Here is a 72,089-nt window from a genome sequence, read left to right on the forward strand (position 1 = left end):
AAGAAGAGCAAACAAAAACCAGAACAATAAAGCAAATGAATTACAGCATACTTTAGCCAGCTTCAAATAACAAACATGACCCCATTCCTATGAATACGATTCCCTCTCCAAGTTTGTAAGTATTTCCCTGGTATGTAAATCATAACAAGATGGAGGGTCCCCGATCTGTAGGTTTACGATGAAACCTGCATTCAGCTACTCCACCGTTTGAGATGTGATTTCAGCACTGGCACTTGCATTGGCCTTAGCTTTCAGCTGAGCTATCTGTGCATAACCAGCCTTTGAAAACGCGGGGGCCAGAAGGTAACATTTCCCTGAAACTTTCTGGTAAAAAACAGTTGTTTGGACCAAATCAACCAACGGCCTGGCCAAAAGGTTCTCAAATCCCTCCGCCTCTTACACAAGCTCTTTCTTTTAAAGCTTGTCACTTTATCTGTTGTCATAGTAAAGACTCAAAGTTACAAGCTCTGAGTCAGACAGCTTATTAATAACAAGTGAAGGACAGCACAGCACAGATTTCATTAGGCAGACTCCATTTAGCAAACAGAGTACGGTGCCAGGGCCCCAGAGGGCGTATTCAGACCACGCTGGAGAATACAGTATCCCCCTCCAGCACCACAGGCGAGCTCAGACCAAACCAGAGCAGCGTTTGACTGCACAGGAATGGATGTTACGCTGCTGAGATGTCCCTGCGCTCAGGCTGGAAATCATCTGCAGATCAACCCTAACTGGTACCGTTGTGGTGTCAACCACAGCACAGCAGAGCTTTGCACAGGGAGATGTTACCTGAAAGCAAAATAAACTGCTCACACTAACTTAGGAAAAAAAAAAAGTCCAATCAAATCATACAGAGGTCTGAATAGACCTTTTGCTTCCTCGCAGTCAGAGAGAAGGACTTCTGGGACTCAAGGCACAAGAGATTCACTAAATGGAGTTTGCTCAAGGTTACGGCTACAAACAGAACCAGTATCACGTGTACACAGTGGGACCTGAGCACGTTACAAGTCTGGCCTTTATCGAGATGCCCCAAAGAACCTACATTTTCCTGAAAATCATTGTGTTAACCCCCACTGGCACTGTTAAAAAAACAGTGGAACAGTGTTGGTTTCAGACTGGAATATAAACAGTGGAGAATCGGCTCCAAGGCAAAGCCACCACCGACATGATCTCCACATGCAGCCCTGGTCTATGTCCATCTGGATTAGGACATTTGGGGAAAGGACGAGGCCTCGCAGGCTGAAGTCGTTTTCGGTCACAGCAAAGGTATATCATCTACAGACAGACAGCATGGAGGAAAGAGATCCTGCATCAGCCACCACTGAACCGATACCATCTGCTAGTTCACGGCCTCTTCCACGAAGCCATTTACTCCCATCAGTGAGGACCATGTTTTAGAAAACAACCTTTTACACCTGCAGCTACAGGGTCCTGTGGGGTAGCTCTGCCTTTCAGCTTTGAGTTCCTATGTCTGTCTCTGCTGTCTCACAATCAATTAATATGAATGATAACGTGTATTTTCATTAAATCTTAGAACCATAGAATTGTCTGAGTTGGAAGGGACCTTTAAGAGTCCAACCATCAACCTAACTGGTGGATAAAAACCATCACTGAACCATGTCTCTAAGCACTATGTCAACCCGTCTTTTAAATACCTCCAGGGATGGTGCCTCAACCTCCTCCCTGGGCAGCCCATTCCAAGGCTTTTTTTAATAAAAAATTTTTCCTAATATCCATCCTAAACCTCCCCTGGCGCAACTTGAGGCCACTTCCTCTTGTCCCACGCCTGTGACTTGGGAGAAGAGACTGACCCCCCCTGGCTACCCCCTACTTTCAGGGAGTTGGAGAGAGCAATAAGGTCCCCCCTCAGCTTCCTTTTCTCCAGGCTGAACACCCCCAGCTCCCTCAGCCTCTCCTTATAAGACTTGTGCTCCAGACCCCTCACCAGCTTCATTGCCCTTCTCTGGACCTGCTCCAGAACCTCAACGTCTTTTTTGTGGTGAGGGGCCCAAAACTGGACACAGCCCTCGAGGTGGGGCCTCACCAGTGCCCAGAACAGGAAGACAATCACCTCCCAAATCCTACTCACCATGCTGTTCCTGATACAGGCCAGGATGCTGTTGGCCTCCTTGGCCACCTGGGCACACTGCTGGCTCATCTTGACCGTGTTGTTACCAGAATCCATCCTGCCACTCACACAAGAACTTGGGGGTAGAGGAGGAGGATTCATCTGGCACTATTCTGTCAGGGATTTAATCTTTGGATACAGTGCACTAGATGGATTAGAGCAAAGACGCAGGCTATCCGTATTTTTAAAGCCCAATGACCTTTAACAATGAGAAATAATAAGAGGAAAAACGTGAACCCTGACAAATTCATAACTACAGCACAGGGGAAAGGAATGTATTCTTTTAACATATGAAAAAACATTGTGCATGACATGTCTATTTTCTTTTCAGTCCCGTAGCTGTTACGAATTATATACAGCATATTTAGTCGTCGTTTGTTCTTGTGCCTTTTTGTGTGGGGGGGTACTTTGGCCACTCAAAACTTTTTCTTTATCACTGATCAAGTAATTGTATGAAACACCATTTGTTTTGTCTCTCCAGAACACCGCTGCAGGGCTGTGTTCCTTGTACCGCTGATACGCAGAGACAGGGGTCTGCTCTTAACCAGCATCATCCACACAAGAGGCACAAACCCATTTATCATCCAATTTAAAGAAAAATGATATTTCGAATTAGCTCCTACTAGCGTTACGCAGGCAGCTCGCGGAGAAGAGATGTTATAAATATTCCCCATAGGGTGACTTAGGAAGGAAAGAATCAGGTTTGCCAACTTCCAGTCCCCAACTCCAACCACCTCTGTTATGGTGACAACAAACAGCAACAGGACAAAACTCCCAGGCCGGCGGTGAGCCGGGCCGTGGGTTGGCAGGACGCGCTGTCTATTGGCATTATCATTTTGGGATGCAGATAAAAGGAACCAGGCTGCAGCCCTCAGCAAGCCGCGAAAGGTCACTCCATCTCAAAGCAAAAGCAAATGTGTGCACTACCTCATCTCCAAGTGCAAACACAAAACAATGTCAGATGTCAGCAAACAGCTCAAAAACTCACGGAATCTAGCAAATACCAAAATAATAATAATAATAATGGGTTAGTTTTAATAAGGAAAAGTTACCCCCAGTGTCTCTAACAAAGCTAAAGATGAAGAAATCCCATCCTTCTGTGAAATTTGCCAACATATTTATAAAAACAGTGTTTATTTTTAGTCAGTTGAAAGCTTTCTTTTCTTTATACTTTCCTCATTCAGCAACAGGCCACATACCAAAGCTGAAGTTTTGTTTAGAGGGAAAAATAAAAACAAGACACAGGAAGAGGTTTGCAGATCTCAGGCTACTTTCCCTGCAAGGACACTGCCTCTGGCACAGCCCTTCTGCAGCCACCCAGCCGAGGGCCCGGCGTCCCTAAAGAGGGTCCTAAAGAGGGGTGCCCCTAAAGAGGGACACCCCTAAAGAGGGTCCTTCTGCCCCTGAAGAGCCCTGTTGCCTCCCCTCTCCCCAGGCTCCGTGATGGTGGATGGGTTTCTGGTAAGGGCTGCAGGGACCAGGCCCACAGTGGTTGCACATATCCCTGGTGCTTTTTATCCAGAGGTGCCCAGAGCTGGAGCAAGAGAGAGATGAGGGAGAGCCCCAGCCCTCCCCGCTTCAATGCCCCACTTCAAATTCGCAGTAGAGACTTCTTTCCAGTGGATCTAACGCTGGTCAGGTCAGAGAAAAGATACTTCTCCTTATGAGAGACATCCATCATTAAAAGCTGGTATCATGGCTTTGAGATAGATCTTAGCATCGTGCCTTTTTTGCTGAATACTTTCAGATAATATCCCAGATAAGTCTGAGTTCCCTTTGAGATGGTGTATGAGGCTCCACTGGTATATTTAGAGGTTGCCATTGGCTTTTACTCTTCACATAAGAACAGCTGATGAAGACAAAGGTGGGGTCGTTGTTTTTTTTTTTTTTCTTTCTTGAGAGCAATGTATTTGGCTCCCTCCTGTGGGCACCGGCATCGCTAATCTCCCTAAACATCTGATTTCAACAAGCCGGCAATACCAACTAACGCTACAGCTGAATCCACCCTTCCCCTGGCAGAGTCCTCTACTCACTTGGCCAACAGAGATTTTCCCTAAGCTTAAGCAATACCAGCAATGCCGTAGCAATGTGCAAATGGCACACAGCAGTTTTAAAACAAGAGAACTGTGCAGGAATGAATTAAAACGTGTAAATTCTTCCGTTTAAAGTATACGAGAGGTGGCTTGATGCTATATTGCCTGGGTGAATGCAGGTAAGCAGTTTACTGGTTTCAAATTTTACTTTATAGCTTTCTATTACCTTTCAGAGTGAGTTCGACTCAGGATTATTTCCTATTCAGGATCCAAATCCTGAATGGAATAAGCTCGGGAGGTTTTAACTCTTTGTTTTTCAGCTGTCCTTATTAATCACTTTAAAAAAAAAAACAAACAGGAGTATGTGCAAGTTGTTCAGAACTCAGCCTAGATATTCTCGGTGTGGGTCCGAACCAACACCACCAGCTCAGCTGGGAAAGGGAGCTCCTCTCCCAGAACTAGAAATTGAAGTTTCTGTCCTTTCTACAGAAAGATCGCACAGAGCAAAATCTCTAGGCCACTGCAAGGCTGATGTATCATGCAAACTGTAGAAAAACAACAACTTAATACTGTCTCTGTATTGCTTAATCCCTAAAAACATTCTTTTTTTTTTTTCTCCAGGATTAGTTGCTTGAGCTCTTTTAGTTGCCAACTACTTTCTTTGCAAGCACAAAAGTAGTAAGTGTGCAGGTAAGAGCATTTCCCATGCGATTTCGATAGCTCTCCCTCGGGCTTCTCTGGAGAGTTTCTTCCAAACCTCAGCCCTTTTCTTCTATGTCAGTAATTTGTTACAGGAGACTAAGTGTGCCCAGTTCCAGATTCACGGTTTCTACAGTGACAAAGGGAATTTGGGGTGTATAAGAGGTGTAATCAGTATTGTTTTATAGATTATTTCGCTCAGAACAGTTGCCAAGACACAGATAGCTAACACCATTGGAGGTTCTAGGATATTTGAATGAGGCTGGGAAATTCAGCCCCTCCAGAGAGCCCCAACCTTCTGGAATGGGAACAGAAACAGCATTTTATGGATACTTTCCATGACATCTTGGATAACATGAGCTATCTCTGCCCGGCAGCTAAGTCTCACCTGAGCAGTGAGTCCCTGACAGAGTCAGGAGGGAAGACTGGCCCAAGGTTTTTATTCAAGAAAGGTTGAGATGCTTCATCTGCCTGGGGGGGAGCTGAGGAAGGAGAGAAGTGGGGACCTGTTTTCCTCTTGCAAGTTTTCCCAGACCATGTCCGATACCATTCATAACACTGTGAAACTCTAAGGAACAGCACTCTGAAGTGGTTTCTGGGGAAGAAATGAGGGATGACTGTGAAAGTTCAGCAATTTTTCTTCTCCGCTCACTAGCTTTCTCTCACGAAGAGGAAGCGAAGCCACCATCTGCATCACGTAGCTGTTTTCATATGGAGAAATGCTTTATCAACTTTCCACTGAAGAAGCTCCATTGACTGCAGGAATCTCAGAACAAGACCTCCAGAGGAGACAGCCTCAACCAAGGAACTCAGAAGATGGAAAATGCTGAGATCCCTCCCGAGCTGCAGAACTGCTCTGGCACTGGACATCACCACCAACACAACCATCACCCAACAGGCACCCAGAAGGCACGTAAGCCTCACCTCTAACTTATCCACATCACCACACTGGGAAGCCACTCCAAGGGAGCATGTTTGCACTACTGTGGCCCCCTGTAAAATTTGGTCCCTGCAGCAGTTCAGAGGTTTTTTTGATCCCTGCCTCAAAAACGTGGGGTTTTGCCTCTGAGATGGGGAACAAAGAACAGAAAATACCCAGAGAGAAGAGGCAGCTGAGCCTGAGCAGCTCTGGAAATGCAGAGAAGTATCTACTCCAGGTGGACACCGCAGCTGAGAGGGGTCCTGGCACTCTGCGGGCTGGGAAGGCTGGTCGGGGACTGTGGTCCAGGACAGGAGTGTCACTGCTGCCCTCTCCTGTTCCTTCGCTGCCAAAACAAGCCTGAGTGTGCTCGGATCAGCTTCTCGGGTTGTCAATGCCACTCCAGGGTACCAGTGCAATGCCACCGTCATTCCGCTTCTAACACAACACCCATGAATCAAAAGCCTTGTCCGATTTCTGTGATTTGATGAGGGTGGAAGGCTGACCTGCCTCTACCTCAGACCCTTTGGAAGAGTTGAAGGAAAGCAGGTCCTTCAAATCTCCTGTCTCATCTAACAGTAAGGCTTCGTGCCTCCAGGGATTGTCCTACTGTGCTCAAGTGCCCATGCTCTGCTCTGCACAGCTCTAGACCCCCTCTTTGAACCCGCAGACAGCTCAGGGAATCAGATATGGAGTGAATCTGAATCTCGCAGACAAGCCGGGAGACATCTGCTCTTATAACACTCAGACAGTCCCTCCTGTTGCATCCCCTTCAATTTAAACGGAAAAGAGATAAGACAATCCCGATCACTATAAAATTGCAAGTGAAACAGAAAGCCAGACCGTCTTGCCGTGCTGCAAACAAAGTTAACGCTCCGCCAGTTCATCGGTCACCTGAGTTGTGAATTATTGACCTGTCACTCCAGAGACACCTACTGTACAGCTACAACACCACCAGACCTCTCCAGTGACCTTCACCCCCCTGGTAGGGCTCTGGTTTGCCTTCCCCAGATTAACCAAAGGCCAAGGTCTTCCGTGCCGTTCCCTTGTGCCCAAGCAGAGCAGCTACAGCAGCTTTACAGGCTCTGCTCCGAGGGCTCAGCCCGGGCGAGGGGGGAACCGCTCTAAACAACAGAGCCTGGCATGACTTGGCCGGACACATGACGGATGAGTAATTCACGAGTTCATGCAGGTAGTGATTTACAGGCTGGATTTGAGCTGGAATATCGCTAGAGGGGGAGTGTAGAGCTTTCAAGTAAAGAGCTGGGTGACTCACTTTCTCGGTATTTGTTTTCCTGCACTGCCTCTGCTCCCCATTCCTCATGGACGATATCACAACCAAGTCTTGCTCCCCAGTAAAAAGGCTGAAATCTCTCTTCACCCACCAGATTGGTAGTTTTAAAATTAACCAGTGAGCCTCGGTCACCCTGCGGGTCACAAGTGCCTCTTGGTGCAGGTTTGATCAGGTAACGCTACAGTAGACACTCCAGGCAACACCCTTGGGTCATCGGCACTGATTTCAACAGAGCGGTGCTGCCTGATGCCAGCCGAGGATCTGCCCCTCCACAGAAGCCAGTTCTTTCATGTGGATGGGGTGGGGAGAAGCAGCGGAACAGAAAACGAATTTAAGTGTGCCGGGCGTATAGGAATCGGTAAGAGCATGACCTCCACTCCCTCGATTTAAAAACAGCATTTGTAAAATAAGCAAGAAAGAAGCCACATTAATAATCCTCCTGAAAACCTAGAATTCCTGACCAGAAGGTGGTTCCTTCCAACAACGCTCAGCATTACAAGAGTTCACAAAGGTGCCCTGAAGTACAAGCAATTCACCATCCACAGATTTCCCTGGGATGGTTTTCCTCAGCCTCTCTCCATGGCAGAAAAGTATCTTGACAACTCAACCACATTTCAGACAGTTGGTGGTGGTGTCTGAAATGAGGGCCACCGTGCTACACCCTGAGTTTCTAGTGCCTCTGTCTGATCCCACAGCAATTTTCCCTGGGACACAATTCTCAAGTCTCTGTTCTCTTTGAAACAGGAAATCAGAAGCCTCATACAATAACACAAATGGTAGCTCTGTACTCTTGGCTTTCGAGATGTATCACTGCAATAACAAGAAGTCAAAGTTACACCATTTTTTTTTACACAGAACTATCAAGATTCGCTGAAGAGTAACTGAATAAGGTTATAGAAATGCTAATCCATGAACACTGGTCTCCTGCAGGTTCTTTTGAAGAGCTCATGTTCTTCTTATTGAAGCCAGTGTTTGGGGGAGGAGACAACAGATTGAATATGAAATGAAAACACACTTTCTCCAGATGTGGCAGACGAAGCTTCCAGTTCTCTCTGGAAACTGAAGCTATTTTGGAACATCATTCTTTATTGATGGCATTTATTATTTATTGCCTTTCTCTTGCATGTGTAGAAGCAGAAAATCTTCTTCAAATGCACCTCACTGCAGTGAGCTCTGGATGGCAGCAACACATAACACAGAAGCATTGGCCCCAGTGCTGCAGGTGTAAATGCACATCCTTTGCCCGGGTCCAGGGACAGGGACCCCAGCACAAGCCCAACCCAAAGAGACAACTTGACCTCATCTCTGCGATTCCTGATGGGTTTGATACTTCCTGAGCAACCTTTCCAGCACCAGGAGAAATTGCATCTAAAGGGGCAAGGGAGAGCCTGTTTTTCCCCTGCTGTGCAAAGAACACCACAACTCATCAACTTTATACCTACACTATGAACAGCAGCCACTTTCAGCACAAGGCAACAGGTACCCAGCCCTCGTCCCTGCCTCGCACAGCCATGATTGGACAAAAAAGAGAGATTTTCAAGCCACCTCTAAAAGTACAAGCTCCAAGTCTCACCTTCCAACCACATCACTTGTCCCTATCAAATAAAACTGAACACTTACATGCCAGGGTCTTGGACACGAGCTAATTGCTCAAAGGGAATATTCTCTGCTTTAATACCCTGCATTCCTCAAGGCAGTTGAAGCAAACATGGCTAATATATAATTTGATTTTAAGTGTGCTTTCCACACATGTTTTTCAAACGTGGTTCAACAACAGTTTCTGGGAAGGCTTATATAACAGGGCATTAGAAGTTATCAGCACTTCTCTATCTAGCTCTGGTCACAAACACCAGGCAATAAAAGCCAAGTAAGAAATTGAATAATAGTGATGTCTCCAATGAGGATAAAGTCCCGTTACACTAGGATAAATTTTATATCAAGGCTCTCTGTTATGCTTAGGTTGCTTGAATGTAAAACCCACTCCCCACAAAACTAATTATTTACGTTCCTCTCTTATGTAATGGTCAAAATTTTGCCCTTAGCAAATGAATCCATCTCTCCCTGCTTGAAAGATCTTAACAAGGAGTGACCTTTTAAGAGTGCTTTAAATCTTCCTCAGTAATGTGAAACCCAGGAGCACACTGGGAAGTTGAGAAAAAACTTATCTAACATCAGTTGTACGTGCTCGGTTTCCAAAATGCAGCTGGTTCCAAGTTGTCACAGCAAGTAGGACTGGAAGGGCCCATGGTACTTTGGCTCTTTGATTTTTTAATTATTTTTTTTTTAACAGAACTGATTCACTTGACTCTAAGCCTGAGAGCACAAATATCACTTTTAGAGTGATTCATCTCGGAGTAAACGGAAACATTGCCCCAGACATGAGTAAGTCCTATCATCTTTTGTTTTGCAGGATTTTTACAGATAATGCTGAAAAGTCTTAGAAAAAGCTTTGAGAGAGTCACTCTTGCATCTTCCCTCTCCTCCCACATCCTTCCTCTCTCCTGACTATTCTATTTTTAGTAGTCAGAGCCTTTCCTAGTGCTCCTTTTTTATTCTTTCAGCTTTGCAATAGGTAACACTTGTAGAGTTTGGTGTCAGAAGTTCAGAGATAGGTAAGAGAGGGGTGTGAACATAAATGTGCTTTTGTGAAAGCACCAAAAAAAAAATAATAAGCAAGGGTTAAAAAACTGGCATCTGTTGAGAACTAGGGATACAATTGAGTGCAATTACGCTGGCAAACATCAAGGTATTTTCTCCATCAAGAACACAGTAGATGAATTATCAGCAGAAGACCTGTGGCTCTTATTGAAGGACAGGAGGATGGCAAAAAAGAGAATTGTATGTACCGTACCTCTTCCCTGCTGCCCTAACAGGAAAACAGGGTGTAGCTGTGAGATACCCAAAATGAGGAAACAACAGACAATTGCCTAAGATGAAGGGAGGGAAAAGTAAACAAGATTCTTTTTGCCATAATAACTGCTTACTTCAAAAGGTATCAAAAGACCTATTCAAAACCCAATTCATTGTCACCGTTCAAGGGGAACACAGCAGGTGTAATGGGGACACAGTCACTGGCATCCCTTGTTCTCCATGTCACCGCAAGTACTCCTGCCCACGCTCCTCCGACATTTGCCTACTCGTGGGTTTGGCTCTGTAGGTGTGAGAATGTGAATAGATAGATACAACGTAGAAAAGTTAAGTAAAATAAAAATCTCCTTTCCCTTCCATAAGATCTTCCATTGAGTTTTTCAGACATCAATTCCTACACACTTCTTTGGATCGAGTGCTTGATGACGCAAATATAGAGTCACTGGCTTGTAACAACCGAAGGGCATTAGTCAGCGATGTGAAACCTGGCAAAGTATAGACCGACAGACTGTTCAGCAATAAATCCTTATCTTAAGTACTTTTAAAAAATGTTTAGGGCTATAGAGAGTGGGGAATTGACTTTGCTCTCTTTAATCACTTCTGCATCTTACCCTCCGCTTTTCCTCTGTCTTCTTTGTTGTGGTACATATCAAACAGAATCAGATATAAGAGGAAAGTTGCAGTCTGGAGCACCTTTCAAAAGTCTCAAAATATTTTAGGGGATAAATTTCAGTTTTGGAAAACTATTCTTAAGTGCTCAAGTATCATTGAAACTCCTGAATGACAATAGTTTCTAACATTTCGTTAGACATGTATGACTCAGAAGCCTAAAATTCTGCTGTCATTTTGGGGAAAGAGAAGGATGATGTGGCCTCTATATCACTCATAACTGTTCCCCATCTTCCCTCCTCCCCAGTCATTACAGCTTGGCTTGCACTTCCTTGGCGTTTAGGCACTGAATTCCCATGGACTCGATGAATAATCTGATTCACAGAAAAGCTTTACTGAGATGTTTGAGCCTCCATGGTGGCTCTGAGTCCAGAGTGCTGTTTGAGACCCCAATGCTACCTTGAACCTCATCAACTTGGGTACCAACAGAAACCAAAACCACAGGGAGCTTAGAGAATGATCTCCGCTGATCTTCACTCCAAAATCACCCATGGTACCTGCCTCTGGATCTCATTACCAGTTCCCAGCCCTGACAATAGCACTGTTAACAGCTCAGGTAATAGTTTCGATCTTCTGTTTTCCACCTTGTGAAACAGATCTAATAATATTTATGTAGCTTTTCAAAATGCTTGGACAGGCTCATGCAGTTAATCACACGGGTACATTTACTAAACTGTTAATTCAAGAAGCTCAGCGTGAGCATTCTGGTGTTACAGCAAAAGCAAGCACTTTAAAGGTGCAGTTGGTAACAAAGGTTCACATTTAGAGTCTCCTGGGTAAAACAACAAGTCAGGTCCTCAGCTGATTGCTCTTGGCTAAAAGAACTGGTCCCATGAGTGAGAAGTTCAGAAGTGCTCACAGAAAATTATCATAGGACAAGGGATTAAACATACATTCCTGAATATAAGAAGAAAAGCCCTAGGTATTCTTTTTTGTCCTAGAAATTAGAGCTTTCTGTATCAAGATGATGAATACCTTCTCTGCATACACACAGAGAGGGTAAAAACCTACTTGTAGGTAAGAAACCTACTTGTCTCTGTGCACAAGCATATGTGTTTCTCCAAAGATCTCATATTTCTGCCCTAACCAGCTTGAAAAGGACAAGGAGCAGAGGATCTCACTTCAGGGATGTTTCTGCTTTGTTTATGGGTTACACTGCCACATTATTTACTATCCAAATGTCACCACAAGCACAAGGTTTTCTCACACCCATCACAGATAAGCTTTTGTTTAAATTTTGCAGCTATTGAACACAGACAGCATTTTTCATCCTGTTATTAGCGTACCCATTCTTCTAAGAAGAGGGCTATCCTTTCCTCAGGATAAAGGTGGGTTGCCAGAGTACAGGATTATATAGAATTAGACAGTGACACCAACAAAAAGTATATTATGTGAGATTAAAAGTACTTGACTAGCCCTGGGCTCTTGTCCCCACTCCTCCACCCCACCACAGTATGTTCGTGCATGGTCAAAGAATAATGGCATAGAGAAGTCAACTCTTAACTCAACTCGGAACCACCCCCTTGAAGCAGCAATGTTTCAACCAAAGTTTCTTATTGAAGGACAGGAGGATGACAAAAAAGAGAATTGAATGTACCATACCTCTTTCCTGCTTTTTTTCTTTTAAAATGCAATATAAGTGAAAGGATATACTCATTAAGTAAGGTCGTAGAAGTTATTTATGTAGTAGCAAGTAAGAATCCATTGCCATTCAACAAAACATCATTTCATTATATATTTTTCCACTTTCACTCATGTCCCTATTGGACTCACCCTAGAATCTTTCATAAAATGGGGTGCCTTTAACACAAATAAACATTATTAAGTTTTTTATTCAATTGTTCTATAGCTGACAAAAGTCATTAAAAGTTAAGTGTTCATTTAGTACAATCCTTGGGCAATTGTATCCCCAAACATTTTATTCCTGAAATCGTGTAATGTTTCCTTCTCATGAATTTCGTTTTACTACTTCATGGCACTAGTGAGCTTGGAAAAAATACAAAATCAGCCTTTCTTGGGGCATTCTGGCACTTTTTGCACAGACCTGACCAAGGCCAGAATGCTCAGAAGAAAATAATTTTTTTTTTTAAAATGTTTCCCTGAAGTTTTATGAAACTTTAAAATAATAAAAAAAATAAGGTCTGGCTCCAGATGAGTATCTCAGCAAGCTTCCAAGGTTACTATGCCCTTCCCAAATTTTTACGATTGAAAACAAAATGAGAAAAAAAATTAATTTTCCTAGGCATCAGATCAGAGCTCAAAAATATCTACCAGACTTATTTTAAGAAAGGAACTTGGAAATGTTTAACTTAACCCACTAGAGAAATTGCAACACACAAAAGCAGTGATTACAGGGGGTATTTACTTAAAGATTTTGTAACCTGCTCTGTGCCTATGCATGTTCTCCTCCTCTCTTATCTACACGTAGACACACAAATCAAGACTCTAAATACTAACATGATGAAGACGCAGGCGAGGGGCCACATGTTCAAATACACAGTGAAATTTAAGGGGGATTTTTGTTTTCTTTTAATATTTCTTCCTGCGTTTGTGCACGAGTCAAAGCCCATGGTTCTACACCTGAAGGCTGTAATACCAATATGGGTAATACACAGGCTGCACGTGAAAAACTGCTGCACGTGCCGGATGTTCATCCTTGACAGCATGAAACCAGTAAGTGGCTTGGCTGAGGGACAGTGGTGCGGGCAGCTGGTGGCACACAGGGAAGAGTTTGTACAACTCTTGTGCAAAATGTATGAGTCATTCTCCCATTACTTCTTTAAAGCACTGCAAATTTAAAGCCAGCACCCCGTTTGAATGGAGCTGAGGCAGTAGCAAAGCAATTGCTGAGGTCTTATCTCCAATTTATATTAATGCTTTTATGCCTGTATTTGAATGGTATTAGCAAATACCTAAGTATCTCTGCCCTTATTTGCTAACCTAAGTAATTGCTAACAGCACATTAATATAGTGCAGGGATCTGGGGAATCTTTACTGATACTATCAGTGCTGTCAGAGCCTCAAATAAATGAGGTGAGGAAGAGCAGTAGCTTATGAAAAGTCAACTAAATCCAGGAGCTGTAATAATACAAGGGAAGGCCACGACAACAAGAGCCACCCTATGGCAACTGCCCGACAGCATTAACCTTGGGACAGATGCCATAGGGAATAGGAAATATTTCACCCCGTACTGGTGAACTGGGCTAAGCTGGAGCACGTTACGGCTGTTTGCTATCTTCTCTGCGAAATATTTTGCTAAGTCTGGTCTTTAAAAATAGTTTTCATTGTTTTCTGAGGATTAAAACAGCAACAATAACAGGGAAGTGTGGATTAACAGCTCAAAAATAGTCAGCTAATACATGTACAGTATTCTGTCAAATTGGTTAACTTCCAATTAAATGAATCTGGAAGTTTATTTTACTTGATTTAATTTTCAGAATTTTACCTTTTGCAGGTAATAATTTGAAAGGGCCTTTTCTATTTAATGTACCTGTGTACTTTTGGGTTGGCACTCAGCAAAATGTACTCTTTAAACAGGATGGTTAAAAACTTCTCCCGTACAAATGTAATTTTAAAGCAGTCTTTACTTCGTCTCCAATTAAAATACTCAAACTGGCCAAAAGTCACACGGAAACCAGGAAAAGGTGGTAAATAAGTTTGGGCTGAATGACACCAATTAAAGCCTGGCTGTGTTCCAGCTTAGAAAGAAAAATAAATGCGAGTCGGTAAATTTTGAATTAGCTGAAGTTTACACAGGGAGCATGGACCGGCTGGGACAACGGACTGACCTGTTGCCTCTGCTTGGAGATGTGGTTGTGGAGAACGAACACAAGGGTTTGCCAACCTGCCAGGCCCCAGCCACCAAAATGTCATTCAGAAGGTTGGCTCCTGTCTCCTGTAGCCCTCCTGTATCTTATGTCTTTGGAGATTTAGAGCAACAACCTCCCTACTATATGGCAGATGCAGTTTTTCTTCCAGATACCTGATGCCTTTATCCCCCCTCACCGGTTTGCCCTGCTTAGTGGGTAAATCCTGATGCAGGACAATATACCTGCAGGAAAGAGACATACCTTAGGGCAGGATGAAACTAGAAGGCACTCTCTGCATGGGAATCACAGCCAGTTCCCTCTCATATGACTTGACGGGGCAGGTACATACCTGGGACAGACGAAACTCGAGAGGTCTGGTGTTTGTCTTGCAGTCTCACTTTTTTTTCTGGCTGATTTGGATCTGGAAATATTCCACCACATGGCCACCGGCTTATCTGATTGAAGACAACAGTGCGTGGAGTGAGCAAACAGCCACACTGGGCCTTGCCTTTGTTCCTTCTCCTCTCTGCTCAGTCCTGTCCTTCTCCCAGGGCACGTGGACGGTGGCAGAAGAAACATGATCCACAGAAAATGAGTTCCCGATCACAAGGTAAGGGGAGCTGGTAGGCAGGGATCACTTCTTATAGAATTCTACTTTGGGTCCAGAAACTCTCCTTTTAGAACTCACCCCTCCATGACCAAATTACTGAAGCTCTGCTCATTTGTTTCCAGTCAAGGACTATTTGCAATTATTTTATTTTTTTTACTTTAGAAGTAGTTTGCTCTGAGCTGCTCAGATGCAGCACAGCATCATCTAGGCCACTTCGTGGCAGAGGAGGCTGAGAAGATCTGAAATCAGTTCTTTATGCCTATGAGACCTTGAGTCCTTAGTCTCGAACTCTTTAAAGTTCTACATCTGTAAAGCAGGATTAAATACATGCTTTAATTCACCTTTTGCCTTTTTACAGCTTGCAGCCTCTTCGGAAAAGGGAACGGATCAGATCAAGACTCCGGACTGCCAACTCCAAGCATTCAAAACCATCACCCAGGCCTAAAATAACAACAAAGAAAACAGGAGATTAAAAATTTAAAAAAATCCCAAACATCTGGAATTCTTTTTATTTGCTTTCTCAGTTTTACATTGCTCAGGTTCATGTTTTCAAGCATTTCTCTAGATCCCTGAGACCTAGAAAACTGATTTCTTTTTAATTAAAATAATAATAACTGAAAGCCGAGGTGGCAAACTATTCACATGACTTCAAGGATCAAGACTTTAGGGAAAGCAATAAACATACTGAGACTCATCATAAAACCATGTGTGTGGGCAGGGACTCTGTGCCTTGTGTCTACCAGGACGAAGCCCCAGTGAACAGAGCCATTTATCATTTCTGTCTTGCTATTGTTAAAAGTGGTCCTCCCTTCTCAGGAGAAAGACGCACTTCAGATATCACAGAGGGTTTCTGGCACTGTTCTCACCGCTGGTACTGTGTATACACTGAGGAGCAATGGTTTTCGGTCCCTTTCTGTTTGCTGTGGCTCCAGTGGAGTCATCACACCATAAATATCATTGAAAGGTGCATTTGATGGTTCAATACCAGGACTGGAAGCAACACCCTTCACACATCCCACTAGAAATGCAAAGGGTACCCCAAGATGGTATAACATTTCAAATACATCATTAACATGTTTATACCCAAGAAAAGGCTCAGGTTCTGCTTGAGAGCAGCTGGAATATGCAGAGCAGGTTAGATAAGTAGAATGAGATGATGTGAATCAGTGCAGAGGCAGAACAGATACCCATCTTTAAGGAGACAGTGTAGTTCAATCCACTGATCTATACTGTTACATGGACTAGGGGTTGCCTGTTGTCAGCAATACCAAAATAAGCAAGCAACTTCAAGGCCTAACTAATAAGACAACACAAGAAGAAATGAAAAGTGTTCAAGAGTTGCGATCCCCTGTGGCCAAAGTATCCACAGATGTTGCCACCAGACTGGATGGATGCGTGCAGCCAACCACCCAATTTGTACATCCCAGGATTCCCCACCACCTGTAAGATGGGGAAATATTAACCTTATTATCAAAGTGTTTTAAGACCTACTCATGAAAGGCATTATATAAAAGCTAGATATTCACAGAATCATGGAACTGTCAGAGTTGGAAGGGACCTCTAGAGATCATCTAGTCCAACTCCCCTGCCAAAGCAGGGTTGCCCAGAGCACATCACTCAGGGCTGCATCAAGGCGGGTCTTGAAAATCTCCAGAGAAGGGGACTCCACGACCTCCCTGGGCAGCCTGAGTTATTATATTATAATTATTATTATAAAATTATAATTATAATTATTACTATATATTATACATATTATTAGAGTGTTGAGGCCTGATTCTTATTAGTAAGAAGGAGGTGGAAGAGGGTCTTAACTGCACCTGCTCAGTGGCCCTTTGATCGTGAGAAGATAGTGTCAAAGAGTATCTGGGGTGAGAATATCTGCTTCAGAGACAGGCTTAAAAGAAGAGTAGTAAAGAGATAGTAAAGAGAGAATTATAGAAGGCTACAGTTCAGAGGCAGCGGGCAGAATTGCCTCCTCACCTTAACACAGGAAACGAAAGGCGACCATCACTTTGGGATACATTCATCACAGCAAGCATTTCCACGAGGAAGTCAGCAGATGGCATGCAACTTAGCCAGTGGCAGCTCCTTCTCACCAGCCTCCCTTCTCAGTGGTCCTAAGAGCATGCCCATATCACTAGGTTATTGCAAGGTAAGGTATGGCGCAAACCTGCACCTTATCCCCTTCCTCAGCCACCTCTGCACACATCCTTTCATCTCAGCGTGGAAGAATGTGCTTCTTCACTGCAGGTCAAGGTGTACCTCATGGGGTAAGAAACCATGGCTGCAGGGTGTCCTGCAGAGCACCTGCCATGCACCTATTTCCACAGAACTCTCCTGTTTGGATTAAGTGGGTTGGGAAATGGCTTCACCTTCCCTGCATTCGTGGGACGCATCTACCTGCTCACCTGCTCGCTGTTACTTTCCTGAGATTGTGAAGACCAGGATAATTTCAGAGAGGTCATTACTGCGTTTGATTTGTGACTGCTTTATATCTTTTGCAGACATTTCTAAGTGCCATCAGGAGAATACAAAATCTGCAAGTTGGAGGTCAGAGCAGTCTGAAGGTGTCTTGGGGCAGTTCTTCTCTGACAGGACCAAAGCCTTAAAAAGCAAAAGGCAGCTACCGAAAATGAACAGCAAAACCCACTCACGTTTTGAGGCAGTAGACTGGGCCAAGAAGAACTCTTAGGCAGGGGAGGTACAGTCACTATAAAAGCCATGGACCTTTACAGTATGCAGTCTGTATCTCATAAGGATGTTAATTGGGGTGAAGAAGACACCACTGTGCTAGACATGGCATCCTCAGGTAGACACAATCATACCTGTAGGGCTTGTTTCACTCAAGCAGAAGACACCTTTACTCTGCTGCTCCAAAGCACAGCTCGGATGGTGGGCAGCCCTGTCCACACTGGGAGCTCTTTGTCAGTAACTTCATCAAGTTTCCTATGCCAGGAAAAATCTCCTGCTGCAGAGGTAGCTCGGGTTGGACAGTTGCTTCTTTGTTCATGTTCTTGCCTCAAGCACAGAGGTAAGATGACTCAATAAAATGTATTCTATGTGTGTGGGAAGCAATTGGAGTCCATCAGACTGGAGAGGCATCACGACAGGTCATCCAGGTAAAATAGTTCTGCTTCCCCTTCCTTGTTTGCCAGAAAAAAGCTGGGTGTCTTGCCAGCTCTGCCCAAATTCCCCGTGAGGGAAAGGACTTGAGCTGAAAGGCTTGATTGTGGCAGAGCCAGCAGGACAGCAGGCAGGGCAGGCAGGTACGAGACCTTCCATGGACAACGCAGGGGTGAAGGAGGGAGAGGATGGGCTAAGATGAGGTTCAGTTTGTGGAGGTCTAAGGTGTGGATCCATTCTTTGTCACCTTGCACAGCTCTAACATGGCCTTGTAGATTTACCCACAGCCTTGGGTGGTGCCTCCTCCCTCCTGAAACCCAGCTCTAAGAATTGAACCACTCTTTGCCCTTGAGCAGAGCAAGCAGAGCCCCGGGTGGACGCCAGCCAGCAGAGAAGTGTGCTAGATCCCACGTCCCAGCGTGCAGAATTCCCCCGTCCCTTGGCAAAATTGAGCCAGATCTCACGTATGACAAGTATAAACAATACAATAAGCAACACGTTAAAAAAAAAAAAAAGGAACTAAGACCGCAGTGTTTAATTCCCAACGATCTGCGTTGTTGCTCATGCTGTACAGATGGAGAACATTAAACACCTTGTAGGTGTGCACACAATTGCACAACACGGGGCACAGCCAGAAATGGGGTTGCATGTGGTTTTTTGAGGAGCATTAACGTTCAGAAAACCACTTTAAATCATGTTAAGAGTTATGAGAAGTTAGGGGTTCTTGAGAAATATATCAAAAGGTCGTGCACCTTCAATTAATACCTACAGCCTGCACTAGATCACTACTGTATGTTCTACATCGCATTGGTGCAGGAGAACTAAGCAAAACACAACTGATGAAGAGGGACGCAGAAGGAAGATGAAGTAACCGGGTTTTGTCCTGTATTTTGAAGAAAAAGGAAGGAAAGAAGGAAGTGACATACTTGTAACATACCATATATGTCTATGATCTTCTCCAAGGCAAAAAGGGTGACAGAAAAGTTAAAAGTTTGTAAGGAGGTTTCATTAGTCATAATCAGATGACAGTCTGTGATCTGATTCGAGCCACACCAAAAATGACTTGGCTGGTGCTCACTGAGTTAGTTTCAATCCCAGTTTACATGAAAGCATTTTACTTTCTATTAAACCCTGGCAAAACAAAGATAGCCAAGTGCTGCACGTAAGCTGAGGAGCAGGTAACTAATAGCTGGAAGGGAGGTAACTTTTCCAAAACACTCTGATTAGGTCTAAAGCAGCTGTCTGATTACATCCTTTAACAGACACCCAGAAAATAAGAAGGATAAAACATTGAAGACCAGTAGCTGAGGAAAAGAAGGATAATTCACTTTGGGAATGTGTGAGACAACAGAGGCAAGCACAAGAAAAAGCTTTATATAAAGAGCAGGTTTTCAAGAGGAACTGCAGTGCTGATCCAAGGGCCCTGGAAGGCAATAGAAGGTCTTCTGTTGACTTCAATGGGGTTTGGACCAGCTCTGGGAATGGAGGGGAAGGGCCTGGGGCTGGCACGGAGAGGCAGGTTGTGGGGAGACTGGAATGCAGCTGCAAATAGGTGGAGGAAGCAAACAGGAGCGCGGGGCTGGAAGGCAGATGCAAGAGCCACAGGGTTTTGTTTGTATGTCGGAGAAAAATAACCTGCAGGTTGGCTTGGGTTGAAGCTCAGGGAGAAGAAAATGGAGGGAGGCAGAAGGCAGGTCACTGTTTGAGCTGAACCAATAGAGCTATGGCTGGTGTGGTGGCAGCTGCCTGTGAAACACCACATTCTTTCCCTGAACATGTTCCCAAGAGGAACAGGATGTGGCCACTGCGCTAAGAGCCGCTGAGCTGTTTGCTGATGCCGTCCCACAGCTACACAGGGGGGAAGAAGGAAGGAAGAAATGGAGACTAACAAAATTATCACTCTAAACTGTTTATTTCTGTCTGTATATGGGTGTCCTTACAGCTGTGGCTGAACATATATCTATTGAAGTGCTGGGAAAACAGATACTAAGTTGTTTATATCACTCCTGAAAATTCCTGTTAGGTGCATTAGTACCTTTGCAAACCTGGTTCGAAGTGAACTTCAGGACATAAGCAGAGAAAGCAGAAGCAGAGAAGTGATTCGAACTCTGAATTTTTCCTGAGCCGTGCCCCAGCACACAACACATCATTTTAACTTTAATACTCAGTTTAATCTCACATGGGCAGTATTTGTGCAGAACCTCGGTGGCAGGGGTAAATTTCTGCTTCTTTTAATTAAGCAGATAGCACTTGAGTTCAAACTACCAATATTCTAGTTATTAAATGTTGAGACAAACTTGTCATCCAATTTAACCCCCCACCCGTCCCCCGTCCCCCCCCCGAGTATGAAAACCGCTCGCTTAGACATTGCACAATTGTTAAGGGGTTTCAAAAAGTCCGAAGCCACTTTCCTGTCAGCTGAGACCTCGCCGATACCTCTCTGACCACCTCCGGGGGAAGAAGCTACAATCAGACTATTACGGAATCACTGAAGCAAGGGCAGAAACATCAAATGGTTCTCAACTCACACAAGGAAATTACATCCAATTCCCTTTCAAGCCTACCCAAGACCTTCACCGCATCACAGTCCCTCCCTAATGCCAGCTCTTTGTTGGGATGTTGTGTCTATTCATAAAGTAACTCCCCTTTACATACTGTTCGAAAGCACAGCTTATTAAGAACAGTAGCTAAGGAGAATGGTGGGGTCAGGACATGGCTTTCAAGTGCGTCACACAAAGAGAATGAGCTGAGATAAATGCTTGGATAGCAGCCACACGTTTTTAAAACCAGTTGTTCACAGTTATTTTTCTTAATTATTTTTGTAAGGCAAAGATGTAGTCCAAGAATGCAGTGCTTATTTCCATTCCTATAACATTTAAGACATTAAATTGCCTACCTTGTAGACTAAGCTTTATCTTCACAGAACTAAAAAGACACGCACATAAATTAAATTACATAACTCCTCTCTGATGCTCGCTGCGACTGAAATGAACACCCCGGCAGGGAGATGTCCGAACCCTTCATGACGAGGCGCCATGAGTTCTTTGCCTGAAGTGCTCTTTCCTAACCTGGGACGGTGACACGGTTTGGTGCGGTATGTGACTTCTCTGGCAGACAATAACCTCGCTCTGTCTCCAAGCTATAATGCCCCAAAGAAGTCGCTACCAAGAAGCATTCTTGTCCCAGGAGCGTCAGGTTGCAGCTCTGGCCTGGGGGGAGGCTCAGCTCCCAAAGCACTCGGAGGAGACAGAAGGTCCATCTAGAAAGGTGTCCTTTGCCAGAGCACAGCACCAGCTAAAATCAGTGTCGTTTTAATAGCAGGTGGGACATTATTATTGACCCGAGCTATGATAACTGCAGCTCACCAGAACTCCTGGGTTCCAGCCCTATGGCAGAGAGGAGGTTTGAGGGTGGTTATCAGGACTCTGGCAGACAGATGTTCTTTTCCTCTTGCAGCTCTCCTCCTGACACTCAAATCCTGCTCCAGGAGCTCTCAAACACTTGCAGAGACCATTCAAGCCCAACATTACTCACGAAGAAGACGGTGTTTGCACTAGCACATCTCACAGCAGGCTTGGTGGCCAGACAATGTGTCTGGTCTACACTTACTCCTGTGAAGGAGTATTTTACACTTCCATATCCCCCATAAAAATGTCATGCAGGTGGCAAAGCAGAGCATTCCCTTCAACAGATCTGTAAAACGCAAATGCTGAAGGAAGACCCAAGATCTAACAGCAAGAGAAGCTGCACAAAAGGCCTGTAGGTGCATCCAGCCCAACATCCCTCAGAGCCAGAGCACCATCGCTGGGGTGCACAGCTCTCCCAGGGGACCACAGGAGGTTCTTCTGCACTCAGCCTGCACCACCTACCGCTGCGAAGCAACGCAGAGCGATGTGAAGCTCTCCCGCTTCCGATCAGCAGCATTTTAATCCATTTTAAAATCCCTTCGCATCACTGTAAATGGCTAAATAAAATAAAGACACCTAGATAATCAGGCTCTTGTCTTCAAGTATTACTGTTAAATTGCCAGTTCTACACCTAAGTTGATTATTGCAAACAGCATTACACATAAATTGTCATTAATTAGTACCATTCTGTCCTTAAAGAAAACACAGGGCCTGTTTGTTGGCAGCTCCCAATCTGTCCCAGAATGTCTGCAGATTTAGCAAAATCCAAGGGGAAAGTCTGCATTTACAATTTCAGATTTCAATGTTCAAAAAATCAGAACTTTTCAACAGATACCTGAGACAAATATTTATCCAATAAAACTTCTATGACAATTGTGAACCTTTGTTAGATACGGCAGTAAAAATCCTGAAGGAGGTTGATATACATATTTTTATTTATATATAAATAAATATAATAAATGAATATATATTACTGTGTGATGTGTATTGTTAATATAAATTTATATTCATACACTGCAGTACACAGCACGATCCATTCTAGTTCTATGTACTCCATAATACCTATTCTAACTTATGAAAAATTGAACTTTGAAATTGAACAGTCCTGTTCAACATATTCATCAGTGACCTGGACGAGGGGACAGAGTGTATCCTCAGCAAGTTTGCTGATGATACCAAACTGGGAGGGCTGGCCGACACTCCAGAGGGCTGCGCCGCCATCCAGCGTGACCTGGACAGGCTGGAGAGCTGGGCAGAGAAGAACCTAATGAGGTTCAACAAGGGCAAGTGTAAGGTCCTGCACCTGGGGAGGAAGAACCCCAGGCACCACTATAGGTTAGGGGTGGATCTTCTGGAAAGAAGAAAGAAAGGATCTGGGGCTCCTGGTGGACAGCAAACTTTCCATGAGCCAGCGATGTGCCCTTGTTGCCAAGAGGGCCAATGGGATCCTGGGCTGCATAGGGAAGAGTGTGGCCAGTAGGTCGAGGGAAGTCATTCTCCCCCTCTCCTCTGCACTGGGGAGGCCACAACTGGAATACTGCGTCCAGTTCTGGGCTCCCCAGTCCAAGAGAGACAGGGAACTACTGGAGAGAGTCCAACGTAGGGCAACAAAGATGATTAAGGGATTGGAGCACCTCCCTTACAAGGAAAGGCTGAGAGCTGGGGCTCTTTAGCCTGCGGAAGAGAAGGCTGAGGGGAGACCTTATCTATGTTTACAAGTATCTAAAGGGTGGGTTGAAGGAGGATGGAGCCAGACTCTTTTCAGTGGTTCCCAGTGACAGGACGAGGGGCAACGGGCACAAGCTGGAACACGGGAAGTTCCATTCAAATAGGAGGAAGAACTTCTTTCCGGTGAGGGTGCCAGAGCCCTGGAAGAGGCTGCCCAGGGAGGGTGTGGAGTCCCCTTCTCTGGAGATCTTCAAGACCCGCCTGGATGCAGCCCTGAGTGATGTGCTCTGGGCAACCCTGCTTTGGCAGGGGAGTTGGACTGGATGGTCTCTAGAGGTCCCTTCCAACTCTGACAATTCCATGATTCCATGAACTTCTATAAAGCGGTTCTATATTGGATAGCTGCATCCCTAAGAAGCACATAGTACTATTTTATTACAACTGGCCAAGCCAATGTGCTAAGTTTCTAGTATAAATTTTTAGAATATTAATTGACAGATATCACTTTGATTACTCACTTGTCCGCATCTCCTTTTATTTAGACATTATCACATGAACCTCAAGCAAACATTACTAATATAGATGGGAAGGGGCAGAAAAGGACCTGCTGAGTGTTTATACTGCAGATATGATTCACAGATACAGGATTACATGTACCTTTATTGGTGCTCTAAGCCCTTCCCTTCCGTACAGATTAAATGGCAAGGCAGCAAGAACTCAAACACATCTTTAACACCAGCCCTGCGGACCTGTTTTACCCTAAACCTCTTGAAAACTTTCCCATTCCTTGAGCCATCAGTGGTACCCACTCTTTTACTGTAGCTTTTCACCAGCTGGACTATAAAAAGACAACTCTCTAATCTCCCTCTTTATGTATTTATTTATTTTTATTTTTCCTGATGAACAGTTCTAGGGAACTTATTTCAAAAAAGTAATCAATATATCACAATTCGTGTGACATTAACTAACCAGCAGGAACTTCCGCTTGCTGTAACACTCTGTGACTTGAAAATTGTGCAACACCTTTAGTAAACACTTCCTCATATAGGAACAAGAATTAAAGCCGAACGCCACGCTCCCTCTCATTCACTGCACTGGAGAGGACTGCTCAAAGCACACAGCCTGGGAACCCAGCTCTCCCAGCCCACGGAGACCACTCTGGACCGAGATGACCAACACACTTCTTGTTTCTGTTCTCTTGCTACATTTTCTCCAACAAGGTATGGCTTTTTTTTTTTTTTTGCTTTTTTTTTTTTTTGCTTTTTTTAATCCTTTATCAGTGGTTGCTGTGCATAACTTTGTGCAGCTTCTACGAATTGCTTCTACGAATTTTTAATTATTAACATGTAGGTAATATGGAAGAACAGTGAATTAAAGCCATTGGAAAAAAAAGCTATTACTGAAGTTCGGGGTGTTTTGCTTTTTACTCTTTCTGTTCAAAGCAATTATCTAAAACTCTCCAGTTAGAAAATTATTTACTTGTGTTAAAACTGACCATAGATTGACAAAAGACCCAGAACTGGTTAGTTTTGTGAGCCAATTAAGAAATACTTCCCCTGCAAGTGAGCGGACAATTTATCCACTTGGGACAACTGATTAAACAGACAGCATTTTGGCCATAAAAGAAAAAAAACTTTTATTTGAATTCAATTAATGACCTGAATTAAAATAGTTAGCACCCTTATTATCTGTGTGATACTTCAGGTTATGAGTATTCGTATGACTTAACCTTAACAGACAGCACTTTTTTTTCCCACGTGCATTGTTTCTTTCAATTTATGTCAACACAGAACACATTTTTTCAGAGCTTGGCATGCACAAGCATGCACGGGTTTTATCTACATAATTAGACGTGTAATTTGTAGTCAGCCAGGTGTCTTTATGATGTCATTAGTTGCACAGATTATCTGAAAATGTGCACAGAACTAATGCTTAAGGTGTTACATATTTTGTTTCTTGACAAAAATCTAACTTTCACTGACAATGAAATCCTCACTAATGATTTTTCTTCCTGGTTTACGCTCTTAGAAAAGCACACAATTATGTGTTCCTTACCAGCAGTTTTTCTAGCTGTTGTACAAGGCCCAAGGAATTTCTTTCCTCCTTAAAGCTACTGACTCAAGAAAACGCCTGAAGCAAGACAAAGACAATACACTGAGTTGATTAAAAAAAAACTACCTCTAAGAAACGATTCGTTCCAGAACAAAACTAACCCATTTTCCTCGAAATGCTGTTTGTATGACACTGTGGGAATAGCACAAGTTTAGTTCCGAGTCTCCGTTCAAATCTAGGCTAAACTTGAACCATTGGGCTACGGTCGGCCTTGTAAAAAAAGTCTGCAACCCAGAGCGGGTGGACAAAATTGAAGCACAGGACTCTATTTAGAGGCCTAAAATCATGATGTAAGAACATACCTTAAGCTCATGGAAAGACTAATTCTGCAAAGCAAAAGATTTTTTGAAAGTAAACATAATTACTTGCTTAAAATAAAATCTAAAACATCATTGTAAAATCACAGTAACGAACTGGCACTTGGTGTTTGCTAAAGCATGTGGATGGAGAGTTCCTGTGTACCGAGGGGTGGCTTAACTTCTTCGGACCTATTCCCACTAGACCACCATGCCTTTGTCAAGATACAACCAAGTTTATCCTGCAATTATCCTGCAATTATTTTTGGAAAGGGTTTAATCAAATAAACCAGTTATGAAGAATTAACCTGTTTATTTTACTGGAACAATTTGCACAAGGATGTGCTCTGGCGTTCCAGATGCAGAAAGTTACGGTAATTGGATGCCCTGCTCTTGTGAAAATCTGACCTTGAGGCAGACAATTAAAATGGGAGTTGCACTCTCCCTTTGTTGTTTGTGGTTTGGTTTTTTTTATTTTATTTAAGCACAGGCTTAGTACTTAGTACTGAGCGCTCAAGAATTTGCCAGTTCAGGTGAAATGACCTTTTGTAGGAGATTAAAGAGCTTAAGGAGGCACATAAAACCTGCTGCTGCCTTGTTGGATACTCACGCATCCCTTGTATGACCCCGTTCTCTCAAACGCTGTGCACCAGCTGCTATTATGAACTTCTAATGATGCAAGGTGTGCTGACCACCCTGCAAGTCAGGCCACAAATTAACTTTTGTCAAGATTCACTCAGAAGCAGAAAACAAAGAAGGAACACTTTTCATCAGTATTTCCCCAACAAGTTCTTTACAGCCACTGCAGAGACACAACACACCTTACGAGTAAGACCAATAAAAAGGGTTAAATGAGTTAAGGAATCACCTGGATTCTTTACCACCTTCAAGATTTTCCTACTTTACTGTCTATCTCCTATTATTTTCCACCTTTTCCAGTCTTTCTGCTGTCACAAGCATGTAACAGTTCTGACTCAATAGCTAAGAATGTACTATTGAAGAGCTGTCACAAGTATTTATCTAGTAAGACCAGCTGGAAAGCTTTCTAAAGCAGAAATCTCGGCTCGGTCCAGACTTGTAATAAGTTGTATGAGTTTATTTGCTTATCTACAAGCAGTCTAAACTTGTATGCCATCATGTGATAAGGTTTGGAGAACACTTATTTCACAGAACCATGTAATTTAATTCATGTCATTTACTAAATGTGAGGGGTGAAAATCGCACCTCTCATAGCTGGTCTAGCGTGTTGGTACTCGAAACCGCTGATCGGTGCTGGGGAAAGAAATCCAAAGCAAACTGCATAAAATATTTTGACACCTGGAAATAGCCGGGTACGTCAACTTATCTGAAATCCAGACTGTAACAAACGTACTGGGGGTGACTGCTCAACAGGACGGGTGAGCACACGCCAGAGCCAGCGCAGAGAATACATGAGAAACGAGTGGTGCAAGAGACGAATGACTATATGGCCCAAAAGAATTGGTCTTGACAGACATGAAATATGGTGTTTAATAAGTTAATACTGTGTTTTCATAAATATACATCTGTTTCTCCATAGGGAACACGAGCAAGAAATTACCTGGAGTTGAGCAATATGAAATAGTTTATCCACGGAAATTGCACACAGTGCACAAAAGAGATGTAGAAAGAAACAAAGAGGTATTAAAAGAGATAACTCTCTTCTTCTGTGGGAGGCGGGGAAGGTTTTCTGGAGTTAGAGTACCCTTGGGTTTTGTCCTGGTTTGAGGACCCATTTCAAGAGTAAGAGAATTTGGAGCCAGACACTTGCTCTTGCAAAAAGAAATGAAAGAGAAAACCTGGAGGGGTGACCCCGTGTCTGCCAGAGACAGGCTGCGAAGGGTGCTCGCTGCGCAGGGAAGGACCTGGGCGCCCTCAGTGGGTCCTCTGCACTTGTATCTCGGTGAAGATGTAGGTTCTGATACTACTCAGATTTTGAGTAACCTATGGACACTTGAATCTGAAATAAATTAAATCAAATATTTAAAACTAAGCACTCTCTTACGTAGTTCAAGAGAGTTATGAAAGTGTTTGAATTTAAGCATCCGCTTTAGCACTTTCCAAAAATATGTGGGGCAGGTGCTTATGAGGGTAGAAATACATTTGCAAAGTTAAATTTCTTCCTCTAATTAAAAAGTATAAAACAGAGTAACCTCCTGCTTATTCCATAACTGCCAGAATACTTATTTTTGGTGGGAAGAGGAGAAAAAGAATGCAGTTGGCAACTCAGTAACAGCCAGCTCATAGTGAGGCCAGAAGTTGTAACAGTCCATATTCTAACACTTAAATCTGTTTACAGACAAAATACGATGACACAATGGAGTATGGAATCAAAGCCAATGGAGAGGAAGTCATACTGCACCTACAAAAAAATAAGTAGGTCCAGTTCAACTTTTTCCTTGAGCGTTATTCCTCACTGTAAATGGCCCTGTAGGGCTTTCAGGATACAAAGAAACAGGACTTAAGCTCCTGTAAGACAGAGGTATTTTGGTAAATACAACTTTTACACTCCAATGAGAAAAGAAAAGGGGAGAGAAAGCATCATGTTGCTGTTTTGGTAATGTGAACTAACTACCCAGGCACATGACATTACCAAGATGGAATGATTTGCCTTTACTGCTAACTCTGTTCTCCCATTTATTTCCTAAATGGCTGAATCCACTGAATGTTCAAAGTTTTCCTATTATTTCACAAGTTTCCTGTGTCCACGGATAGTCTATGGGTTCTACTTATTTGTTCTATGCTGGTAGAAAACACAGAGAAGAACAAGAGAAATATCCACAAAATGGGACCATCTGACTCGGCCAAAAATGGAAAACAGTAATAAAAAATGTGATGATCCTCAATAATTTGGCTCCAGTACTCCCTATCTTAACACTACTGCTGTTGGGCTTCTAATATATACTGTCATTAACAAAATGCTTTGTGGAAATTGAAAGTGGGGAGAGTTTGCCTCCTCGGCTGAAGAGATTAACAGCATTTAAACAGAGGGTACAGAGAAGCAGCAGGTTTGGTTAAGAAAAGTCCAAAATCGAGTACAGAGCAACACAACTAAAGCCCAGCTGAGTTGTGATTTTCTGCTTGCTGGCTCCACCAGAATATTTAACATAGGATCAAACAAGTGTGCTTTAATAGGTACTTTTCTAATGGCTGTGTAAATACAATAGTTCTATCATCAGTTCATGTTAAATATAGACTATAATTAACTGTTTGCCCCTGCTTTAATCTATTCTAAATATTTGGAGGCGGTGTGCGGGAAATTTTATTGTATTAAAACCCACCCCTTAAAAAGAAATGAGATTGTGGCAGCGTGGGGTAGTTGCCCAGACAGATATGAATGTAGACTTGCTTTGCTGCTAGCAAAGGCGGTAAATCTACAGCCCTGGCTTAAATTTAAGCATGCGCTTGGTGCTCTGCTGCACAGGAGCCTGAGCACACACAGAGCCCTGCGGGATCTGGCCTTCCAGAGCAAATCACAAATGTCTCTGGTAACAAGAAACCCAAAGGCGCCTTCCCCACTGGGGGCAGAAATACAGTAATTCATTCCATAGTCATGACGGCCTCCTTTGAAGGTTCAAGTACACATACGTGTGCAAAAACAGAGCTTTTTTTAGATAGAAAAATCAAGTTTAGATAGAATGATTGCAAAGATGAGAATTGCACTAACAAAGCTATAAAAAAGCTATGAGCAAAAATATTGGACAAATATATTAGTGTGATCTCCGCACAGAATCTCTTTGTGTGTGCACACTTACACATACACGTATGCACACGCACACATGCATGTCTGCACGGGCACATGGAAAGCAGATGAGGCAGCTTTCCCATTGACCTGGATCTTTGCTATTTATAACCAGTGGGGGGGAACTGGGAAGGGAACAGAATGGTTTCATTTCACACGCACTGTGGAGCGGTAGAAACGTCAACACAAATTGGAGGCCAAAAAAGGATCAATATGTAATATTTATGCATATGTAATTATACATTTACTTTCAGATCTACTAGGAGATTAGTTTATACCAATGAAATAAGTAGATTTTAATTGCTTTCTTAGTTTAGAAACGTCCCTTTGTTTGAGTAAGGATTACGAACAGGCAGAATTCCCCACCCTGCAGCTGTGCTTCCCTGGTTTTTCAATACTAATAATAACCTGAGTAATCATTTGAATTCCCCACATACTTTGTGTGTTACACAATTGCCTCATTTCTAGATGACTACAACTTCTTTTGAATAATAATTGCACTTTACTCTTTGCAGGCACCTATTAGCTAGAGACTACACTGAAACAGTTTATTCCGATGACGGTCGACAAATAACCACAAGTCCTCAGATCAAGGTAATAATAAAAGATTTCCTTCCCTCATACTTGCAGTCTTGAGGAGGTCCATAAGGGATTCACGGGTCCATGAGATAATAGCACATACAAGATAGAATTAAATCCAAGTTCTAAGCACTGTAATTTAGGATGAGTAAGGGACGGGGAAGATGTGACTTTGACAGAGCTACACTGATTTCCACCTGCTGAGAACCAGTTTGTTTTTCAGAAAGATGAGCGCTTTTCACCTTAGTGGCAGCCAAACACTTTGATGAGCTGAACTTCTCTCTTTTGCCAGGAAAGGGAGTGGAGTCAGGGCCATTGCGCTATGTTACCTCCCAACTTTGCCCTCCCGACTTTGCTCATTCTGTGCAACTCGGTGACTGGCTCTTACACCCTAATCTCCATGAGATCACAGATTCAGATAAGGACACATTTCCTCCCTGGCTCATGTTTCCACCCACGCTCAACAGCAAAGGCACTGCAGGTTACCCCAGGTAGTTTCTCTGAGCCATGACAAAGCAGTTATTCAGATCCAGACACAAAGGAAGTCACTGAAGTTATTTTTTAATTAATTGTGCACTCATCTTCAACAAAGATCTCACCTGAAGCTTTGTGTCCAATGTCATGCTATATGTTTTAACACATGTAATTTGGAATACAAAGCCTAATATACTTCATCATGGAGCGATTAGCAGGAACAGGAGCATCTTGAGTGAAACAGATTTGCATAAAGAATTCTGTTTGGGGTTTTTTTGTGTGGATAAAAGATGTCATTTCCTTGTGCTCCAATTACTTTCACTCCCTGAATGGATCCTGTGAAAAGCAAATACCACCTATGCTTGGTTAAAGATAACCTCACGTCTGGGGGATGCTTGCTGAATTCGGAATCCCTACATTGTGGATACTTTATCTCGATCTCAGGAGCTGTTTTCTCTTGTATCCTCAAAAGATGGAAAATAATTCTCTAGTTCTTTTCACTTTGTTGATATCTTAGTCACTGTAAGAAAGTTGGCCCATTGCGATGGAAGGAAGACAAATGCTAAAGCGAAACCAAACATCCCTGAGAAAACAAATGGTTGAATACTCTTATAGGCCTCTCTTAAGACACCTATTAAGGAAAATGCTATGGGTAAAATTTTCCACAATACCTCAGTGACTTTGAAGTCTCTTTGAATGCCAAAGTGTTCATTAGACCTTAGATCCTTAAGTCAATTAAGTCATGAAAATTCTTCCCCTAATCATATGTTCTAATATAATACATGCATTTTCATCTAATTGAAGTTAATGCACTTAATTATTGGGTTAATATTAAAGGGTGCTTCCTTGAAATTTGGCCACAATAAAATCATTTGGTATGGACCTTAATTCAGAAGAGCACATCAGTACATGCTTAATTTTGAGCAGTGATTATGCATATTCTTATTTTCATGTACTGTCGAGTATTGACCAGAGCCCACCATGACCGGATTTGTCACAATCTGGGTCACTCCGTGCTGAAGGACAACAATAACGTAGCAAACATGGAAACCGTCACCACCTTTTTTCATATTAAGAACTTCCTCTAACAGATTTCCTCAGACACTGCAGTTTGCTGTAGCTTGTAGCCAGTGTTGTACGTCTCCTGAATCACGGAATCAGGGAATTGTCAGAGTTGGAAGGGACCTCTAGAGATCATCTAGTCCAACTCCCCTGCCAAAGCAGGGTTGCCCAGAGCACATCACTCAGGGCTGCATCCAGGCGGGGCTTGAAGATCTCCAGAGAAGGGGACTCCACACCCTCCCTGGGCAGCCTGTTCCAGGGCTCTTCCACCCTCACCGGAAAGAAGTTCTTCCTCCTATTTGAATGGAACTTCCCATGTTCCAGCTTGTGCCCATTGCCCCTCGTCCTGTCACTGGGAATCACTGAAAAGAGTCCGGCTCCATCCTCCTTCAAACCACCCTTTAGATACTTGGAAACATTAATAAGGTCTCCCCTCAGCCTTCTCTTCTCCAGGCTAAAGAGCCCCAGCTCTCTCAGCCTTTCCTCATAAGGGAGATGCTCCAATTCCTTATCCATCTTTGTTGCCCTACGCTGGACTCTCTCCAGTAGTTCCCTGTCTCTCTTGAACTGGGGAGCTCAGAACTGGACGCAGTATTCCAGTTGTGGCCTCCCCAGTGCAGAGGAGAGGGGGAGAATGACTTCCCTCGACCTACTGGCCACACTCTTCCCTATGCAGCCCAGGATCCCATTGGCCCTCTTGGCAACAAGGGCACATCGCTGGCTCATGGATAGTTTACTATCCACCAGGAGCCCCAGATCCTTTTCCTCAGAAACGCAATCACTGGACCGAGGCCAGTTCATTGCAGTCAATGAGGCATGGCCCGATTTGACAATGTATTTTTTCTTTCTAACCAGGATCACTGTTATTACGAAGGTTACATTCAGAACGATGCTGATTCTGTAGCCAGCATCAGGGCTTGCAAAGGTCTAAGGTAAGACAGAGGTTTGTTTCCCTTCCCAGAGGGTACCAATGGCTAAATATGCATGTTCTATGAGGATAAATTTTCCAATATAAAATAATCAGGATGTGAATAAGCGGTGTTATATTTTATTCATGCTTACAAGGAAACTAGTTTACCAAAAAAAAAAGGGAATGGAGGGAGAAAAACAAGCTACCTTCCTACTTCAGTTTCAGAGTTTATAAACTGGAAGCTAAAGAAACCTCTACATCAATAACTTGATATGACTAATTCCATATTAGTTCTGTCATAAATCATAGCATTTGTGGTGCTTACAGTAAACCTTTAGGGTTGATGCTTCTCAGCTGTAGGAAGCTCCACTGCCACTTAAGAGAAGGCTACATCATTTTCAGAGCTACAGGGTAAGGAAGTTCAAGCTTTTATATGAAAAGCTCAGTTAAAAGAATCTGTTCATTTCTAATCACTGAAGACCCAGTGGTAGAACATAAAAAGGCAAGAGGATAGCCAGGGAGTCTGAGAAGCTGCAGCTGAACATTTCCCAACGGTTCGTGGGGTTTTGCAAACCCCCGGCTTTCTTTGTCAACACTTCTTGCGTATTGTCGAGTTTACACATCAATGCAAAACACTTATTTTGACATTTGCTGCTCAAAATGATTCAAAACTCTTAATTCCTTTCAATATTTCAGTCTTTCATTTCAATTAAAGATGAAAACGTATCTTTGAATGCCCCACTGAACAGAAATTCACTTTTCAATCGCTTTTTTTAGCACAAAACCCTAAAGTTTAAATCTAATTAATTCCTAAACCAGTTTCTTTTTGACCAACAGTCTCCTACTCAGAGACTTCACTGACCACCCAAATCTTCCGAGCAATTTCTGCTTTTAAATTGTTATACAATTTGCCTGCTGCCAAACTCTTCCATCGTGTCAGTGCATGCAATGATCCGAACGCTTGGGCTAAATGCCGTTAGGGATAATGTTGGTATCATGACTCAGTCCTGTGGATACAAAAGATCACAGTCTGACTCATTTTCTTAGCGGATATTTTGAGACCCGTGGTCAGAAGTACCTCATTGAACCCTTGGGAACTTCAGACAGAGAGGAACACGCAGTCTATAAGTATGAGAACCTCGAACAAAAGTCCATAAAAACCTGTGGTCTAATCAACAATACCTGGGAAGAAGATTCAATTGACCCCATCAGTGACATCTTCAAATCCAGCAACAGTCCAGAAGTAAGTACCTACCTAAGCGACAGTCCAGTAAGTACACATCACAAAAGAAATTGTGACCATAGGAAAACTCTGAGTCACCCAAGTCCCACTTTGTGGGGTGGCACCCCCAGAGAAGCAATTGCAAACAGTGAAACATAATGAGATCTTAAAACACAGCGCAAAATCTCACAGATCTGAGATTTCAGAGTCACCACCTGAGTTACGCCCTCCTACATGTACTAATAGGTACCCATAGGCATCCTTAAACATCTAAATATTTCTTAATATTGAGTCTACCTTTTAATACCTCGCCTACCTTTCATCATTTAAACCAGGCAGTCCCATTCTAAAAGACTTGGCTAAAGAAATACCCTCGTAACTAATACGTTGGTTTGAAATTGCGAAGGTTGAGACTGAAGCAGGCTTTAGAAATGATTTCAATGTCTCTCTTCTTTAGATGAAAGCATACCTGAAAGCAAAAAAGTACCTGGAAGTTTACATAGTTGCAGACAATACTTTGGTGAGTATTGAAATGATTTTTTCTCATCTGACCAACTCAAGGTGAACTTTCCAAAGTCAGTACTGCTCATATCCCTGGGCTCCTGCAATTACAGGGCTACCCTGTGTCTTACCACTGCCTTTGGCCAGGAATAGCGTGTCCTAATGTCAATTGATTCTGAAAATCCCATCTGGAGATGCCAAGAATTCAGAAAACACCATGTAGTGCCCATCTTCTTCTGCACCCTACACATAGATACATGTTTTAAACGGGCCTGATCTTGAAATACATTGTCTGATAAAACAGTATGTTGAAAAGATAATAAGTAGCCCAGGTGTGGTGTGGTTTGCAGTGCAATCTTCTGTGGGATATTTCTTTTCAGATAAATCACTTTTTTCCTCTCCTTTTCCTAACACACCATATTTACTTTTTTAGTATAAGAAGTATGATGAAGATGTTAAAACTGTAAGAGAAAGGATATTTGGAATAGTCAATTACATCAATACGGTAAGAGGAAATACAACAAAGTGAAATTGAGTTAGAAGTTATTTATCATTTTTACCATGAATTTTCATTATTGCATGTAGGAAAGAACGAAAACTGAACTGCATTGTAATTTATGAAATAAATTTAACACATCTGTCCATATTATCTTGTTCCTTGTCCTCAGATATGAGATTTCTATAAATTCAATTATTGTTAAAGAGTTATATCATATTTTCTTAACAGCTTTTAAAATGAATGATCGAAATCCTTCAAAAAGAATTAACTGATCTTGATTTTTGATTTCTTTTACAAGTCAAATTTCTTCCAAGCTATTGTTGGAATTTTCAAGAATTTTAAGAATGTTCGAGTATTTTAAAGCCATTTTTATATTTGGTGGGGAAAAATAAGATCTCGTGTTTTGTTTTTCTTTTTAATTTTTTGTTGCAACTTCAAAGTGCTGAAAAGCTGAATCAGATCTGGAGCGAACGATATATTGCAAGTGGCAAAAGTGAACCAATTACCAGGATAAGTGTTTGTTACAGATACTCCATTCTTACGGCACCACTGTTTCTCTGCTGCAGGTTTATAAGGCCATAAATATCTACGTGGCTTTAATTGGCCTAGAAATTTGGACCGATGGTGACAAATGCCTCCTGAGTCGCGCTGCAGGATTCACTCTGGATAGTTTCTCAAAGTGGCGTCTATCAGATTTATTAAATAGGAAAAAAAACGACAACGCTCAGCTCCTCACGTGTGTATCGCTCTCTCTCCTATTTGCCTTTCCAAGTATGTTAAAGGAATTTGTTCTTTAAAAATTGATCACCAACGCATCAGTGACTCTGTCTATACTGAACAGGGTTTGACGCTTTCCAATACAAGATTGTACTAATTCTAGGACAAAGAGAGAAATGTAGGCTCCCTTTCCTTGCTGGTGTTGAAGCTTTCTATCTGAATCCCTGCAAAAACAGGCAAAGGAAACTTTTGTTATATCTCAGTCTCTCCTTTTCTTTTTCTCCCTTTCCCTCTCTCCTTTTCCTTCCCCTCAACTGTCCCAGAAGAGTTGAGTGTCCCAAAGACTGCAGCACAGTGTAACAGCCCAAGGAGCCATGACATGAAGGTTAAATGCTGGGAAACACACGTTGCCAAACTAAACCAGCACTCGCTCACTCACTCACTTCGCTCTTCTGGCTCACGTTCAATGGCCCTGATTTAGCCAAGCACTTTGCCACCTTTAGAGCACTTCATCAAGCTTTTTACGCTCAAACAGATACTCCGAGTCTGATGAACTGCGATGTAATTGAAGTAAAAATTTGAAATGAAAAGCGCATTCAGTTGTTTTCTGATTTGCAGCGATCTTAAGTATGCCCTCAAATATTGTATTAAATCAGGGAGCTGGAAACGAGAATATGCTTAAAGCCTGGTTAATAAAGCAGACTTGATTCTGATCTGGTTCCTGGTCACTTCATCACATTTCACTCTGCCTTTCTTCTTCCTTACAGAGGCTATGACTTTGAGGGGACAACGATCGGATTAGCCTTTATGAAATCCATATGCAGTGATATATATTCTGCAGGTATTATTCAGGTCTGATTTACTTTTGTTTATTTTATTTCTTAAAGGCTTTTCTATGTTTTACATTCAACCAGCAAAGAATGTTTGTGAAAAACATTTGGTGTATGACGCCTTTGGTTCTGTCTGGTTCATAGCATTATTTTATTAGGCTGCAGAAATTCACAGTCAGATATTTCAATTTAGATGAAGTGCAGAGGGTAAAGAAAGCACACACAAAGCATGGGATATGTGTTATCTAAATGTCAACATCAAACCAACACCTGTATTTGCATTACCAAGCTCCAATAGAGTCAAAGAAGAGAAATCAGTCATTTTGTGCCTCTACCCTAAGGTTCCCTGTTTTGAACAGGGAATTGGTTCTGCCTGTCGTAGTGTGTATCATCAGCTTGGCCACTTAATTACAGCTGCCTAAACTACTGCACTTAAACTTCAGCCTAAAGAGGAAGACAGATCCAAAACTTTACCAACAACACCTGGAACTCCACTGTTGGGGCAACAGCTTCGGAGGCCAGGCTTGTTGGTAAGAGGAACAACCCCCACAAAATTCCAGCTTTCCCACACCATAAAGAACTTGTAGGATGATTGGAAAACCCAAATGCTTTTCAAGGTTTGGGGATGCAGTTTGTGGCAGCACTATTTGCACTGCCGTGCTGGAGGAGCATGACCAGCACAACCTGTCTCGTGCTTTCTGTGTTTCCAGTACCACCAGCTGTTTATACACCTGGATTTCACCAAAAAGACCAGGAGTTTTCCTTTCCTCCCTCCCACCAAGCAGCCAAAAACACCAAGCTAAAAGTGGAGATGGAGCACAGCATCTGCCTTTCCTTTCTGTGTACACACAACACCGTACGCAACAGCTACCTTGATGTAATGAGTAATAGTTATATGGCACCCACATAATTACCCTAAGCACAGAGACCAGAGAGAATTAAGAGTTTCAGATGTTCAGTTCCCCTTAACACTCAGTTGTTACTTGGCAGCCTGACTTCCTCATGTTTATTTAAAAAAATAATTATACCAATTTATTCAAGTTCATTAGTGGTATCATCTCATTGCTATTGTAATATAATCCACCATAAACTGTGCAATGGATGCATGCATGGATTAAACAACATATCAATCCTTATGTAGCAGTGAAGATAATTTCACTTGAATTAAAATTATCCTATTTTTAGGTACATGACCAGGTTGGACGGGGCTTTGAGCAACCTGGTCTGGTGGGAATTGTCCTTGCCCATGGCAGGGGGGTTGGAACTCAATGATCTTTGAGGCCCCTTCCAACTCTAACCATTCTATGATTATGGGGTTCCTACTTGTTCTAAAATACTCATAGAAATAATCGCCTATTCTTATCTCTACAGGACCATAACAGAAATGAAATTGCAGTTGGAGCTACCATGGCACATGAGATGGGACACAACCTTGGCATGAGTCACGACACCAAAGCCTGCACATGTAGCGATAAAGTCTGTATCATGACGGATACTGTCAGGTAGGAGTGTGGGTAAAAAAAGCGAGGGCATTAATGCACAAGGAGGTTCAAGATGGACTTTGGATAAACTGCTGGTTTCCAAAATGGAGTAGTAATTATTTTTGTCCTCTGAGATTATTCCATTCAAATTATAGAAAAATAAGAGAAAAATTAAGAAATTACAGGCCCTTCTAAGATATACTGAGACAGATACACCCCCCCAAAAAAAACCCCCAAAGAAACCCACACCAAACTTTAGTCCCTTTTGGATAACATCAGGTTTGTGTGTGTGCTGGGGGCCTTCACGTCAAACCATCAATCATTTCTTCCTTACAATGCGACAGCACGGAACTGCTGAGGTGTCTCAGATGACAGAGCTTCCCCAAAATTTAACTGAAGTATAATTTGGTTCTGTACCCTGAAGATGTCTCCTGTGAAAACCACACAAAGCGCTTGCACCTTCAAAAAATACCCATTAGAGAGTTAATTAGTTCAATTTTCATCTCAAGTAGAACCCCCTGAGCCTCTGCTGGGCACCCCAGAAGAAAACTCCTAATGCCTGAGGGCGTCCAGGCACAAATTGTGTAGACCAGGTTTAAATGTGGGATTTATTACATGCAGTATTTCCATTTAGTACATTAAGTTGTTCTGATCTTTTTGTTTCTGCTTTTTTTTCCCCTGCTGTAAGCAGGAGATAGCCATTGTATGGAATATATATGGGAAAACGGCTGCATCCAATAGTTTGGAGGATGGTCACTTGTTTCATTTCTCTTGTAAAGGGCATTGCTTTTCCCTGCCTGTGCCAATCCTAGCGTAAATTCTCCTGCTTTCTCAATATAGTTCCATCATCCCCAAGAAATTCAGCTCTTGCAGCCTCCAAAGTTTTGAGAAATACATGCTGAGTGACATGCCAAAATGCCTAATGAACATCCCAGACATAAGCAGCATCATAGCACCTGCGACCTGTGGAAATGGCTTTGTGGAAAAAGGAGAGGAATGCGACTGTGGCACTCCAGAGGTATCTGCATAACCAGGAATAAAATAATGCTTGGAAGAGGCAAAGAGTTTTATTCAGGCTGTACACTTCCAGTTTGATGATCAGAGGGCTGGAGCTCCTCTGCTGGGAGGACAGGCTGAGAGAGTCGGGGGGTTCAGCCTGGAGAAGAGAAAGCTCTGGGAAGACCTTGGAGCCCCTTCCAGTCCCTAAAGGGGCTCCAGGAAAGCTGGGGAGGGACTCTTGATGAGGGAGGGGAGCCCTAGGAGGAGGGGGAAGGGTTTGACACTGAAAGAGGGGAGATGGAGCTGAGATGTGGGGAAGAAGTTCTTTGCTGTGAGGGTGGTGAGAGCCTGGCCCAGGTTGCCCAGAGAAGCTGTGGCTGCCCCATCCCTGGAGGGGTTCAAGGCCAGGTTGGAGGGGGCTTGGAGAAACCTGGTCTGGTGGGAGGTGTCCCTGCCCAGGGCAGGGGGTGGCATTGGATGGTCTCACAGGTCCGTTCCAACCTGAACCATTCTGTGATTCTGATTCTGTAAATTTTCAAGGTAGCGAGTTCAAAGCTAGCTGAAGTATTTCTGTAGAAACTGCGGTCATCAAATTGCTGATCTGCAATGTAGCCCCCCCTATAAAGCACAGGCCAAATTGTGAGAAAGACATCTGTGTGGTTTGTCCTACTGAGCTGACAGAGGAACTGAGAATGGGGAAAAGCCCCACACGAAACCATCACAGCAGAAATAAGCAAGTTCCCTGAACAACTTCCATCAGCACTTTCGTAATCAACACACTTCATATCCTTTATGTCCTTGATCCCAACGGCTGGCGTGGCTTCCAGGGAAACTGGGTTTCAGAAAAGCAAAGCGCAGGTCTGAGATTTCCCTCTCTCCCTCCCTCAATAACCGAGCACAGGGTGGTTCGTTGAGAACCCAGAGCCGAGGGGACGCCCCCGAAGCATCGTACCAGAGCTCTGACTGACTGTTCTCTCGCAGGAGTGCACAAACGAATGCTGTGACCCCGAAACGTGCAAACTGACGGCAGGTTCCATATGTGCACACGGAGAGTGCTGTGAAAACTGCCAAGTAAGACTCCTTTTAATCTCTGTATTTTCTGGGGTATATTTTTTTTTGCCCATGAGAAAGCAGAAATACACCTTCCAAAAGAACTGATCCTCTTTACTTTTAATTACTGACATAGCACTGTAACGACAAGCGCGCTTTGTCCATCCCAAACTACACCACAGCTCTCACTTCACTCAATCTTTCAACACAGAAATGAGCATTATAGTTGCCTATTTTTCTCCTGGAAAGAAAAGCTGAGGCACAACCAGGGAAAAAACTTGTCAATTGACAAAAACCAACTTTAAATTAGTTACAGATCCAGCAACTGGTAGAGTGAGGATGGGATTTGTCTCCCCTAAGTTTAGCCCTCTTGTTCACTGTGATTTTTAAACGGCATGGAAGAGCACTGCATTAAGTGTGGTATTTCTCTCTCTTCCTTCAGTATAAAAAGTCGGGAGTTGTTTGCCGAGCAGTTCGGCACGACTGTGACCTGGCCGAGATGTGCACCGGCTATTCTGCAAATTGCCCAGAGGACCGATTCCGTGTGAACGGACATCCCTGCAACTACGGCGAAGGCTATTGCTACATGGGAAACTGTCCCACCCGAGAAAACCAGTGCAAAGCTTCTTTCGGACCACGTGAGTACCAGTTGGCATCAAAAAATAAGGTCACTTAGGTCAAAGGAGAGAGACAGAGGTAGGCTTTGTCTGTTAGAAAATCACCAAAGACCTTTTGTAAATCAGGAACAGCATATCTATATAAGTGAGTTCTAGTTTGTAGCATGCACTTTATTAGTATTATTATTTTCATATTTGCACTGTAAGTGGTTATAATCACGTGAGCTGAAGCCCAGACCATGCAATACAATGTATTTCTAGAGAAACGGGAAGTGGTAAACGCATTCCTCTTTTGCACAATGCTTTTGAGATAACTTTGGAATGGAGCTGGGTGAGTATTCTTTCCTTGATAGGAAGAGGAAATGTCTGTATTTCAAATTTATGCCCCAATTTAGCATGCCTTTGTGCTTCTGAAGGTGGCTTACCCTCTTCCCAGTCCTAAACCATCTCCAGTTCTGACTATGTCCCTTCTCCTATGCAAGGTCTATATGTTTGTACTGGACAGAGAGAGCACACAGGACAGGTTCTGCTGTGTGTACACAGCAACATTGCAGAATTAATGCCTGAAGCGCCAGAGCGAGCCATTTAGGCCCATGAGCAGCTTCACTGGGAAAGGCCATTTCTTAAATAGGGAAAGGAAATGGAATATTATTATTTTTCAAAGGCAGAGAACTTCAAGTAATGCCATTGCATTTTCCTCTTCACAGAGGCTACTGAAGGTGCGCCATCCTGCTACCGAATGAACGAGAAAGGGGTATATTATGGATACTGCAGAAAAGAAAAAGGTAGTCACGTCCCGTGTAAAAAAAAGTAAGCACTGTGTTACAGAATTTGCTGAGATTTGGGAAGAGACACCACTCCTAGTCTAATTAAGAGACAGAAGCAAAGAGTGCACTATTTCACATGGCACACATGTCCACGAGTCCCTTCTTGTTCAGTTTGAATATTGTGGTAAAGACAATGCTAAGAAAACGAGTTTCCAAATCTTGAGATCAGTCTGAGAAAGAGCGAGTGTGTACATGGATACATGCAAGCCTGCTCACGAGGATGACCGCGTGCGTGTGCTTGCGTGCACAGGTAAGTACAGGGAAAGGATTTGGAGACAGGGAACTTGAACGTCAGGTGAATCTCAGAACTTGAGGGCAGTTCAGTTAAATACTCATTTCTGCAAATTACTGTGGGCTCCCCAATAAGCTCAAGAGGAATTAAGAACCTGCCACCTTCTAGTCACAAACTGACCTGAAAACACCACAAACCAAACTTCCTTTCTGCAGATTTTTTTTTCTTTTTTTGAGACCCTGTACAGACACAACAAATTCAAGCTGGAGGAGTGACCAGCTCAGAGAGTTTTGTTGTGCCATGTCATTCTAGCAGCTCTTGTTCTCCTTCCAGGGATAAAATGTGCGGAAAGTTGTTCTGCAGGGGGGGTAATGAGATGCCTCGGGACGGGAGCCTGGTGACTTTCGAGTCCTGCAAAGCCAGTTTTCCTAGGAATGGAGGAGCAGACACAGGCATGATTCTCGACGGAACAAAGTGCGGGAATGGGATGGTTAGTAGAGAATGGCTTTTCTCCTTATTTTTTCCCTCTTTTAGTCTTGCTTACATCATTACCTCTTTTATCAGACAAGAGAGATTTTAAAAAGGAAAGACTCAAGTGGACACTAAACTGCTGCTGCTGTGATTTGCGGTACCTTCTGCCCTACACCCATCACAAAGCAGTAGCAAAGCAAACAGGAACTGTTCTCACTCCGGTTGCCTTATGCTTGACTGCTGTCTTGTTATTTTTTATTAACCCAAGCATAAGTGGCAACAGAAACATACCTTTGTATAAACGACTAAAAGATCATACATATATTACTACTTTTGATTATTTCCATAACCGGTGTGCTAGGCATCACTGAGTGCTATTTCCAATTTCTTTGTGATATATTTCCACTTGGGAGAAGGGGGGGAGGATGAAGGATTGAAGAGGAGTGGAAACAGTGATGTCTGTACATCTTTGTCACTCCCCCTTGCTATAAAATACCCAAAGGTCGAATGAAAAGTTACGTCCACATATCAAACTGCTAGTGTAGGTTTAAGTGATCTGCAGACCTGTTTCTGTGCCTCCTTTTACTCCTCATCACTTTACACAATAACGTGCAAGCTCTGCATGTTCTGAAAGCTATAGATCACCTGGGTAACATTTGCCCTCTGCGTTTCAGGTGTGCAGCAAGGGAGAATGTGTCTACGCTGAAGATGTCTTTAGATCAACCAACTGCTCTGCCAAGTGCACTGGACATGCTGTAAGATATGAGCATTTCATGCTATTAACAAGACAGACAGACAGACAGAGGATTATGCATATTGGCTACAGACCTTATTGATTACAGTATTTAAGTCATTTGGACTTAAGTTGTGGAGTCAGAAGCTTTTATATTTTTATGAAAGCAAATCTAACCTGATCAATATCAGTATTTTTTGCTAAGATGAGGAGATGGAGACAGATTCTGTGTCTGGCCCTGCCTCTGAGCCAGGGTATCACAGCTATTCTCTTTCAGGTCATCTTTGGTTTTGGGAAAGTAATTGTGCTCATCTTATTTGAACGTTCAGAGACACACAGATGTAAAGACCAACTCTGCTGCTTTGTGCCTTCTGCTGGAACTTCCACTGCAGAAACACCTGCCAAAGGCACACGATAGCAGACATTCAGGCTGTCCTTTGCTGTGCAAAACTGCTACTCTTGATGCTAAATTTTAGTCCAGTAAAATGAGAGGAGGTTTCTAGGCCCAGCTTCAATAACTTCACAAGGACCCTGACCCACAGCCACTGACACTTTATAAGATCATGGCTTCACTCATATTTCCAACCTGACAATATTCCTGGCTTTGTGCTTCCCCAGGTGTGTGACCATGAGCTGCAATGCCAGTGTGAAGAAGGATGGGCACCACCAACCTGCGGCAGCTCCTCAGCAGTTACCAGTAAGTGCTGCAGGGCCACAAACTGGAAACTGTCATCCGCTGACTGAGGCGAGCTGCTTTACCTCCAGTGAAACAGCCCTGACTTGCTAACTTCATACATCCAGGAGATTATTTAGAGTAGCAGGCTTTTCCTTTCTCCATCCTGAGATACTGAGCACACCGTATCAGCTCACTTAAATTTGAGTGGAGGCATTCTTCCAGAGGTTTTGCTGCAAGGGAGGTGGGCAAGTTCATTTATCATCTGCATGGAACTGGCCTTTAACTGATCTGCCTCTGAGGGAAAATACTTTGTGTACACATTTCCATGTGTTTGGGGGGAAAAAAAAAAAAAAAGCCTTTGTTATTAAATACTTTTGTCCTCTCTCCACACTCACTAGATACTGTCAGCTCTCAACATTGTAGCTTGGTTGAGGCTTTAGAATAGCTTTGTCGAAGGAAAATTGTGAAGCCTGACTTGTATACACTGCCAAAGGCCTGCGCCCAGTTTTGGGTAATACCCTTTGAGATAGAGAAGAGAAAATACAATTAAATGATCTTTGAGGATGATGCTTTCCATCAGCATTTGTGGCAGGAGAAGCAGCCATAAGCTTAAGCAATAGTGGGTCTACACCTTGTAAAAAAATTACTTTGCCAATGGTGGTGATGGGAAACTTTGGTAATAGTGGATCTTTTAAGAAATAGCAACTTGTGTTCTCTCTCCCTGCCAGGCTTCGCCATTGTTGCTAGTGTGTTGATTGTCCTTGCTGTCACAGCAACTACAGCAGTGTTACTTATCCGCTTCCGAGTATTCAAGAAGAGGTAAAATTCTTACCTCCAATAAGGGAAAGAAACCTAAAGTCATGAAACTTCTGGATAGGTTTTAAACTGGGGTTTTCAAAGGTGGGGAGGGAATTAGACACTGGAAAGCCAAAGAAGTTGGTCTATGACCTTTGTTGAGCTGTTTCAGAAATCCCACAGTTGGGAGAGAGCTAAAGACTTGAAACTGTAGCTCTCAAGAATAATCCTAAATAATTAAAATAAGGGGGAGAAATAAAGGACATGGCTATATAACCCACCAATAGGAGTATATCAGGCATTCAACTTCAGCAAGTATTTTTACTTCAGTGTAAGATTTACAGTCATATGTAATATTTGCATAGCCGCCAGACCAGAAGGGGACCTGGAACCACAAACCAAGTCTTTGTGGGTCAAGAACAAAGATGCAGAGAACACCCTGTCCTGGCGGTACCAGCCCAGAAGGTAAGAGCAGGGAGGCGCTGGGTCAGCCATAGCCTGCCTGGGACCATAACTGAGGGGTTGAAACATCAAAACTCATCAGCTAAATGTGCTACGCTTCCACAAGGGTTTCAAAACCCTTGTCCGGGGCTGAGGGGACAGTGCTGTGAATCCCAGCACGGGGAGGGAGTGGGGAAAGCACATGGCACTAAGTCCCTGACTAAAAATAATGCACAAGGTAAGAGCTCTATTGATTTAACCGTTCCCTCTTTTCAGACAAATGATAAGAAACTCCTCCTTCCCGTGCCTCCACCACAGGAGAACAAACCACAGCGCCAGAGCGTAAGTAGTTCTAGAGAATTCCTTTGCTCCCATGTTGGCTTTGGGGAAGACAGCACAAACCAGTTCACCCCGTGGTGGAGACCCTCAATGACAATCTGATCCCAAAGGCTGGGGAAATTACTGCACGTTCTCTCAGGGCCAGACAGCATGAAGCATCCCTGCTCCTGAAACGAATGTATCCTTCAACCCCTATAAATGCACTTTTTCTATAGAACACAAGCCTGCACATTCCCATGGGAACACGTGGATGTACACATACGCAATCTGTACATAGGGTCAATATGTTTTATATTCTCTTCTTTTACAGCCTGCCATAAGGCCAAAAGGTCCCCCACCTCCTGTTCCTTCTACCAAACCAACATCATCTCACACAGAAGAGATTTTTGTAAGTATAACCCCGTAACTTTGCACGTCTTTCATCTGCATTGCAAATGACTATCAGAAAATATTTACCACCTCAGCATTTGAACCCCCTGCCCACGGGTGTAGAATCTTCACACTAGCAACATAATTGCATGGTACTGCCTGCAGAAAGAATGATGGATCAAGACTAAATAAAAAATTCTTTTAAAAAGCTCCATATAGCAGCTTGATTACAAAAACACAGTTAAATCCCACTGCCATTAGAGATGCTTTCCTCAACACACACCTTGAGTATGCGAGCAGCTTTAGCTTCCTAAGCAGTCTATTTGAGCATGGATACTCGATACAGATGAACTGAAAAATTGAGAATAGCTCAGTGCTCTTCTGAAACAGGAGATCTATACCCCTTGTGTATTTGTATTATTGTGCCTTCTTGTATGTGGACAGATTAATTTCATTTACTCCCAGCTTTTCCAGTAGGAAAATGCTGTAGTAAATACACGAGATATCAGTAGCAGCAGCTGAGGTCTGTGGGGGTTCTGCAGTTGCTCAGACAAGGAAACCTAATGACAGTTAAACTATGTTTTTGGTATAGGCACCAGAGAGAAAACCTGCTCATCTTCCAGTTCCCAAAGGCAAACCTCCACCTCCACCAAAGGTATACCCGAGTTCAATTCTTTCGGGCTGTAACTCATTGAAATGTACCACACTCACTGTGATGCGTTTAACTCTCTCATTTTCATTCAGGCTTTAAAACCTCCAGTTAACCCCAGAGTATGAAGATTCTGGAGCAGGGCTGATTGAGATATCTGCAATTTTCAGGGACAATTTGTTTGCCCCTTGATTCCTCCTCTTTTGGCAAAGGCAACCAAGATAGTCTTCTTGTTCTCTTTAAAAAAAAGAACAACCGACTGACGGCTGCTTTGAAAGAAAAACTTTAGTTTTCAAACAGTGAAGAGCTCTTTGGTGATGACATCAAGTTACTGTCCAAAAGGAAACGAAGCAGAATCGCTGCTTGCGCTGAGGTGTAGACTGGGAGTGAGTTATCAAACACATCCTGACTCCTAGGCCACCACCAGAAGATGTGGCTGCACTGGGTTGCCCTGCATCTGCACCGCTGTTCTGGGTACAGAACTGAGAAGATCAGGGGAAGTATGGCTACTCTGTGTTTGTAAATTGTAAAATTTTTGCTACATTTCTGGATCTTTGCCAGTCCTCTCTTCAGCAACAGACCAGACCTTCTCCCTTCAGGTGCAATTTGCAAGTTCTGGGAAAAGAAAAATCCTTCCTGCCCTTTGGAGAAAAGTTTGGGTCCTCGGGGCCTGAACTAGCCTTGGAATAATAAGATTGTGCACCGGAAATGCATTGATTCTGGAAAGATCCTTTTGGGTCGGGTTCTCTCATTAACCCTCAGATTACCTGTTAAACAAGATTCCTCTGTTGGGTAGGTAGAGCTGGAGATACGCTCAAAAGTGAAGCACGCAGGAGTCAAACCACTTGCTGCTTGCGAGTGCTCTGGGCTGTGCCAGTTTAAAAAGTGCTCCAGCTGCCACCACTGCACTTGGACTGAAACATTTAGAAAAGCACAGTCAACAAAACCCCTAATCATTTATTTCATTTGCCCCTCAGCTCCAAAAATATCTAAGTATTTCTCCCTTCCAGGATATACACACCTCGGTCTTTTCGTTTAATTGCTCTTGCGCTGGGGTGTGTTATTGTAAAGTTGCTAATGAGAGCTAGGCTGGGCCCGGGGGTTTGTTATTATGGGACAGCACTGCGGCGTGAGGCTTTGCACACTGGTTTATTACTGAGGGGTTCTTCATTCCTTCTGGCCGGTTGGCATCAGCACTGTTGACACTATCGGCCTGCTGGCATATCTCTGCGTGGTACTGTTGGCATCCATGTCAATAATACTGTGAGGGTGCTGGCACTGATGCCGTTGTTACCGTTGGCACTGATACTATTCATGTGGTTGGCATCAGTATTTTTAGGTTAAAGCCCACAGAAGTGTTTTTCAAGGAACCAAAATTTTACCAGGAAAAAAAAAAAAAGGGGGAAAAAAGAAAAAAAAAAGAGAGAGAGAAACAAAATTGTCCTGGACTCAAAGTACTCAAGATTTTATAGAGATTCCAGTTTGAACTGGATTCGGGTTTGGGTCAGCATCAAAATCAGAACAGAGATCCGAGTCGGTTGCACTGTGGCTCAGGAAGGCAGTTCCCAGCCCTAGGGCAGCGCAGCTTTGCTGGAAAAGGGCACACGGTGGCCAAACTGCCAGAACGAGATCTGGGATCCTGGGCCAGCTTTGTGCCTGCGAACCTTTACCTGCACTTGGTCCTGACCAGGGCCCATTAGGACTTTTAAAAATGCCCGATCCTCAGAGGGCCCGAAATCTTTTACTCGAGTTCCCGAACCCGCTCACACCTGCTGAAATCCTGATCCACGTAATCGCGTTTGGGAACCAAACACATCACTGTACGGTCACTTTTCAAAGGCAGAGCCCTGTTCTTCCCAGTGACTGTCACTGCCCCAGACCCACCCTTTCTGATACAGAAATACATATAAAAAAACCCCATTTTTTTCTCTTGGGCTAGGCTTGCTTTGAGGTTGCCAATCAAGTACTGTATGCTCTGCAAAACACAGATGCGATGAAATTACAGTCTTCGGTTTGAGGAGCAAGGTGAAGTTTTTGTTTTAGGATAGATTTTTATTGGAAGACCATAGCTTTCTTCCACTTTGGATAACTGCTTCTTTATTTTGAGTCAGAAATGGATTTTAATCTATCTGTATTTGACTATGGTGTAAAGATTCAGAACTTATTTTTTATGAACTGTAATTAATGTATTTACAAAGATTTATGTATTAAAAGTATTCTATGTAAACAGGAGGTAGTTCCTTTGTTTTTTAAAGATCATCATTAGGACATGCAACACATGACAATAGTGTAAAGTGGGATCATTTATAGCATTGCCAAATCCCTAAAACTCCCAATTTGGACCAAAAAGATCATTCACAGGTATTGCCAAACCCGGCCAAGTTAGTAAAGCTGAATTAAATTTATAATAAGCATTGACATGATACTGTATAACAGGTTTTTTGCCACCTTAAAAATCTATTTCTTCATGGTTTCCAACCTTTTCCACTTTGTGAGCACTCAGGAATTTTCCAAGGATATAGAAATTCGAAGCAAGCTAAAAGTCTAGAGACTTGTTTTTTCTTAGTTACCTTTCTAAGACTCAACTCCCAAACCACGGAGCTTGGGCTTACTTCCTCCTGCAGGAAACCAGAACCCTGTCTGACCTGTATGGGCTCAAACCTCCTTAGTATCTGACTACTTTCAGTAAGTAAAGCACCCAGCACCCAAATAGAATGCGAGTGCTGTACTGAGACCAAGCATTCATCTTCAGCAGCAGAAAAATCAGTAGAAAAAAATATATAAGAGCACACTAATTTACACCTTTCTTGGCCCCAGCATCCATAGAACAGGCACTAGTATCTCCTGTGATGGAGCACGTGTTCCAGCCAGGCCTTGCACAAAAGGGCTCCTCTGTAGGGACAATCTATTGTTCCGTTATGCAAACGTGACATCTACTGTTAAAAAGCCTCTACTGCAAGAGGAAAGTGAACCCAAGAAAACTGAAGGCAACTTCAGCACTCCAATTGCCAAGAGCCTCCAGTACGTAACCCCAGAGGACTAGTCCCTCATCAGATGCATTTCCCTCTGTGGTCTCTCACTGGGCGCTGCATTGAAATAGTTTGAGCCGGGTCCAGGTGTTCCCTTATTCCTGGTGGAGGGTCCCTTGTTCAGCATGATTGGACACACACGGTGTAGCAGAGCAGCAAGCCCACCCGCTGGCATCACGCAGTAAGACACAGAAGGGATTTGGGCACAGTCACCACCAGTGAAGGGACACTGATTAAATTTGCATTTGCTATGCAGGAGCCAGGCGCCGGACACTTGCCTTGTTCCCAGGCCAAAAGCAAAGCAGTTTACTATGGTTTGGGGGTGTTTTTTTAGTATGAGTGATCATTCCACTCCTCCATCTTCCCTTAATCCATAGAAAAACAAAAATGTCTTTTTTTTTCTGTTTCTTTTCAATCTCTGAATTTACCACCCTCTGTCATCCTTCTTTTCCCTCCCTCCATCTCTCTCTGAAGGATGGTGCTACCAGGAGAGAGCATACCTTTTGCTCTTTGCACCCCCAAATCAATCCTCACTGTGAACAATTCTGGGGCTTCTTGAAAATAAGGCACACACTGGACCAGCAGAACAGACCCATTTCCTCAGTAGCTCCTATCTGGCCCTCTGAATTATCCACTTTGCTGTGCAAATTCAACACTGGCCATTAGAGGGCAATGGGGCATGGAAAAGAAGTTTCTCCTGCTTGCTATCGGATGACTATCACCTCAAACCAATCAATTCTGAATTTACTGCATCCTCTGACCTTGGGCTATAGATTCGGGAGACATTAACAAGGACGCCATCAGCCAGGAGGGGTGGGGAGATTGAAGCACATTCAGATTTTCAGACACAGAGGCACCAGACAACTAATAAATAGGCAAAACCCAACCCTTCAAACATGACACCACAGACAGTACATGCTTCAAGCTTTACACAGCATGACCCTAATCGATTCAGGTTTTACTGACCAGAAAACAAAACATTGTCCTACCAGCCCTTACCAAAATGAATAATAAATGTCACTTGTAACTTGAAATCAAGAATTTTCTTCCCCTTTTGCTTCTTTATGCCAGCAGATCTTTCATAGCCTCATAGTAATGCATAAATCATTACCATCTCAATAAGTAAGTAAATAAAAGGCTTCAGGTTGACTCCACTGGTGTGTGAAAATTCATGGAAATGTTGAAGATTTCCTAGCTGACAGACCCTAAGAATTCAGACCTTACTGTCTGTCTGCCATCCAACTGGACCTAATGGTGGCTTTCCAGCGCTACGAAACAAACGGCTCTTACTACGACAGCCTTTGCCACTGGCTGATAACATCAGTAAATGTGAACCTCAGCCATCACCTACTTAGTGTTATTCACCAGTGGCTGAGAAGTGCCAGTCCTTAATCATCAGGTTATTGATAACTTCCTGACTACAGCATTGCTGGATGCTTCTAATCTTCCTCTGGTGCCGAGGAAATAGAGGCCCTGGGAAAGGGGCGGGGGGGGCTGTCAGGTTGCCAGCAATTGCCCTGGCCCCCAGATCACTTTAAAGCAGTCTTCAGAAAAGTGGCACAGATATTAACAGGCTTTTACTGACATTAGATCCATAAATAATTCCACATAATGCATGGCCCCAGCCTTTAGAAGGTCTAGTGGAAAAAAGGAGAGACTGAAATATTGACAAATGTGTCTGCAAGAGCTATTAAAAAAGAGAAAGCAGTTTCCATGGGATTGGCCTAAGCCGTTGCACCCAGGACCAGAGGGAAACCTTGGTCACATGCCCAACAAAATAGATCAGAGTGCACAGCCCCAGGCAACTGGATAAATGAAAAGAATAACATAACTTTAGCAGGACTTCAGAAAAGGAAGCATTCCCCCTTCTTCAGTCAAAAACTGTTGTGAAAGACTGGAGAAGTTTTCTAGAAATCTCAGTACAGGCGAGGACAGAGCTCAGGTGCGCTTATTCTGCTGCAGATACAGAAAAGCTGTCTCTCTAACATCTGTCCATGCATGGAGAGAAAAATGAGCCACTCTCTGCAATAGACTGAATCTATTTTTTCATGTCCTTAAGTGCACCAGAGTAATGTATTTTCCATGTCACTTTTTGCGGCTATCACTACGAGACGTGTCCCTACATCCCATCAGTGGGTACATCCTGGTAAAGTGCTGCAGTGAATTGCTAAACATGTTTTATAAATTAGCTCATCCAAAAATTCCTGCTACCCAGCCCCATTCCGTGATGAGGCTTCATAACAGTAGAAAACCCATGAGATAACCTGAACAGAGGAAAAAGCAAAAAACCATAGCGTAGTCTCCCCCCAGTCAGGGTACCGAAATAGAAGAACGTGATTCCCCCCCTTCAGAGATGCCGACTGAGCACCTACACGCTTTGCTGCAGGCATCTAACTCTGTTGTGAGTCCACCCTTCTCCAATCTCTGCCTACGGCACCTTCGCTCCCACCACACACACCTGAGAACAGCAAGAAAACGCCCACCACCTCGGTGACATGGCTGACGTAGCTTCGAGCCAGATTTCAAGGCAACAGCCCCTCTTTGATTCTCAGAGGGTGCTACGGTACTGACTCCCAACACCAGTGGTCAGGTTTCTTGGCACTTTGCAGCTGCAATCAAGGGCTGGCTTCTCACAAGAGTTTAGCACCTTCCACACACCCAGCACATTAAGCTCGCTCACCTAGAAATTAAATCCCAGCCTTAAGTTCCTTGTGCTTCAGCTTTGCATGCTGAAAATAAGGACATCAGCTCCTCTTTCCTCTCCCCATCTGCCTCAGCCCCCAAAGCTCAGAGGCCCCCGGTTGCCTCCACTGGCTGCAGGGGGGGATGCCTGAGCCCATTTCTAGGCTGAGCCCACTGGGACCAGTTATCTAACCCCCCGGCTGTGTGTCAGCACCAGTTTCTGGTTCCCATTCTCCTTTTTGTGCTTTTATAGCACCCCATGCAAAGGGGCCTGTGTTGGTCTTTTCTAGGCTATAATAGCAAGAATGGCTTGCAGTAAAAACACTAAAATGTACATTAAAAACCTCTGTTGCCACCACCTCTCTCAACACACAATCTACTGACACACCACTCTGATGAGACCGAGCTTGGTTTGACAATCCCTGCGCTGAAGCCCTGCAAAGGAAAACAAATAGCCCTGCACGGGTCCAAGTAGACTGCAGCAGCCCAGCACCCCAAAAAGGGGGGAAGTGGAGAGAAAAAACCATGTGGGACCCTGGGCCTGACTCATCCAGCAATCACCGCACCTCTGGATAGCTGTAATTTGCTGTGAATTTTTCATGCTAGAATCAGCTGTGTGCTGCAGGCACGCAGCCGAATGGAAAATAAACCTGAAATATTAATGATCCACTGCAGAGTGCAGGCAGAAAGAGATCTACAAATGACAACAGGGAACCTTAGGTAGCCTAGTGGAATTGCTCCCTTCTTGTCCAAAACACAGCTGAGTTAAAATGAACACACTGTCCCAGAGGCACTGGAAAGAAACAGTGCTGGATTCCAGAGTTTGGGGTGTTCAGCAGTTGGTCTGTGTGCCATGATGGAAACTCAGGGTAACTAAACCTTCCAGCTGGAAGGTTTACCTCCAGGAAGCTCCTCCAACCTGGAGCTTCTCAGCCACGGCTTGGCCTGGATTAGCACCCCATGTGCCCAAAGTAGTCTCCTTCCCAACCACGGGTCTGAGCAGCACAAGCGACAAGGCAAACAAAGCCCAGAGAAAAGAGGAAGGGGAGGGGGATCTAATTGTGCACTTATCAATATATCCCGGCAGCTGTCTAGACATTATAAACCACCAAACAGACTTCCCTCTCCCAACTGATAACACCAGACCTTAAATTTAACCAGAGTGCAAACACAAGACCTCTGTCAGAAGTGACCAAGAGCTCTAATTCATACCAACATCATGTTTTTTGTTTCCCTTGAATGATTACGTTACTAATTTCACACCTATTCCTTATTCATGTCACCATTTCCTTGCCTTAAAAGCCATCCTGACATGAGGTTAGTCATTTACTTGATCACTGCCATCATTAGGAATTCTGCAATCAGAAGAATAGTGCCTCCTCGTTACTTATTTAAAATGTGCCAAGCAGCATAGACGTTGGTGAAATATATGCCAAATTATGCCCAATGGAAAGGAGAAGAAAAAAAAAAAAAGCAGTTATATATATTCATCTTCTGAGCATCTGCAGAGTACCCCATGACACGTAGGAGTAGCATAGAAGCTCCGATATTAGTTTAAAAAATTCATGGGCCAGCAGTTGACTCTCTCCAGAAATAAACCTGTTAGTAAGTGTTGCTCGGAATGAAAAAAAAAGGTGGTAATATTTGTCCTGCTGAGTTTATGCCTCATCTCTTGTTAGGAAAGTTATGATACCATCCTGGGCAGAGGAAACTGTCGCAAAGTTACAGAGCATCGTTCAAGGGGATTGGTTTTGACATGTTTAGCAAACTGTATTTATGCAAACCCCGTCTCGGGAGCTGCAGTAGACGGCAGATAGTGGGAGGTTTTGCAAAAGCTGGGGATTTAGACCACCCTTGCTCTGTAAAGTGAGAGCTGCTGGTGCTCGACCCTGCTGTGAAGTGTGGGTGGTGCAGCGGGTCCTGTCACTGCGAATCTTGGAGAAAAGAAAACCCCAGCTGGCGATGGAAATATTGCTCATTTTCCAGTGAGCTGTGCCTGTCGCTAAGGGCAGATCCCATCCCCTCCAGCAAGCGTTTGAATTGCGAATCCATCCAATTTTGGAGCAGGGCTAATCTAAGACTTTGACTTGACCCATCTTCCTATCTCAAATTGGTAGCTGCAAAACAGAAATGAGCACTTGTCTGTTCTCCGGCAAATTGTCCTCTCTCTGGGCAGGATTCAACCTTTGATGGCTCTTTGGAGCCCACAGAGCTGGGCTGTGCCCTCCCTGCACACGCTGGGTTTTAAGCTGACACACTGTGATACACAAATTTTTAACCTGGAACAGCACAGGGCTCCCCTCAAGCCCCAGTATCCCCCAAAACGGGGTGACAGGAGACAGCCCCAGCAGCGCAGGCTGCTGTGCTGGTCCCCAGCTCCCTGCCAGAGCCGGGAAAGCATCTCCTCTCCCTCCCGGGCACCACTGGGGAACCGCATCCCTCCCTGCAGCCGGAGGGACACACCTGCCAGGCACCAGCTCCACTCTAGAACACACTGAGAGACACTTGCTGCTGCCTCTGCTCAAGGAATAAAGCAAAAAGTACTGCTCTCAGTATTTGTAAGTATTACCCTGTTTTGGAGAGTGTTGTGTATCCCCAGGGATTGAAAGATTCAAAGGTACTTTATGTATTCATGTGGAATAAGTATTCATATTTATGTATGAATATCCGTAGACCATGAAAAGAATTCTGTGTTCATTCATAGAATACCTTGGTACACGAAGATAAAGGCTGCTGCATGTGTTAACTGTGACATACACACAGGTAACTGCTATAGACAGAAACATGCCTATGTAAAACATGCGGAACTGCACGTGAAACCACAGCACACTGGGTATTTAATGCCATCTCTATGTAAAGAAGATATTCCCTTAGAAAAAATTAAACGTAACACAGAAATCTTCATTTCAGAATGTTTTTACAGTGCTAGGGGTTGGGGTCAACCTTATTTCTTCCCGTCACATATATTATTCAAGTTGTTAATTCCTCCTTTACAGTCAGCTACTATTTCTTCCAGCCAATCCTTTGAAATCTGGCCAGTGGGACCTGGTGTGTTTTGCACATGACATTTATAAAAACCCTGCAACAGAATTTATTTTAAATTATTCTGAATTTGATTTCTCTGAAAAACCAAATCTATAATCAGTTCTAAACCTGATGAGCAACTGAAGTAATTGCTACACTTCAAAGAAAACGGTCCGGAGGTTTTCTTTACTTATTTTCCCCCTGTGTAAGCTTTGGCTCACTACATTCAGCCAGACAAAAGTTTCATCATCTTGTGGTATTTCTGAAATTAATCTGGCTACTGCCAATGAAAAAATGGTCCTTTTTTCAACATGATTGTTGAGGCATTTTTCAAGTGTTGCAGACTTTCTGTATTTTAAAGGAAGAATAAATGCAGTTTTATTCCCAGTTTCCCAGGCTCCTGTATTTCCCTTTCCTTGGCGTCTATATTTCTCCTTTATTATTTCCTTTATACAAAGCAAAAAAAGCAAGGAGAATGGGAGGAAAGGAGAAAACAGAACAAAACTGACCTCTCTCACTTTTCATTAGGTCAACTGAAAAACACTAAATATTTTTATGGTGAAGTTTTTAAAAGCTACGTTTCTTAAGTCTTACACTTTTCCAACCAGCTCTAGAAACTCTCTAACACGGGTCCGGTTTTGCATTATTCTGGTCAGGGAGGGAAGTCGATCTGACATTAAACCACAAACCTGCCACTAGAAAACTGGGTCTCCATCTCTGCCCCATGTTACAGGGACTCCAACAAAGCCAATGCCCTCAAATCTTAATATATGCTTAGCTTTAAGCACATACTTAGATCTTATAAGAAATTCTTCTCATTCTCTAAAACATCATCGCTTTCGCTTGTCTTCCTCTCTTTGCTTGTCTTACAGAGCACCCTCAGCTGTGACTGTGTCCTGCCAAGCCTATCGCAGCCAGGAAAGCTATATGAGAAGTGGAACAAACCACATCCAGATACTCCAGGACCTCCAGAAAGAGCCACCAGCAACAGGCAGAGACCATCAGGGAAAACATAAGGATCTTGTCACACATCAAACACACATCTTCAACCACAATCAGAAATATTTTCAGTGTTACTCATGTTTCTTCCCTGGCAATATTCGGTACCCAGTTTGATCCCTGATGAAGCCACTGGCAATGTTTCCATAGGTTTGATGTGACCTTCGCAAACCCTATTTGTCCCCCAAAGCATTCATCCTGTTTTCTATTTTTCACTGTAACACTAAAATTTCATTTTCTGACTGAGCTTGTGTTGAGCTGCCTGATGGACAATAAGTATAATCACACTTAAGTTAATGGGCAGGACACCAAACCCAAAAGCTTTTATTTTCATTAAACATCATTAGATGTGGCATGTCTTTTATCAAAGCTGTCTCCAATATTCACTTTATTAAAAAGTCCATCACCCCAGACTGCGTAATGTAATCTGCAAGGACAGACAGTGAATTTATATTAAACACGTTGGCAGGTGGGGACACAGACTCCTGAAAACATAAATATATTCAAAAACTCTCTTTAAAAAGGATCTTGAAAGGACATGCAAAATGAAGAGAAATTAATAATTCAAAGTGTGTGTATTATTTGGCAAACAGTAAAATGAAATTACTTATTTAAGCTTAAAAAAAAAAAAAGACTATAAAGTTTTACAAAACCCAAGTCAGATGAACATGATAGTTAAACATTGAGATGTCTTTGAGTATGTGACCACAGGTCACAGGTTATAAGTACCTTCCAATTCTGCAAACTACCACTCATCAACAGGCCCCAAGGATTTCTCAGCTCGCTATACAAGTTATACCAAACGGATGGCTGCAGTGAAAATTCACTTCCCTCGCCGTGCTGTGCAGCGTTAGGAGCCATGGCTGGGGCATATAGAACAGAAAAAGTTTCATTTACCATAGACTATACTCATGTTTTCAAGTGTACAATTTCAGGACATCTAAAGGCACAGTTTTCCAGGCTGCAGTAGTGCTACTGATCTGAAACACCCTGGCTGGGGTTGAGGATGTTCAGGCAATAGAAACTCCTCCTGAATCATGTAGCTCATTTTCTACACGCCTTTGTGACTCCAAAAGCTAAAACCTGGCTTCTTGCGGCTTCAGAGTGCCTGGGTCTGATGATTGTTAGTCTGTCTGCGTACAGAGGGAAAAGACAGGAGAGAGATTAGGAGAAAAGTGACCTTCCTCTCCCAGACTCCCATAGGCACAGGCAGTCTTGACTATGAGATGTTAAGACTAGACCAAAGCTTTGCTTAGTTTTTCTGGTGCAGCTTTGAATTCTGCACCTTCATGTTCAACTTAAAAGCCTTGGGTGCAGGTAAGGTAACATCTCTTTGCAAGCACCCAATCTAACCCCAGCTTAGAAGAGAACACAAGCCGCAACATCCCGAGGACAGCTTCTTTCTCTGCACAAGCTAGCTTGTCATCTTCCACGTGTGCCGACGGTATCGGTTCCCAGTAGGCAGCCCTGCCTCCCACGAAAGCCTTTTGTGAGACCTCAGTCCATTACGCTGGTGCCACAAATGAGTGGAGCACATCATTCCCAAAGCCAATGAACTCCAGGGAACTCAGCTTCAAAGCAGAGAGATCTCCTGCAAAGAGCCCCCAAGGCTTTAGCAGGGAGGAAGCGATCTGCACATGGATTAAATGGTCTCAAGACTGATCTTTAGCCAAGTTGTACATCCCGCAGCTCCAAATCTTCAGCATTTGACTTGAAGCAACCTCAGGAATGTAACCAGCTGATGGGTGTCCTAGTGGGTGTGGGAAGATGTGACCTCACACTGCCCTGAGCTCCACACCGGCTGGATTCGATGTGAAAATCATGGATGCACTGATAAAAGACAAGTCTAAAAACGACATAGATTCTGCTTCTAACTCAGAGATACAACTTCTGGTCTGTACTTAGACAACTTGGTGCTGGGGCAAAAGAGCTTGTATCTACCTGAATTTGTCCACATCTGCCGCACGCAAAGAATCACCTGTTCATAAACCTCAGCACACTTAAGCGTAGCATTTGCTGCGTGAGCAATTAATTGCACTTGTGGCTATGGACTGACCTTCAGGAAAATAGCTCCATTCAAAAAACGCAATGAAATCACGTTAATCCCTTTTCACTCATACTTTACTTCATATTGTTTAAGAGCGTTAGTCAAGAAGAAAAGGAAATACATATTTTGCTACAAAATTACATTGTATTTCCTTCTTTGGCAAAAAGCTACCTCCTCATCTTTTCGTGTCAGTTCCCTAAAAAAAAAAAACAAAAAACACACAAAACCACCAAACCCAGCAACTCAAAAATTCAAAGCACTTCACACTCATGTCACAGTTTTTAATCTCAGAAAATCAGTTTTGTAAGTGAATAAGGATAATCTGTGCCAGCTTCGATTTACTTGACAAGCCATTTGCTGTTTAAACACAGGAATGTTTTCATGGGAACTTGTGAAGCAGCTCTCTGTGCAGAGCCTCCGCTGACTAATGCGGCAGCAGCCACTCTACAAGGCTGGTTTTGGGTCTAAGGAGAAGAGGCAGCTCCTGATCCAAGCGTGACTCCAGGGCATGTAGAAAACTCACTGCACTCTACAGATGCAGGGATGTCTCCCTTTGGCCAAGATTAACCCTTGCAGTCTGCCATGCATGGCCTCTTCGGGAGGGTGCTCTTATCTAGGGGATGTTCTGTTCCAGTCCCACCACAAAAAATATCAATTAAAGCAGTGACATGAGGATGTTATCACACAACTTTCAGATCCCCACCTTATTCCAGTCTAAGAAATAAAGTGCCCCAGCATTGCCCCTCGGTCACATGTGACGGCAACCCGGGCTTCTGCACACACAGAGACCACGGGCTCAAGAAATTAAGTGAAGATTTAGCAAGAGGAAACTATCAAAGCTCATTTTAGTCCTGAACTGTTATGTCCTATAAACATCAGTGTAAATTGGGCTTGTGAAGAGAGAAGCAGAAACTACTGTGCATCCTGGCAGATATTAGAAGTTACGAAACAAGAAGCACATACTGAAGAAATCACAGACTATTGCTCACTTCTGCATTGTCTGACGAGCGCATGGGATTTACAAAACACTTCGGAAAAAAATGAACTAATCCTCCAAACAGGCCTGCACACTCAGCACATTAGAGTTTAGCATCGTAGCCTTCCAGATGGGGAAAGCGAGGCAACAATTTTATGCAATCTTTCCAAAATCACGAGGGAAGCAGCTGTCAAAGGCAAAACAGGACTTGTTAAAATCCAGGTTTACATAACTATGCCCTGTGCAACCCGAGGAAGAAACCTTTCAATGCCAATTAAATCTGTGCTCACAAGACTGTCTCCTCTTTCAGGTACAACCCCAAATTCTTGGTCCTTTGGCCTGTGGGAAGCAGAGTCTCTTCCCAAAGCTACACATCTGGTAAGGGCAGGGAGGGTGCTATTTGCTGTTGCTTGCTTTCCAAGTTCGAGTTATCAACATTAGCCTCTGAGAACAAAAAAAAAAACCCTTTGCTTTGCGAGAAAGAAATGCCAGGTTGGGTGTTTGCCTGGTGTTGTGTTCACCTGCAAGCCCAGGACAAGAGGGTTCTTTTCAGTAAGGTCAGCTCTTTGGAGAAATGCTGAACTGCACAGCAGCGGTGGCCTGACCTTTCCAGCCATTAGTTAAACAACCAACAAGCTGCCTACGCTGCCAATTAAAGGGGGTAATTTTCTGTGACATCAGCTTTCGGACAAGGTATCAGTGGCATTCCCTTGGCTGGAAAAAGAGAATTTATGTCTCACCATGGAGCTGATCTAAAAATTACTTTAAATTGTTAGAAAAGGCTGCAGCGAATTTTTGATTGGAGTCTGCCAGACAAGGAACTGAGCAACAGAACGAGTATTGTTTTCTAATCAGCTACCCTGGGGAGCTGCTAATATTAATTTATTTTGGATGGTATTAGTAAGACACTAGTAAGTGATCTTAATTGCAGGCATTAGTAAATATTGTGAGTTAAGTAATGATGTATTTAAATTAAAATACACAATGTGCTGTCCTTTTGATCTGCAGCACGCTCTTGCAATGGAAGCCTTGCAAGAAAGGCCAAATATGTATAAAACTCCAGCTGTATATATCACTGTATGGACAAAAGGGAAAGTGCTCTGCAGCGCACGAGGAGATGCCGTGCCATTGTGCCGGACCCCGCGGCGTTATCCACAGTTAGAGCTGAGCTGAGGGTGTCACACTGCAGGGGGCCAACCTTGGATGTTTCAAAAATAAGTGCGGAGGCACCTTCTTAGTGACCTCCGTTTGTCGATGCACTTAGGACCGTCTCAGTTCTCGAAGCCAAGTAGGTGCTTAAGTGCTCTGCTGACACCAGAGAGATGTCCAAGCATGAGGCCAGGTTTATCTGCAATTCCCTGTTTATTACAGCCTTTTTTCAGACCGGTAACCATCCCAAGGAACAGCCTTACAGCCCGCACAGGACAAGATGCTCTCAAAGACAGTCCAGTGTCAAACCAGCAGCAGGTCACGCTGCTGCAGCCTGTATCGTTGCCGAATGCCTCCTGTCAAACCAAACTCCTCCTGCCATTCAAATCCAGGGCTGCACACGCCAACTTTATTTTGCATAACAGGACTCAAGTACAGAATCTATTTCCCAGCTTGCATAACCTTACTACATTACTGCATGAGTTGATATAACTTCCTTCCACCTTTTCACTGATTATATTGTCAGAAAGAGGAGTATGAGTAACTGGATGTTCCTGGGATGAGGGGGTTCCTCCAGCAAAAACGCGCTTACATCAGGGACGCCTGAAAATAGAGGTTTTGCAGGCAGCCTTACACCTCTCTCTTGGCAGATGTTTCAACTTCTACAGAAATAACACATCAGTCACAGCAGGAAGGAAAGGGCTCCAAACAGATGGTTTAGAAATATGAGGTTTGTCAGCGTAGATTGAGTCTCAATCCTCGAAGGAGGCTGTAGCCAAAAATACTATAAAGATCAGGTCATTCAGAGAGTAATACTAAATCCGGTAAGTTAGAAACCACTGCAGAGCTATGCATAGGGATAACAAGGGATCATTTCACTGCAAAGAATTACTTAACATCCTGAAGCAGTCGATTATCATATACAACATAATCGATCACACTCAGGAAAGCAAGTACATTTAATTTCACACAGACGTGAATCCCACAGCTTCACTACCCAGTATTTATAACACAGTGCTTTGTCTGACATGATGTTCCACCCACCCCAGTGACACATTCAGCAGTGCTGTCAGCGTGTCGGAAAGGTGAGAGCCGTCACCTCCATCAAATTATCCAGCCTGGGATGCTGCCACCTGCAACAGCCAAGCCCAGTATCCCCAGAAGCAGAAGGAGCCTTGCTTCAGGCAGCCATGGAGTCACAACATGCTGACAAGGAAAAAAACCTCTTCCATTTTGCAGCCAACACACAGGGGTTTGAATTCCAAGCAGCACTCCAAACTTAAAATCTTCATATAATTTTAATTCCAGGTATGTTCATTATTTAAAATAAATGTCCGCTCTACAAGCGGCACTTGATCTCTACAATATCTTGTGGCAAATCTCAGTAGAAGGAAAATTGATGCCTAATAAATCCTACATATCAAGAAATTTAGCTTTGGCAAAGCCAGAGGTGTTAAAGTGGAGATATACTGGAGCTAATTCTCACTACTTGACTGAAATGGGGAAATAGAGTAATTGCTATTATCTTTCAAGTATATCTGTAACAAATAGGCTGAGTATATGTCCTATAAATCTTAATAAGGTTTGCTTTAATGAAGAGCCTGCTGTAGAAGGGGCATGCCTACACCTTAGGCTGCTCCGGGGCCGAGATGAAGGGTTCCCTGCTTAAATCCAACACCTTAAGCGTCTTTATTAATGTCTCAAAATTGCATGATTGATGAGAGTCCTTCCACAGCAGGTATTGGAAACCATTGAGAACAGCAGCTGCTTCATTTCAATGAATTAATCTTTCTGAAATTTATCACATTATGTGTCAGAGCCGAAGATGCTCAAAGGTTACATGCTTCACCCTCCATTCGTACAAGAATGAGAAGCAAGAAAGAGAGAGATGCAACAAATAGGGTAAAAGGACAAAAGCATTGCTTGTTGTCATATGATTCAGAACTCAGGGTGAAATCCTTGATTATTTTACAAGATTACGTTAATATTATGACTTAAGAAACAAACAATAAGTTCCAAATAACCAAGCAACCTTTTAACACCATCTAAGGTAATTTTCTTTTCAAGGCACCCAGGGAGGGACAGGATTTCAAGGCAATCTTGTCCTTCCTACATGCAGTTTAAAAAAAAAAAAAAAGAAAATTACAATGTGACCTCAAAGCATGCACCTCTTATGTTAACCTCAGAATCTGCTTTATTTTCAGAAAGGCTGACTCTGCAGAAACCTTTGTTGAAACATTCCCAGAGGGTATTGTAGATTACACTGGGACAGCTGAAGTGTCCTGCTGCCAAGACAAGCAATTAAGAAAAACTAACAGGAAAAGGGGAGAAAGCAGCATCAAGAAACTTCATGTCAAGGTTAAAAATAATGGATGAATTAAATGGAACCACACTTCAATTACTTCATTTAGAAAATTTATGGTACTTGATTTCACAGCGTAGAGTGATAGAAGAAGGATTACACAGATAAACACAGCAGGCTTATTTTCCCATAATATTTGTTTTGCTTTATGCATTAATCAAAAACATGCGGACACTCAGCTAACAAATGGAAATGTTTTCCAACAGTTCTATTTAAAAGACCCACTTAATTGGCAGCAGTTTTACTGAAAACCTCTTTCAATTCAGCCACAATTAAAAAAAGCCTCTTTCTTTGCAATAGAAAAGGCAACCTGTAGTAGATGTAAGGGCTGGAATTGCTTCCCCTGCCCCATAACTGCCCCCTGGCCTCTTATTAGACACTGGGATCTCATTTTCCCCTCTAACTGGGCACCTGTGTCCCAGAAGCAGTGCCTCCAAGCAGAGAGCAAACCCTCTCAGCCTGATAGACAGGGAATGCATTTATTCAACAAGGTGATAAAATGCTCAGACACAGAAACACACCTGAGAGAGGTGATAAGGGCTTTACTAGCGTTGGGGTTGTAGATGCAAAGCACTGGTCGGAAATATTGTCCCAGTTCCACGGACAGAATGATATGGATTTAATCCCAGCTGACTTTTCCATGAACACACCCTTTTCCTCGGGCTCACTGGTTCTCTCCTTCCAACCACATCCTAACCTTGAAAACAGACCGAGGTCAGTTTAGTTTTAAATTGAAACTTCTAAAGTCAGTATAGTATCTTAGCGTGGATTCAGCCTTTAATTAACCAGAATCTTATCTCACCCACCCTCAGATACTTTCCATCTCATTGCATTTCTCCCACTCCATCTCAGCCAGGCAGAGAGACAGCAATGCACCAGCTAAACCATGGCATCAGCATTTGTGCCTCACCCCAATAGGACAAATGATGTCATATTTTCACAGTCCGACCTTCCTAAACTACTTACTGTTCTCAGATACACAGAACAGCATTTTCTTCTTCCAGAAGGGGGGGAAAAAAAAAAAAAAAAAAAAAGAAGCCTACCAATGCCAAACATGCATTAATGTAAAATACTCTGCTTTATAAATAGAGGAAGATACAGATGTAAATTAATTCTGAATAATATATATCATAAATCATGGATTTTTTTGCCCCACTGAATTTTCTCTTTTCTGCATTGCAGGTGAATCCTTACTAGAACTCATTACATTGCTGCCTGCAACTCCAGGCAACCCACTCCAGCTGTTCATTTAATTAATAATATTCTTAGTGGAATTTAGAAACAATGCATTTTAATTAGGGGTCAATTATGAACAACCAAGTACTAATCCTGAAAAAAACACAAAAATATTTTCAAGTTCATGAATGGGCTGTACTACCTACTCAAGAAATCTTCAGAACGGATTGTGAGGTCTACAGGACAAAAATCAACATGTACCTTCCAAATGCTCTTCTCTAAGCAGGGATTGAGCATCTTTTCCCCCTTCGAAGGGCCACGTATCCCACTGAACCCAGTGTCCTCCAGCAACTGTGCAGACTGGTCTCACTTGCTGGGAAAGGCACAATTCCAAAATGAGTCTCTGTGTGTTCATTAAATCTTTACACATCGAGTGTCTACCTAAACACTTCCTCCTAGATTAGACTTCTTTCCTGTTTCATCTATCATGTGCAAATCTTTTTTACATCAATATTTACTACATTGAAAATTAATGCTTATGAGGACTATATTAAAACCGATAGTACTGAAGACACTGGAAGGCATGGAAAGGTGGGAGAACACATAACTGCGGAAGGCTCATTATGACAGTAGTATGTATTGTATGAAAAGTGGTATTGGTTTAAAATTTAAAGACAATTGAAAGTTATTTTTAAGAAGATTTTGGTTTTAATTTTCAATGTAGATCTGTATATATTGTCAAAGTATTCTTTTATGTGTGTATATAGCATATACAATACTCTCATTTAATAATATATATAATACTATAAAGATACTATCACTGTCAACTGTTTTCCCAGTAAACTGGGGAATCGATCAAGCTGAAGTAGGTGACCCCACTGCAACCCTGGCTCTGCCTTTTAGCAGCTCCACATGGGATCAGCTCTAGCTACCCCTGGCTTGCCTTTGTGTCCCCAGAGGGGATGGCCATTGTTACCTTCTCTTTACAGTTCCTGGACACACTAGGATGCAAAATGCTACGAACAATTTATCTTACGTAGTTTCAGTGCAAAATTTACTTTATTTACCAAATACAACTTAAATAGGAGTATATTCTCTATTATTAAAAAAACCTCCCAGTCCCCCCCTCAGTTATTTCCAGATAATTCACAAACTAAGATAAATACAAAGGGGGTCAAGCACTAGCGCTGGACACTGTCACATCTTCCCTGTGTGCACATGAGATGCAGAGCCAAGGAGCCCTCAGGTGCCAAGTTTCTGTCTCTCTGAGCAGGGTAAAGCAAAGCAGACAGAAAAGCCTCTGTCTTCTGTCTCCTTCACCATTTACCCTGGCATCGCGCCTAGAGGAGACCTGGCAAGGGACTGCTGCACAAAGCAATTCTACGGACTCATCGAAAATGACAGTCGCTGCCCTGCACAGAAGTCACAAGCTGACGAGAGAGCTGGGAACTGACCTTTCCTCTCCCTGCTCCAAGGGCAAAAAGCTCAGATGAACTTCAATTAGCGCAAAGGAATACCTGTGCTGCCAGCAACAGAGCAAGGCGGTTGTACTGGGTTGCAAAGACACTGTGACAGCACCCACTGAACTTAGAGCAGCGACATACAGGTCCCCTCCTTCCCTGTGTCACCAGAGAACAGACCTGCTCTGGCAGCCAGCACACGCGTTCGAGCCCGAGACACTCAGGTACCGAGATCCCGATTGTCTGTCTCCTGAAGTCGCTTCTGGACTTGCAGCTGCCCTTTGACTTTTTATTGTTTAAATGGATGTTTGCTGCCAGACACGCTAATGGTTTATGTTGGGGTCAAACCACTGCTGGACTCCGATGCCAAGATGGTTACAAGCTGTCTTGCCATCAGCTTGGGCAAATACACAGGAGCAGCAGAGTGCTTGGTGTTAAATCAACATGTCATTGATCCTCTGGGTGGTTTTTATCATTTTCCTCTTAATACCTGACAAAATGGGCTGTCATAGATGTTGGTATCTTCAGTAAAAACACCTGCAATAAAGGACCAGGCCACTGAAGGAGGGCTTGGGTTACAGGACTGAGCCCTGGATTTTCAATTTGCATTACTAGGCACTTTGGCCCAGCACCCATACAGATAAGAGACACTCTCATTAAGGTCAATGAGAAGTGGCCTCTTAATTTTTAGGGACAGGATGCATGTTAATCAAGTTGTAGGAAGTATTTTCTAGTGCCTTTCCTCTGGGAGACAGTGACGCCCTTCGCTCAATGCCAACTATCTCAGATTTACCTGTCCCAGCACATGGTAAAATCCACTTCTCGGCTTACCCAGTTACGTTGTGCTCCTGAGCACCAAACCTTGGTTCAAAAGTAACTTCACCATAACGTTTTCAAGTCTCACTGGTTTTCTGTGAAGCAGAGTTGCCTAAATTATATATGAAGATGAAACTGTGCTGGGCAGACCGAACAGAGTGAGAACTTATCACCCTTTCAGAGCAGGTTTTGGCAAGCAACTTGCAGCAGCAAAGCTTTGAAAGGCAAAGAGACCGGAATCCAGTGAGTCTAATTGTGCCTTACCAAGTTTTTGCTCAGGGTGGTGTAGGTGGGGAAGCAGCAGATGTACTAACTTCCTTCACAAAACTTGACCGCAATTTATACTTCTAATGTTTTGTCTTAGTAGAGATTGAGATAGTAGTTTGCTACATGAAAAAATTTACATACCAGGTTCTGATTTTACTTATTATTTGGTTTAACATTCAAATTATTCTCACTGAGCTCTTTAGAAAAAGGAGGCAATTTTACATTATATTCTATAAGCAATAAAAGATGATTTACTTACATGTTTATTTTATTAAACTGCTTTAAACATATTAATGCTGTAAAACTCCATCATACTAGGCACATTTGTTAAATAAGGGAATGTCACCTCAAGGGTAACTGCAGTAAATTTGCTATATGGGCCACATCAAGAAAGTTAGAAAATCTTTGCCATTTCCCAAATAAGGGTCACAAAAGCAGTAGGAGTCAAGAGTAATAAACTTCATTTATTGACCTAGAACTATCTGAAATTATTAGCCATCTTAGTCCATAAATGACAAGCCAGCAAGGTCAAAGCCACACACAACCCTACTGACAGCTATTTTCTCTCTCAGACACAGGAACTTCCAGTCTTTAAACCAAAATAACGTGAGATACAACCCAGCAATGACTCTTACTCCAAAGTTTCTTGTAGATCCCTACTCTACTTGCACGAAGTTAAAAGCTGACATTTTGCTACTATGACTGCAGAGATGTTTATACATTGAACTAGGATTTAGACTGGCAGGAAACTGAAACCAAATGTTGCACCACATTAGTAGGACAGCACACAGCCTTGTCCTACTTTTGGATATTCTTGACAAGCTCTTGAAGGTTGAAGAGATCTGCGTTAGACAGAAGGTCCAGCCTTCTGTACAAGAAGAGATGAATAATAAGTATTGGCACTGTGGCACCAGAAAGTCTCAGTTGCAGGAATGAAACAGTTGCATATCGCAATGTTGTCAAATACATTAAGTTATTCTGCAAAAGTTCTCTCACTTCTAAGCAATCTGGCAATTTGTTAAAATTCCCATGCAAAGTTGACCTAACACGTGTTCAGGCTGTGAAATCACATAGACCTCCCCCTCTTTCAATTTAATTCTTCTAAACTGATTTCACTATAAATTCAATTAAACCTATTGACTAAATATCAACCTGCAAGTCCCCATCACACGAACACAGGAACCTTTCACCAGGAAAGATGTGGGTTCAGCTACTATTGGCTCTGAGAGTGACTTCATTACAGTACTAAGCAGAAACAGTCAATCTCTAACAAAGTTATAGTGGGTATCAGAAAACATTATACTCCAGAGAAGCTACATACATCTAATAAGTTAATTTTTTCAAGGCTAGCTCAGCTATCCTTGCTTGGCACTCTGTTGTGCTGCATAGACAACAGCCCTTTGTCTGCAGAGCAGGAGGAAAAACAATCTCCCCTGTTCGGAAGGGAATTGGAGACCGAGCCTCAAAGATGAATTGAGCCATTGGGATAAATAGATGCAACTCTGCTGAAGACAATGGCAGTGAGCCCGCAAATACCAGTAGCAAATTTTGTTGCTATGTTGGCTTTTTTTAAAAAAAAAAAAAAAAAAAAAAAAGAAAAAAGATTGAGCAGTTTCCCTAGTAAGGGCAAAAGTACACCACAGACAGGCTTTCTTTGCAGAAACGAATAGCACATTTTGAAGACGTGGATGAATTAGATATTAGGTATTAACACTCTTCGTTACAAAAAGAATTTGAAAAAGAGAACAAACTCTCTGCAGTGGAGAATACTTAAACTGAGTGGGTTATGAGACAGCTCGCTCCCTACTACAACTGAACTCATTTAAACTGGAAGGTTGCTCGGCTAAAACATCAGTTTAATTCAGAGGTAGGGCTGCAATTTTTACACACAGCTCTGCTTCAAGAGACAGCGCAGCAAAATATCATGTACAGATATCAATTGATTAATGCTCTGCTTCTGCAGCTAATTTTAGCACATGGTAAATTGTGGTAAATACAGCAGGGATATTTATAAAACAACAGACTACAAACAAAGGCTTAGTGTATTTGTAGAGTAAACAGCACATTGTATGGGAAAACCAGTCTATCAAACACTGAAAGAGGCAGGTAGAGCAATGAAGTTGCTCAATAGCAATGCTGAAAATCGAATTCTAGCCAGAAATGAAAGCAAATTATATTCTTAGCCCAAACTGCAGTGTAAGTGTACTTCAGCCTTCAGATCTGCAATTTATTTTCTTTACTTTTTATTCCAGTATCTCCTTGGCCACCCCAAGATCCGTTTCCCATTAGCAACCGCACCAGCAGTTGCCCTTCTCGTGGCTTCAAGACAGACCAGCCCAGAGGTTTCATTTTTTTTTGTTATTAGAAAGCACTATCTTGAGTTCAAATGCTCTTTCCAATGCTTCTTACTGATGCTTGGATTTCATTACAAATATTTACAGCAAACAATAGTCCTAAATTATATTTCGTATTTCCCAGCAGTTCTGGGACAACCAACACTCACACAAGATTATTTTTTTCTTCTACTCTTGCTGGATTTTCAATTTGCACACATTTAATAACAGGACAACAATCCATTAGGGATAGAGTTAAAGCGACTGCCATTAGTTATTTATTGATTTACTATACAGAGTAGTTGGGTATGAGAAATAGACTTTTTGCTTTTCACTGGCCCATAAAATTGCAGTAATAATCTAAAACAACGTCGCTTGAAACTTTTATCTGTTCCTCAGCTATTCTGAAGCAGCGAATCTTCCCCATCTCATTTTGTCAATGAGCAGTTTAAAAGACGCTGTATCCATTTGTTATCCACTTAAGAGCTGCCAATGCTAAGTAAGTATATACATGAATATATATATCCTAAAATGACCGGAGAAATCACTCCTGCTACCAAAGGCAATGCAGAGCACAACTGGAAAGAGAACTAAAAAGACCTACTCCTATTGAATTACGTTTTTCATTACTCACCACTAAAGAGCTCTTCACTTTCTGATATTAATACAAGGAAACCCAATCACTCCATTGACTTCGATGCTGGTTCAAATCTGTGCCACTGACAAACTAAATAAAAGCTCCTTTACCATTTACCTTTATTGTTTCAAGATCCTTTCTCAAAGAAGAACCGGCTCCGTTTCCTCACCTGTCCTGTCAAAGAAAGTTTATTCATTGCAATTTTTCATCTTTTTTTAACCCAAGGGAGTTTTACAATCATGGCCTGGTGAAAACATCATTATTAAACACGCCTAGTACTTAACATGCATTTTATGGGGCATGAAAGTTGCATAAAGCAGTACAAGCAGAATTGATGTTGAACATGTTGATAACTTGGCTATGAAGAACATCAAACACTTAATCATGCGATTAATAATTATACCAAGCACATCATAAGATAGCACAGCATTTATAATGTCTCCCTAAACTAAATGCACATCTCTCCTGTGCTCACTCCTTTTATCTTCCAAGACTTTAGGGGAAAATTCTTCCCTGCGCAGAGGGTTCGTGCAATGCCTACGGGCCCCTTACGCCTCCCTTTTTCATCTCCATTCACTGGGGTCCCCAGTCCATTTCAGGAGCTTTTTTTAGTACCAGTTCCTGCCCAGCCCAGTTCTGTTGAATTCAAGGCTTTGCTAATTCAGACAAACCAAGGAGCTGGGTGTTTAAGGGAGCCTGAAAGCACCGGAAATATGTAGCAGAGCACCTCAGTGCATACAACTAAGCCAGCTGCAGTCACAAAGTACCATCTTACGGCCTTCCATGTAGGTTCTCCTGAAAAAAGCCATATAATTCAGTACAAGGTGAGGATACAAGATCTTGCAAGATCACGTCTGAGCGGAAGTGCCACTCCTTTAAGAATTCTCAGCATTTCAGCCTGCAAAAGTGCAGAGCATCTCTCAGCTGCAACAAGCGCCCCCTTAAAACAAAACATGAAAATCCCACCCAGATGTGTAGCAACACCTCCTCCCCAGAGTTAGAAACTAAACTGATTTTGTTAACAGTAACAGCTCCACGGTTTTACTAAATATCTATTACTGGCTTGCATCAGGAGTTACAGAGACTCCCCTTAAACAAGTCCTGATGGAAGGTCCAATTTAAAAATGCAAAAATAACTGGACGGAGCAGCAGGTCACACATGGTCATACAGTCATGGGAGAAAGAACATGTTCATTCAGTACGTTATTACAGTGCTCCAAAGATAAACTCACTCAGGACACAAAGGAATTCAACAGATTCCGAGGAAGCCAATTAATTATTTCTGGAGAGTTTCCAAGCTTCTCAGAAAAAAAAAAAAAAAAAGTCAGGACTACAACTCATTCAAAGACAAACCCCAGCTGAAGTTTTAAGATGTTATCGTCATTTACTTCCTTAATGAGACAATATTTGTCTGGAAAGAACACAAAGTTCCAGGCAGCCTGAATTTCTCTGCAAGTGGCTTTAAATCCGTCACCGTAACAAGAGACTGAATGTCAGCATTGGGCGAACCCTGCGGGCAGATTTTGCATGTTCGCTGCGGGCCAGCCCTGCAGTTGCAGGAATTGGCCCGTGTCCTCAACTGCACTGATTTACACTCCTGGAGATCTGGTTCCATGGGCTTGGCTCTGGGCTGCATTGCACTGGTGTAATTCCGAGTCCCGCCTGCCGAGCCCAGCTGACGCGAGAGCAGCTAGACCCATCTTGACTAATAAAAATATGAAAAATCAGCCAGAAGGAAGAAAAATAAAAAATCATAAACTCAGCTATTCAGTTAATAGCTAAGGAAGCTTAGCTATAGCACGGTGGCTCTCGCCAATCCATATTCAAGAGAAATCATTCCCAACACTTCATCACAGACGGAGCATGACATTATACATTACATGTATCACTTCTGGATTACAGATTCCAGCAGGCATTTAACCTTGTTGAAATACCTATATCCCTTCACATCACCTTTTTCCAGACTTTTTTTTTTTTTTGTAAACACAGTAGGTCTCCTCTTGATCTTCAATTTTGACTAGATTCATACTATTCCACTAGGCTGCAATCTAAAAGACACTGCTAAAGCAAAGATAATTGTGAGCAGAAATCAGGTTGAAGGATCAGGACCCACGTGGATCTTGTAACACTAACTCTACCACGTTAAGGGCTGATAACCATTAAACCCAGACAACCCCAGATCTAGCCCAAATCATTTCATAGACTTTGGCTCAGAGTTTTAGACAGATAAATATATTAAGTTTAGTGTTGAATAGGCTCCCATTGGTTTGCCTTTAACATGACAAGCAAAGCAATTGAAGTGGCAGTGTTGTTTTAAGATGATTTGATATTGCCCTTGAAGCTACAACGCAGAGGCCAAGCTTTACTTTAGCTATTTCAGTGGAACACGCTCTTACAAACACTGCAGTGATTAAATCAGAGTGCGATGTAACCGCAAATTAATGTCACTTCCAAAACAATCCACCAGCCTGAGATACTGCTGTTAGGTGGCTGGAACTACAGAGCTGAAGGAGCAAGCCCAAGCCTCTCTCCCTGACACTGCCATGGCTCAGGACTCCAACCTTTTCCTTTCAGCCCTCTCTCTGCTCGCTCCAGCAGCTGTCTGGGGGAGGCGCTGTGTTTGCACAGTGACTAGTGTGGCTGGGCTATTGCTGCTTGGTATTTATTCTGGCCTAATTGTAAACGCACAAGCTCCACTAGAGTTAACTACTGGAGTTAACAGAGGGATCTGCTGAGGGACTGAGTGCAGACAGAAAAATTTTCTTACAAATTGAATTATCTCCAGCTCTAAAAATGCAAATAAATCCCATTCTCAACGTTTTCTTGGTTGCAATAAAAAAAAAAACAACCAAACCAAAAAAACAAACCCAACCTCTTCTATTGAAAGATTGAAGCAATAGCAGCCCCAGCTGGATGCTGTCATTTAGCATAACTTCCCTCTTCCCACTGCAGAGCAGGAGGGCAGCCTGTTAGGAATAGGGCAGGGCTGGTTACATTTCCTCACGGACTGCTGCTCTGCACACCTTCCAGCTTCATACACCCGTCCTCAGGGCACCTTACTGTCCTTCAGATCCTATCTGAGCACAGCTCAGCTGCCTCCTGTAACGCTGAGGGGTTTGGTCATTGTTTTTTAATTGCATTCTGTCAGCAGTGGTGATCTCTGGGCCAAAGACAGAACAGTGTCATAGATTTCAGATTCATTTTTTTTTAAATGTAAAACTGTTCCCATTAAACAGCTCTTGGAACAAAGTGGTTAAACTCTGGTGC

General features: G+C 43.0%; 1 protein-coding gene across 1 annotated transcript; it reads left to right on the forward strand.

Annotated features, from left to right (window-relative positions):
* The first annotated feature begins 24,392 nt into the window (after nucleotides 1-24,392).
* ADAM28 (ADAM metallopeptidase domain 28) lies at nucleotides 24,393-45,993 on the forward strand. The gene is made up of 24 exons (XM_074164199.1): nucleotides 24,393-24,444; nucleotides 27,191-27,291; nucleotides 27,950-28,026; nucleotides 29,908-29,986; nucleotides 32,363-32,439; nucleotides 33,465-33,660; nucleotides 34,097-34,159; nucleotides 34,574-34,645; nucleotides 35,206-35,375; nucleotides 36,124-36,208; nucleotides 37,558-37,688; nucleotides 38,508-38,685; nucleotides 39,648-39,737; nucleotides 40,159-40,354; nucleotides 41,041-41,143; nucleotides 41,726-41,882; nucleotides 42,538-42,618; nucleotides 43,215-43,293; nucleotides 44,001-44,091; nucleotides 44,433-44,532; nucleotides 44,785-44,850; nucleotides 45,158-45,235; nucleotides 45,809-45,871; nucleotides 45,961-45,993. The coding sequence occupies exons 1-24, from the start codon at nucleotides 24,393-24,395 to the stop codon at nucleotides 45,991-45,993; spliced, it is 2,418 nt and encodes an 805-aa protein (XP_074020300.1).
* Nucleotides 45,994-72,089: the final 26,096 nt, after the last annotated feature.

Source organism: Numenius arquata, chromosome 26, assembly GCF_964106895.1.
Source record: "Numenius arquata chromosome 26, bNumArq3.hap1.1, whole genome shotgun sequence".
NCBI lineage: Eukaryota > Metazoa > Chordata > Aves > Charadriiformes > Scolopacidae > Numenius > Numenius arquata.

What these genes read in the sequence shown, in the direction of transcription:
- ADAM28 (XM_074164199.1), top strand. Translation starts at nt 24,393, where the DNA reads ATGACCAACACACTTCTTGTTTCTGTTCTCTTGCTACATTTTCTCCAA. An exon ending in CAAAGCTTCTTTCGGACCAC is followed by an intron (nt 40,355 to 41,040) that starts GTGAGTACCAGT and finishes TCCTCTTCACAG; the next exon opens with AGGCTACTGAAGGTGCGCCA. An exon ending in CACGTCCCGTGTAAAAAAAA is followed by an intron (nt 41,144 to 41,725) that starts GTAAGCACTGTG and finishes TTCTCCTTCCAG; the next exon opens with GGATAAAATGTGCGGAAAGT.